The sequence below is a fragment of the Convolutriloba macropyga genome, unplaced genomic scaffold (genome assembly GCF_964194025.1).
Source record: "Convolutriloba macropyga unplaced genomic scaffold, txConMacr16.3 SCAFFOLD_722, whole genome shotgun sequence".
Taxonomy (NCBI): domain Eukaryota; kingdom Metazoa; phylum Xenacoelomorpha; order Acoela; family Convolutidae; genus Convolutriloba; species Convolutriloba macropyga.
In genome coordinates this window covers 858-72,946 of record NW_027452048.1, presented here as the reverse complement: position 1 = coordinate 72,946, position 72,089 = coordinate 858, and the positions used below count along the sequence as shown (strand labels likewise).

At 36.4% G+C, this 72,089-nt stretch overlaps 2 protein-coding genes across 7 annotated transcripts in view; one reads left to right on the top strand and one right to left on the bottom strand.

Moving 5' to 3' along the window:
- The window catches only part of LOC142357133 (uncharacterized), an 18,859-nt gene extending 14,949 nt beyond the window's left edge, over positions 1 to 3,910 (top strand). The window contains exons 3-4 of the mRNA XM_075408823.1: positions 2,638 to 2,940; positions 3,527 to 3,910. Coding sequence (XP_075264938.1) covers positions 2,638 to 2,940; positions 3,527 to 3,560 — 337 coding nt within the window. The 3' untranslated portion in view covers positions 3,561 to 3,910. The remainder of the gene's footprint in view (positions 1 to 2,637; positions 2,941 to 3,526) is intronic.
- Positions 3,911 to 41,451: 37,541 nt separating this feature from the next.
- On the bottom strand, positions 41,452 to 65,591 carry LOC142357131 (beta-soluble NSF attachment protein-like). Of its 6 annotated transcripts, none has more exons than XM_075408819.1 (6): positions 65,399 to 65,591; positions 64,859 to 65,012; positions 64,469 to 64,630; positions 60,080 to 60,262; positions 42,347 to 42,443; positions 41,452 to 42,006 (listed from the first exon to the last, which is right to left on the bottom strand). In XM_075408819.1, the coding sequence occupies exons 2-6, from the start codon at positions 64,950 to 64,952 to the stop codon at positions 41,499 to 41,501; spliced, it is 1,044 nt and encodes a 347-aa protein (XP_075264934.1). In that variant the 5' UTR covers positions 64,953 to 65,012; positions 65,399 to 65,591; the 3' UTR covers positions 41,452 to 41,498. The 6 variants fall into 6 exon arrangements, with proteins under 6 accessions (XP_075264934.1, XP_075264933.1, XP_075264935.1 ...); XM_075408818.1 differs by having other exon boundaries at positions 64,859 to 65,044; positions 65,453 to 65,591; XM_075408820.1 differs by having other exon boundaries at positions 65,453 to 65,591.
- Positions 65,592 to 72,089: the final 6,498 nt, after the last annotated feature.

Sequence of the window (72,089 nt, the reverse complement as noted above, 5' to 3'; positions counted from 1 at the left end):
CTTCGATGGCACGAGTTTTCGTAATTTTTTTTTAATTTTTTTGATTTTTTTTAAAACTTTTGTTCCCTTTGGAATTTTATCACATTATCCTAATATTGACAGTTCTTAGTTGCTTAGACAATTAGAAAAGGCGTTCAATTGATCATAGCTAAAAATTCAGAGAAAAGTTTTATGTTTAAATGGCTTCGACACTTTGTTGCACTTTTCTACTAAAATTTTTGGTTTTTGCCTGCTTTTGTTGTTTTCATAAAAAAAACTTATTGTGCTGTCTTATTTATAACTGTAAGACGACACACGTTTTTATCTTCGTATCTAGGCATGAGTTACCGTATTTAATGACTTCGATTGAGAGCTATTTAATTTAGTGCTTGCTAAGACTTTAAAAAAAGTCTTTTTGAACAGTACACATTAATAAACTCATTGTTACGAGTTGTAAGTCAGTCTCAGTAGTGACAGGACCTTCTTCATTTTAATTTTCTGTAACTTAAATAATCTGGTCAGCGATTTTATCTGCTATATTGGTTTTATGACTTCGATGCCACGAGCTTTCAAAATTTTTTAAAAAAGTTTTTGTATTTTTTTGTATTTTTGTATCTTTTTCAAATCTTGTCTCATTATCTTAATATTGATAGTTCCAATGGATCATAGGTATTGTTTTCAAAGAAAAGCTTATGGTTTAAATGGTTTCGACACTTTCATCTCTACTTTTTCTGGTGAATTTTTGGTTTTCGCATGTATTTGTTGTTGTTTTCATAATCATAAAACTTATTGTTTTGTTATGTTGGTGACTTATGATTGACAAACATTCTTGCCTTCTCATAGAGTCATAACTTGGCGTATTTTTTTCTTCCGTTGAAAGCTATCGAATTTAGCGGCGTTGATATAACGGGTTTCCTCAAAATTTTCGTAGTTTAATTATATTTGTTCATATTTGCTGATTTTCTGAAGTCATATTGTTGAAAAAAGAACAACTCCATTATGGTTAAAAAATTATATGAGATTAGAAAAATTTAGACCAAAATTTTGGTTTTTTTTCATTGGCCTCGACACTTTTCTCCCTAATTTTTTTTTTGATTTTGCTGTTTTTAACTTTTTTAAATTCTTCATGTAGTCGTAAAATGCTGACTGGTCTCATAAGCCTCTAAATGAGGATTGAATGAATTATGTTGCTCAATGCTCTCAGTTTATCGCGAATAGTATTAAAGATTACTATATTGTTCGTTCTCAAAGATTTTATTTTTCAGTTTTTGTTCTCATCATTGAGAGGTTCCATCCTATTCCCTGTAATTCGTAAACTATTTTTCCATTGTTATAATGTGATAACTGATGTTTTGTTTGGTGGACAATATTTATTTTCATAAAAATTTTGTGAGAGGTCAATATTTGTGTTTCTTTTTCTCTTTTAGCACCTTCGCTGAAAAATTTTTGTTTTTTCTTATATTTCTGTTTTTTTTCTCGTAGTCTTCCTAAAGGCAGATTTTGTGAGCGCTTTAGAGAGGCATGGTAATTCAATTAGTAGTTCGGTTTTGTATTGATTTTTTAAACTCAAAGATCTGTTTTTAATTATCTCATCATTACGTTGCCAATTGAGTCAAAAATGTAGATGAACTCGGGTTTGGAACATCATGTGCAAACGCACATTAACGAGCATCCTAGTTTTATTGTTTTTACCTTTAAAGATAGAAGAGGTTTGCTCAACTGTCCCATTCAACTTTTTGGCTAAACTTTTGGGCTGTATTTTCCAAATTTCTTTATTTTTCCATCAAAAATGACAACAGATATGCTCCTTTAGCCCAATTTTCTTAACATTTTGTCGGAAATACAGAGCTTACAAACGCTGACACAATCTTTGAATTGATAATTATCCAAAATGCATTCTTTACTTTTATCTTTGCATTAGCACGTCTATAAATCTAACCTCTTACTTTCAATGCTTTTACCTTTGAACACAATTTTTTGACAGAAAACAATGTTTTATTTGGAGTCCTAACAACTCTTTTTTACTTTAAAAGTTTTATACTCTTTTGCATAAATTCTATGCGCTTGCTCTCGGATTCATGAAATGGTCCTATCTTGAATTGCTTGTGTACTCAATTGGGTAGTCTCACATGCCTGTCATCCGCAATTTTTAGAGATTCTCGAACATCTATATAATTGCTTACAGACGCAATGCTCACTCAAATATACAGCTCCCACACACGCGCCCACCCCCTCACCTACCAACAAACCCTCTAAGTCCCATGCACCCAAACTCACGCGCGCGCACACGCACACACCTAGTGGAAGACGTCCCTAATGTTAAGGAACGGTTTTTTTTTCAAGTGGAACTAAATATCCCACTCAAAAATTCAGCTGTCATAATTGAGTTAAAAAAAAACATTTATGTTGCGTTCATTTGATGTTATTTTTATTTTGCATTCAATGAGGTCATTCTTTCTTGGGTCTAAGAGAGCAACGCCGGAAGCCCTCTCAGTCATTCAGTACAAAGTTAATTGTCATAGAATTTCAATCTGAACTGTTTGTCAGCTGAACATATTTTGTCGTTTTGTTTTCGGAGATCGCGTAAAATTTTTTTGAAAAATAAGAAAAAAACATTTGAATAAAAAAGCAAATGCTACCTCGTCTTTGATATCACAGCAACGAGACATCGACAATCAATGAGACAGCGAACCCTCCGGCTTCGTCACCGTTTTCAACGTCTACTGACCATAAAAGACCTCATGAAAGCAACACGAAGACCATATATATGAATATTAAACACCAAACAAACGGAACAATCAACCACAATTTTAACTTCAACCTGCCAAACTCGTCTCATGCTCAATTTTCTAACAAAAGCAGCCCGGATGAGAAGAGTACAGTCTCTGATAGTGGCAGTACAATAGGGACTACTTCGATCTTTCTTCCAAGTACAACTGCTGAAACCACTCAAATGAACAAGTCGGAATCCAGAAAGACGCTTTTGGCTACCAGTGGAACGAAATTTTTTTAAGCATGTTACGTTGCTGACCCATCATGAATCTTGAGAAATGGTTTATATTGTTTGAAATTCAAGTGGATTGCAATGGTTTATCATAGATTTTTGTTTCGAGTTTGTTTCATTTTGATTATTTAATTGTCCGTTGATGATTATTTCTGTTGTTGCTATGCTTTATTTGAAGCATGCTGATTTTAAATGTCGGGTCAGCATGACACACAGACCCAAAATAACGCATCACATATGACAAATAATGTACTGGCCATGAATGTTGACCAGAATGTTGACCAATGCGTGATGATACAAATTTAGCATGCATTGAGTTATATGCTGAGTAAATTTTTTTGAGATAAAACTTCTTAAAACCAGAGTATGTTTGTTGATATATAAGAAGCGCGATGAAAAATACAGATATTTGAAACAAATCAAAAACACTTTAACGCTGTATCGCAGATGTAGAGTCCTTGAAAATTTTTTCTGATCAAGAGCCCTAGGGTCATCATTAATTGGGAAGAAAACTCAAGCTTACGTTCCACTTGGCTAAAACAGATGCGAGCGAACAAACATCCGAAACAATAACTAAATCTCATATGACAGATACTACAACAGATACTATGAGTCTGCATTTGTCTCAGTCAACAACTGGTAAAACTTCGAATAATAATGCTCCACAAACAAGTTCTGGACCCCATGACAGTGGATCCTTCGGAAGCTTGGCTGAGTTTATTAAAGACATAGTGAGTGGAATTAAGAAGCCTATTGGAATCACAAATAAGTTCATTTATAATAATCATAGCCCTACTGACATTAAATCAATTTTCTCAAAGAGAAAGGAGAAAAGAAATAATAAAAGTGTACTGAATTAATTATAATTGTTTGCATTTTGGATGTTTACAAGTATGCAAATAATTAAGGAGCATTTTGTTGTCAATATTGAACTCAATAAATTTAAATTTGAATTCTTTTTTGTCAATTTAACGCGTTGAAAGTAGCCAAGAAGAACTGGGCGGTGATTCATTTAGTGCAACAAAGCTTAATTTTAACGACAATTAGTTTTATCTTACAACCTTATACTGTTTGTGACACGTAGCTGAGGTTTCCGAATCTTGGAAACAAATCATGCCAAAGAGAGGTACATTTTGTAATTTCACGGCCATGCCTCACAGTACCAAAAGGGCGTTAGTATCAGGACAAAATAATATCATAGTTCTGTCGCTAATCTTGTGAGGTAAGATAAGATTAAGATTTGAATATTGGAGGCTATAAGATCAACTCATTGCTTCTTTGCAAGAGAGGAATTATAAAACCATTCCATTGCAATTATCATGATACCTGCTGTTCGAATGCTGTATAGCTCGCATACAATTCTGCATTTTTAAATCTATATTGAAAAGAGGGCATCTAAGGATTACTCCGTTTCCTAATTTTCAATAACTATGTTGCTTGACATAAATGGGAAAACGTGATTCATGAAGAAAAACTTCTTTGCAAGAAAGTTAGCAGTACCGCTGTGTAAACCAAGCAATAACAGAACCACATCGAACTTGATAGCTCATCCAAAAATCCTGACAGTCCCAGTCAAATGATACCCGGCAACAGCACTAAAAATTCTTTAGAGATTTGAAGACTTAAGAAGGTGAAGGCGTAGATTAGTATTATATTAATACATTTGTGAAAAAGAGTTCTGCGTTATCCACAAATTATTTTTCATATTAATTTTTTCGTTTGGTTGGCCATGCTTTTTGTTTATAAAATCATTCTAAAAACTTATCTTTCAATTCTCCTCCTCCTTCACAATTGTCCATGATCACACCGACCGTTCCAGATCATAATTATGTAAGATCAGACCCATCTAGACAATAGTTCATTCAAAACTGTTGGCGCGTTCAAGTCTTCACTCAAAAATCACCATCAGCAGAACTTGCCTATTCCAAAATATTGGCGCATTTTTGACTAGTTCAAGATTTTAGGGTGCGTTTTTGGCTTGACAAAAAATTTGGGTGCGTTTTTGGCTCGCTCAAAATCATCTATGATCAGAGTCAACAACGTTAAAAACCTCAGAAATTTTTATCGATTTCAAGAGTCTTAGAATTACTTAAAAAATACTAATTTACTTTAACAATTATTTGAAGAGTAATTCTACTGCAAATCTAGAAATGTATGATCTTTTTCAAGCGTCTAGACTCCGCCTGCAGTCTTCCACGATTTACTTTAACGTTGTTGAAGAGTAATTCTACTGCGAATCTAGAAATGTAAGATCTTTATCAAGCGTCTAGACTACGCCTGCAGTCTTCCACAATTTACTTTAACTTTGTTGAAGAGTAATTCTACTGCGAATCTAGAAATGTAAGATCTTTATCAAGCGTCTAGACTCCGCCTGCAGTCTTCCACAATTTACTTTAACGTTGTTGAAAAGTAATTCTACTGCGAATCTAGAAATGTAAGATCTTTATCAAGCGTCTAGACTACGCCTGCAGTCTTCCACAATTTACTTTAACTTTGTTGAAGAGTAATTCTACTGCGAATCTAGAAATGTATGATCTTTATCAAGCGTCTAGACTACGCCTGCAGTCTTCCACAATTTACTTTAACTTTGTTCAAGAGTAATTCTACTGCGAATCTAGAAATATATGATCTTTATCAAGTGTCTAGTCTACGCCTGCAGTCTTCCACAATTTACTTTAACTTTGTTGAAGAGTAATTCTACTGCGAATCTAGAAATGTATGATCTTTATCAAGCGTCTAGACTCCGCCTGCAGTCTTCCACAATTTACTTGAACTATGTTGAAGAGTAATTCTACTGCGAATCTAGAAATGTATAACCTTTATCAAGCGTCTAGACTCCGCCTGCAGTCTTCCACAATTTACTTTAACTTTGTTGAAGAGTAATTCTACTGCGAATCTAGAAATGTGTGATCTTTATCAAGCGTCTAGACTCCGCCTGTAGTCTTCCACAATTTACTTTAACTTTGTTGAAGAATAATTCTACTGCGAATCTAGAAATGTATGATCTTTATCAAGCGTCTAGACTCCGCCTACAGTCTTCCACAATTTACTTTAACTTTGTTGAAGATTAATTCTACTGCGAATCTAGAAATGTATGATCTTTATTAAGTGTCTAGACTCCGCCTGCAGTCTTCCACAATTTACTTAAACTTTTTTGAAGAGTAACTCTACTGCGAATCTAGAACTGTATGATCTTTATCAAGCGTCTAGACTCCGCCTGCAGTCTTCCACAATTTACTTTAACTTTGTTGAAGAGTAATTCTACTGCGAATCTAGAAATGTGTGATCTTTATCAAGCGTCTACATTCCTCCTGCAGTCTTCCACAATTTACTTTAACTTTGTTGCAGAGTAATTCTACTGCGAATCCAGTAATGTATGATCTTTATCAAGCGTCTAGACTCCGCCTGCAGTCTTCCACAATTTACTTTAACTTTGTTGAAGAGTAATTCTACTGCGAATCTAGAAATGTATGATCTTTATCAAGCGTCTAGTCTCCGCCAGCAGTCTTCCACAATTTACTTTAACTTTGTTGAAGAGTAATTCTACTGCGATTCTAGAAATGTATGATCTTTATCAAGCGTCTAGACTCCGCCTGCAGTCTTCCACAATTTACTTTAACTTTGTTGAAGAGTAGTTCTACTGCGATTCTAGAAATGTATGATCTTTATCAAGTGTCTAGACTCCGCCTGCAGTCTTCCACAATTTACTTTAACTTTGTTAAAGAGTAATTCTACTGCGAATCTAGAAATGTATGGTCTTTATCAAGCGTCTAGCCTACGCCTGCAGTCTTCCACAATTTACTTTAACTTTGTTGAAGAGTAAGTCTACTGCGAATCTAGAAATGTATAATCTTTATCAAGTGTCTAGACTACGCCTGCAGTCTTCCACAATTTACTTTAACTTTGTTGAAGAGTAATTCTACTGCCAATCTAGAAAAGTATGATCTTTATCAAGCGTCTAGACTCCGCCTGCAGTCTTCCACAAATTACTTCAACTTTGTTGAAGAGTAATTCTACTGCGAATCTAGAAATATTTGATCTTTATCAAGCGTCTAGACTCCGCCTGCAGTCTTCCACAATTTACTTTAACTTTGTTAAAGAGTAATTCTACTGCGAATCTAGAAATTTATGATCTTTACCAAGCGTCTAGACTCCGCCTGCAGTCTTCCACAATTTACTTTAACTTTGTTGAAGAGTAATTCTACTGCGAATCTAGAAATGTAAGATCTTTATCAAGCGTCTAGACTACGCCTGCAGTCTTCCACAATTTACTTTAACTTTGTTGAAGAGTAATTCTACTTCGAATCTAGAAATGTATGATCTTTATCAAGCGTCTAGACTCCGCCTGCAGTCTTCCACAATTTACTTTAACTATGTTGAAGAGTAATTCTAATGCGAATCTAGAAATCTGTGATCTTTATCAAACGTCTAGACTCCGCCTGTAGTCTTCCACAATTTACTTTAACTTTGTTGAAGAGTAATTCTACTGCGAATCTAGAAACGCATGATCTTTATCAAGCGTCTGGACTCCGCCTGCAGTCTTCCACAATTTACTTTAACTTTGTTGAAGAGTAATTCTACTGCGAATCTAGAAATGTATGATCTTTATCAAGTGTCTAGACTACGCCTGCAGTCTTCCACAATTTACTTTAACTTTGTTGAAGAGTAATTCTACTGCGAATCTGGAAATGTATGATCTTTATCAAGTGTCTAGACTACGCCTGCAGTCTTCCACAATTTACTTTAACTTTGTTGAAGAGTAATTCTACTGCGAATCTAGAAATGTATGATCTTTATCAAGCGTCTAGACTCCGCCTGCAGTCTTCCACAATTCACTTTAACTATGTTGAAGAGTAATTCTACTGCGAATCTAGAAATGTATGATCTTTATCAAGCGCCTAGACTGCGCCTGCAGTCTTCCACAATTTACTTTAACTTTGTTGAAGAGTAATTCTACTGCGAATCTAGAAATGTGTGATCTTTATCAAGCGTCTAGACTCCGCATGCAGTCTTCCGCAATTTACTTTAACTTCGTTGAAGAAGAGTAATTCTACTGCGAATCTAGAAATGTATGATCTTTATCAAGCGTCTAGACTACGCCTGCAGTCTTCCACAATTTACTTTAACTTTGTTGAAGAGTAATTCTACTGCGAATCTAGAAATGCATGATATTTATCAAGTGTCTAGACCACGCCTGCAGTCTTCCACAATTTACTTTAACTTTGTTGAAGAGTAATTTTACTGCAAATATAGAAATGTTTGACCCACAGATTACTTTAACTTTGTTGAAGAGTAATTCTACTGCGAATCTAGAAAAGTATGATCTTCATCAAGCGTCTAGACTCCGCCTGCAGTCTTCCACAATTTACTCTAACTTTGTTGAAGAGTAATTCTACTGCGAATCTAGAAAGATCTTTATCAAGCGTCTGGACTACGCCTGCAGTCTTCCACAATTTACTTTAACTTTGTTGAAGAGTAATTCCACTGCGAATCTAGAAATGTATGATCTTTATCAAGTGTCTAGACTACGCCTGCAGTCTTCCACAATTTAATTCAACTTTGTTGAAGAGTAATGCTACTGCGAATCTAGAAATGTTTGATCTTTATCAAGCGTCTAGACTACGCCTGCAGTCTTCCACAATTTACTTTAACTTTGTTGAAGAGTAATTCTACTGCGAATCTAGAAATGTATGATCTTTATCAAGTGTCTAGACTACGCCTGCAGTCTTCCACAATTTACTTTAACTTTGTTGAAGAGTAATTCTACTGCGAATCTAGAAATGTATGATCTTTATCAAGCGTCTAGTCTCCGCCAGCAGTCTTCCACAATTTACTTTAACTTTGTTGAAGAGTAATTCTACTGCGATTCTAGAAATGTATGATCTTTATCAAGCGTCTAGACTCCGCCTGCAGTCTTCCACAATTTACTTTAACTTTGTTGAAGAGTAGTTCTACTGCGAATCTAGAAATGTATGATCTTTATCAAGTGTCTAGACTCCGCCTGCAGTCTTCCACAATTTACTTTAACTTTGTTAAAGAGTAATTCTACTGCGAATCTAGAAATGTATGGTCTTTATCAAGCGTCTAGCCTACGCCTGCAGTCTTCCACAATTTACTTTAACTTTGTTGAAGAGTAAGTCTACTGCGAATCTAGAAATGTATAATCTTTATCAAGTGTCTAGACTACGCCTGCAGTCTTCCACAATTTACTTTAACTTTGTTGAAGAGTAATTCTACTGCCAATCTAGAAAAGTATGATCTTTATCAAGCGTCTAGACTCCGCCTGCAGTCTTCCACAAATTACTTCAACTTTGTTGAAGAGTAATTCTACTGCGAATCTAGAAATATTTGATCTTTATCAAGCGTCTAGACTCCGCCTGCAGTCTTCCACAATTTACTTTAACTTTGTTAAAGAGTAATTCTACTGCGAATCTAGAAATTTATGATCTTTATCAAGCGTCTAGACTCCGCCTGCAGTCTTCCACAATTTACTTTAACTTTGTTGAAGAGTAATTCTACTGCGAATCTAGAAATGTAAGATCTTTATCAAGCGTCTAGACTACGCCTGCAGTCTTCCACAATTTACTTTAACTTTGTTGAAGAGTAATTCTACTGCGAATCTAGAAATGTATGATCTTTATCAAGTGTCTAGACTACGCCTGCAGTCTTCCACAATTTACTTTAACTTTGTTGAAGAGTAATTCTACTGCGAATCTAGAAATGTATGATCTTTATCAAGCGTCTAGACTCCGCCTGCAGTCTTCCACAATTCACTTTAACTATGTTGAAGAGTAATTCTACTGCGAATCTAGAAATGTATTATCTTTATCAAGCGCCTAGACTGCGCCTGCAGTCTTCCACAATTTACTTTAACTTTGTTGAAGAGTAATTCTACTGCGAATCTAGAAATGTGTGATCTTTATCAAGCGTCTAGACTCCGCATGCAGTCTTCCGCAATTTACTTTAACTTCGTTGAAGAAGAGTAATTCTACTGCGAATCTAGAAATGTATGATCTTTATCAAGCGTCTAGACTACGCCTGCAGTCTTCCACAATTTACTTTAACTTTGTTGAAGAGTAATTCTACTGCGAATCTAGAAATGCATGATATTTATCAAGTGTCTAGACCACGCCTGCAGTCTTCCACAATTTACTTTAACTTTGTTGAAGAGTAATTTTACTGCAAATATAGAAATGTTTGACCCACAGATTACTTTAACTTTGTTGAAGAGTAATTCTACTGCGAATCTAGAAAAGTATGATCTTCATCAAGCGTCTAGACTCCGCCTGCAGTCTTCCACAATTTACTCTAACTTTGTTGAAGAGTAATTCTACTGCGAATCTAGAAAGATCTTTATCAAGCGTCTGGACTACGCCTGCAGTCTTCCACAATTTACTTTAACTTTGTTGAAGAGTAATTCCACTGCGAATCTAGAAATGTATGATCTTTATCAAGTGTCTAGACTACGCCTGCAGTCTTCCACAATTTAATTCAACTTTGTTGAAGAGTAATGCTACTGCGAATCTAGAAATGTTTGATCTTTATCAAGCGTCTAGACTACGCCTGCAGTCTTCCACAATTTACTTTAACTTTGTTGAAGAGTAATTCTACTGCGAATCTAGAAATGTATGATCTTTATCAAGTGTCTAGACTACGCCTGCAGTCTTCCACAATTTACTTTAACTTTGTTGAAGAGTAATTCTACTGCGAATCTAGAAATGTATGATCTTTATCAAGCGTCTAGTCTCCGCCAGCAGTCTTCCACAATTTACTTTAACTTTGTTGAAGAGTAATTCTACTGCGATTCTAGAAATGTATGATCTTTATCAAGCGTCTAGACTCCGCCTGCAGTCTTCCACAATTTACTTTAACTTTGTTGAAGAGTAGTTCTACTGCGAATCTAGAAATGTATGATCTTTATCAAGTGTCTAGACTCCGCCTGCAGTCTTCCACAATTTACTTTAACTTTGTTAAAGAGTAATTCTACTGCGAATCTAGAAATGTATGGTCTTTATCAAGCGTCTAGCCTACGCCTGCAGTCTTCCACAATTTACTTTAACTTTGTTGAAGAGTAAGTCTACTGCGAATCTAGAAATGTATAATCTTTATCAAGTGTCTAGACTACGCCTACAGTCTTCCACAATTTACTTTAACTTTGTTGAAGAGTAATTCTACTGCCAATCTAGAAAAGTATGATCTTTATCAAGCGTCTAGACTCCGCCTGCAGTCTTCCACAAATTACTTCAACTTTGTTGAAGAGTAATTCTACTGCGAATCTAGAAATATTTGATCTTTATCAAGCGTCTAGACTCCGCCTGCAGTCTTCCACCATTTACTTTAACTTTGTTAAAGAGTAATTCTACTGCGAATCTAGAAATTTATGATCTTTATCAAGCGTCTAGACTCCGCCTGCAGTCTTCCACAATTTACTTTAACTTTGTTGAAGAGTAATTCTACTGCGAATCTAGAAATGTAAGATCTTTATCAAGCGTCTAGACTACGCCTGCAGTCTTCCACAATTTACTTTAACTTTATTGAAGAGTAATTCTACTGCGAATCTAGAAATGTATGATCTTTATCAAGTGTCTAGACTACGCCTGCAGTCTTCCACAATTTACTTTAACTTTGTTGAAGAGTAATTCTACTGCGAATCTAGAAATGTATGATCTTTATCAAGCGTCTAGACTCCGCCTGCAGTCTTCCACAATTTACTTTAACTATGTTGAAGAGTAATTCTACTGCGAATCTAGAAATGTATGATCTTTATCAAGCGCCTAGACTGCGCCTGCAGTCTTCCACAATTTACTTTAACTTTGTTGAAGAGTAATTCTACTGCGAATCTAGAAATGTGTGATCTTTATCAAGCGTCTAGACTCCGCATGCAGTCTTCCGCAATTTACTTTAACTTCGTTGAAGAGTAATTCTACTGCAAATCTAGAAATGTATGATCTTTATCAAGCGTCTAGACTACGCCTGCAGTCTTCCACAATTTACTTTAACTTTGTTGAAGAGTAATTCTACTGCGAATCTAGAAATGCATGATATTTATCAAGTGTCTAGACCACGCCTGCAGTCTTCCACAATTTACTTTAACTTTGTTGAAGAGTAATTTTACTGCAAATATAGAAATGTTTGACCCACAGATTACTTTAACTTTGTTGAAGAGTAATTCTACTGCGAATCTAGAAAAGTATGATCTTCATCAAGCGTCTAGACTCCACCTGCAGTCTTCCACAATTTACTCTAACTTTGTTGAAGAGTAATTCTACTGCGAATCTAGAAAGATCTTTATCAAGCGTCTGGACTACGCCTGCAGTCTTCCACAATTTACTTTAACTTTGTTGAAGAGTAATTCCACTGCGAATCTAGAAATGTATGATCTTTATCAAGTGTCTAGACTACGCCTGCAGTCTTCCACAATTTAATTCAACTTTGTTGAAGAGTAATGCTACTGCGAATCTAGAAATGTTTGATCTTTATCAAGCGTCTAGACTCCACCTGCAGTCTTCCACAATTTTCTTCTACTATGTTGAAGAGTAATTCTACTGCAAATCTAGAAATGTATGATCTTTATCAAGCGTCTAGACTCCGCCTGCAGTCTTCCACAATTTACTTTAACTATGTTGAAGAGTAATTCTACTGCGAATCTAGAAATGTATGATCTTTATCAAGCGCCTAGACTCCGCCTGCAGTCTTCCACAATTTACTTTAACTTTGTTGAAGAGTAATTCTACTACGAATCTAGAAATGTATGATCTTTATCAAGCGTCTAGACTCCGCCTGCAGTCTTCCACAATTTACTTTAACTATGTTGAAGAATAATTCTACTGCGAAACTAGAAATGTATGATCTTTATCAAGCGCCTAGACTCCGCCTGCCGTCTTCCACAATTTACTTTAACTTTGTTGAAGAGTAATTCTACTGCGAATCTAGAAATGTGTGATCTCTATCAAGCGTCTAGACTCCGCATGCAGTCTTCCACAATTTACTTTAACTTTGTTGAAGAGTAATTCTACTGCGAATCTAGAAATGTATGATCTTTATCAAGCGTCTAGACTACGCCTGCAGTCTTCCACAATTTACTTTAACTTTGTTGAAGAGTAATTCTACTGCGAATCTAGAAATGCATGATCTTTATCAAGTGTCTAGACTACGCCTGCAGTCTTCCACAATTTACTTAAACTTTGTTGAAGAGTAATTTTACTGCGAATCTAGAAATGTTCGATCCACAATTTACTTTAACTTTGTTGACGAGTAATTCTACTGCGAATCTAGAAAAGTATGATCTTCATCAAGCGTCTAGACTCCGCCTGCAGTCTTCCACAATTTACTCTAACTTTGTTGAAGAGTAATTCTACTGCGAATCTAGAAAGATCTTTATCAAGCTTCTAGACTGCGCCTGCAGTCTTCCACAATTTACTTTAACTTTGTTGAAGAGTAATTCCACTGCGAATCTAGAAATGTATGATCTTTATCAAGTGTCTAGACTACGCCTGCAGTCTTCCACAATTTACTTCAACTTTGTTGAAGAGTAATTCTACTGCGAATCTAGAAATGTATGATCTTTATCAAGTGTCTAGACTACGCCTGCAGTCTTCCACAATTTACTTTAACTTTGTTGAAGAGTAATTCTACTGAGAATCTAGAAATGTATGATCTTTATCAAGTGTCTAGACTACGCCTGCAGTCTTCCACAATTTACTTTAACTTTGTTGAAGAGTAATTCTACTGCGAATCTAGAAATGTATGATCTTTATCAAGCGTCTAGACTACGCCTGCAGTCTTCCACATTTTACTTTAACTTTGTTGAAGAGTAATTCCACTGCGAATCTAGAAATGTATGATCTTTATCAAGCGTCTAGACTCCGCCTGCAGTCTTCCACAATTTACTTTAACTTTGTTGAAGAGTAATTCTACTGCAAATCTAGAAATGTGTGATCTTTATCAAGCGTCTAGACTCCGCATGCAGTCTTGCACAATTTACTTTAACTTTGTTGAAGAGTAATTCTACTGCGAATCTAGAAATGTATGATCTTTATCAAGCGTCTAGACTACGCCTGCAGTCTTCCACAATTTACTTTAAATTTGTTGAAGAGTAATTCTACTGCGAATCTAGAAATGCATGATCTTTATCAAGTGTCTAGACTACGCCTGCAGTCTTCCACAATTTACTTTACCTTTGTTGAAGAGTAATTTTACTGCGAATCTAGAAATGTATGATCCACAATTTACTTTAACTTTGTTGAAGAGTAATTCTACTGCGAATCTAGAAAAGTATGATCTTCATCAGGCGTCTAGACTCCGCCTGCAGTCTTCCACAATTTACTCTAACTTTGTTGAAGAGTAATTCTACTGCGAATCTAGAAAGATCTTTATCAAGCGTCTAGACTACGCCTGCAGTCTTCCACAATTTACTTTAACTTTGTTGAAGAGTAATTCCACTGCGAATCTAGAAATGTATGATCTTTATCAAGCGTCTAGACTCTGCCTGCAGTCTTCCACATTTTACTTTAACTTTGTTGAAGAGTAATTCTACTGCGAATCTAGAAATGTGTGATCTTTATCAAACGTCTAGACTCCGCCTGCAGTCTTCCACAATTTACTTTAACTTTGTTGAAGAGTAATTCCACTGCGAATCTAGAAATGTATGATCTTTATCAAGCGTCTAGACTCCGCCTGCAGTCTTCCACAATTTACTTTAACTTTGTTGAAGAGTAATTCTACTGCAAATCTAGAAATGTGTGATCTTTATCAAGCGTCTAGACTCCGCATGCAGTCTTGCACAATTTACTTTAACTTTGTTGAAGAGTAATTCTACTGCGAATCTAGAAATGTATGATCTTTATCAAGCGTCTAGACTACGCCTGCAGTCTTCCACAATTTACTTTAAATTTGTTGAAGAGTAATTCTACTGCGAATCTAGAAATGTATGATCTTTATCAAGCGTCTAGACTCCGCCTGCAGTCTTCCACAATTTACTTTAACTTTGTTGAAGAGTAATTCCACTGCGAATCTAGAAATGTATGATCTTTATCAAGCGTCTAGACTCCGCCTGCAGTCTTCCACAATTTACTTTAACTTTGTTGAAGAGTAATTCTACTGCAAATCTAGAAATGTGTGATCTTTATCAAGCGTCTAGACTCCGCATGCAGTCTTGCACAATTTACTTTAACTTTGTTGAAGAGTAATTCTACTGCGAATCTAGAAATGTATGAACTTTATCAAGTGTCTAGACTACGCCTGCAGTCTTCCACAATTTACTTTACCTTTGTGGAAGAGTAATTTTACTGCGAATCTAGAAATGTATGATCCACAATTTACTTTAACTTTGTTGAAGAGTAATTCTACTGCGAATCTAGAAAAGTATGATCTTCATCAAGCGTCTAGACTCCGCCTGCAGTCTTCCACAATTTACTCTAACTTTGTTGAAGAGTAATTCTACTGCGAATCTAGAAAGATCTTTATCAAGCTTCTAGACTGCGCCTGCAGTCTTCCACAATTTACTTTAACTTTGTTGAAGAGTAATTCTACTGCGAATCTAGAAATGTATGATCTTTATCAAGTGTCTAGACTACGCCTGCAGTCTTCCACAATTTACTTCAACTTTGTTGAAGAGTAATTCTACTGCGAATCTAGAAATGTATGATCTTTATCAAGTGTCTAGACTACGCCTGCAGTCTTCCACAATTTACTTTAACTTTGTTGAAGAGTAATTCTACTGCGAATCTAGAAATGTATGATCTTTATCAAGTGTCTAGACTACGCCTGCAGTCTTCCACAATTTACTTTAACTTTGTTGAAGAGTAATTCTACTGCGAATCTAGAAATGTATGATCTTTATCAAGCGTCTAGACTACGCCTGCAGTCTTCCACATTTTACTTTAACTTTGTTGAAGAGTAATTCCACTGCGAATCTAGAAATGTATGATCTTTATCAAGCGTCTAGACTCCGCCTGCAGTCTTCCACATTTTACTTTAACTTTGTTGAAGAGTAATTCTACTGCAAATCTAGAAATGTGTGATCTTTATCAAGCGTCTAGACTCCGCATGCAGTCTTGCACAATTTACTTCAACTTTGTTGAAGAGTAATTCTACTGCGAATCTAGAAATGTATGATCTTTATCAAGCGTCTAGACTACGCCTGCAGTCTTCCACAATTTACTTTAAATTTGATGAAGAGTAATTCTACTGCGAATCTAGAAATGCATGATCTTTATCAAGTGTCTAGACTACGCCTGCAGTCTTCCACAATTTACTTTACCTTTGTTGAAGAGTAATTTTACTGCGAATCTAGAAATGTATGATCCACAATTTACTTTAACTTTGTTGAAGAGTAATTCTACTGCGAATCTAGAAAAGTATGATCTTCATCAGGCGTCTAGACTCTGCCTGCAGTCTTCCACAATTTACTCTAACTTTGTTGAAGAGTAATTCTACTGCGAATCTAGAAAGATCTTTATCAAGCGTCTAGACTACGCCTGCAGTCTTCCACAATTTACTTTAACTTTGTTGAAGAGTAATTCCACTGCGAATCTAAAAATGTATGATCTTTATCAAGCGTCTAGACTCTGCCTGCAGTCTTCCACATTTTACTTTAACTTTGTTGAAGAGTAATTCTACTGCGAATCTAGAAATGTGTGATCTTTATCAAACGTCTAGACTCCGCCTGCAGTCTTCCACAATTTACTTTAACTTTGTTGAAGAGTAATTCCACTGCGAATCTAGAAATGTATGATCTTTATCAAGCGTCTAGACTCCGCCTGCAGTCTTCCACATTTTACTTTAACTTTGTTGAAGAGTAATTCTACTGCAAATCTAGAAATGTGTGATCTTTATCAAGCGTCTAGACTCCGCATGCAGTCTTGCACAATTTACTTTAACTTTGTTGAAGAGTAATTCTACTGCGAATCTAGAAATGTATGATCTTTATCAAGCGTCTAGACTACGCCTGCAGTCTTCCACAATTTACTTTAACTTTGTTGAAGAGTAATTCTACTGCAAATCTAGAAATGTGTGATCTTTATCAAGCGTCTAGACTCCGCATGCAGTCTTGCACAATTTACTTTAACTTTGTTGAAGAGTAATTCTACTGCGAATCTAGAAATGTATGAACTTTATCAAGCGTCTAGACTACGCCTGCAGTCTTCCACAATTTACTTTAAATTTGTTGAAGAGTAATTCTACTGCGAATCTAGAAATGCATGATCTTTATCAAGTGTCTAGACTACGCCTGCAGTCTTCCACAATTTACTTTACCTTTGTTGAAGAGTAATTTTACTGCGAATCTAGAAATGTATGATCCACAATTTACTTTAACTTTGTTGAAGAGTAATTCTACTGCGAATCTAGAAAAGTATGATCTTCATCAAGCGTCTAGACTCCGCCTGCAGTCTTCCAAAATTTACTCTAACTTTGTTGAAGAGTAATTCTACTGCGAATCTAGAAAGATCTTTATCAAGCGTCTAGACTACGCCTGCAGTCTTCCACAATTTACTTTAACTTTGTTGAAGAGTAATTCCACTGCGAATCTAGAAATGTATGATCTTTATCAAGCGTCTAGACTCTGCCTGCAGTCTTCCACATTTTACTTTAACTTTGTTGAAGAGTAATTCTACTGCGAATCTAGAAATGTGTGATCTTTATCAAACGTCTAGACTCCGCCTGCAGTCTTCCACAATTTACTTTAACTTTGTTGAAGAGTAATTCCACTGCGAATCTAGAAATGTATGATCTTTATCAAGCGTCTAGACTCCGCCTGCAGTCTTCCACAATTTACTTTAACTTTGTTGAAGAGTAATTCTACTGCAAATCTAGAAATGTGTGATCTTTATCAAGCGTCTAGACTCCGCATGCAGTCTTGCACAATTTATTTTAACTTTGTTGAACAGTAATCCTACTGCGAATCTAGAAATGTATGATCTTTATCAAGCGTCTAGACTACGCCTGCAGTCTTCCACAATTTACTTTAAATTTGTTGAAGAGTAATTCTACTGCGAATCTAGAAATGCATGATCTTTATCAAGTGTCTAGACTACGCCTGCAGTCTTCCACAATTTACTTTACCTTTGTTGAAGAGTAATTTTACTGCGAATCTAGAAATGTTTGATCCACAATTTACTTTAACTTTGTTGAAGAGTAATTCTACTGCGAATCTAGAAATGCATGATCTTCATCAAGCGTCTAGACTCCGCCTGCAGTCTTCCACAATTTACTCTAACTTTGTTGAAGAGTAATTCTACTGCGAATCTAGAAAGATCTTTATCAAGCGTCTAGACTACGCCTGCAGTCTTCCACAATTTACTTTAACTTTGTTGAAGAGTAATTCCACTGCGAATCTAGAAATGCATGATCTTTATCAAGCGTCTAGACTCCGCCTGCAGTCTTCCACAATTTACTTTAACTTTGTTGAAGAGTAATTCTACTGCGAATCTAGAAATGTATGATCTTTATCAAGCGTCTAATCTCCGCCTGCAGTTTTCCACAATTTACTTTAACTTTGTTGAAGAGTAATTCTACTGCGAATCTAGAAATGTATGATCTTTATCAAGCGTCTAGACTCCGCCTGCAGTCTTCCACAATTTACTTAAACTTTGTTGAAGAGCAATTCTACTGCGAATCTAGAAATGTATGATCTTTATCAAGCGTTTAGACTCCGCCTGCAGTCTTCCACAATTTACTTTAACTTTGTTGAAGAGTAATTCTACTGCGATTCTAGAAATGTGTGATGTTTATCAAGTGTTTAGACTCCACCTGCAGTCTTCCACAATTTAGTTTAACTTTGTTGAAGAGTAATTCTACTGCGAATCTAGTAATGTATGATCTTTATCAAGCGTCTAGACTCCGCCTGAAGTCTTCCAAAATTTACTTTAAATTTGTTGAAGAGTAATTCTACTGCGAATCTAGAAATGTGTGATCTTTATCAAGCGTCTAGACTCCGCCTCCAGTCTTCCACAATTTACTCTAACTTTGTTGAAGAGTAATTCTACTGCCAATCTAGAAATGTATGATCTTTATCAAGCGTCTAGACTACGCCTGCAGTCTTCCACAATTTACTTTAACTTTGCTGAAGAGTAATTCTACTGCGAATCTAGAAATGCATGATCTTTATCAAGTGTCTAGACTACGCCTGCGGTCTTCCACAATTTACTTTAACTTTGTTGAAGAGTAATTCTACTGCGAATCTAGATATGTATGATCTTTATCAAGCGTCTAGACTCCGCCTGCAGTCTTCCACATATTACTTCAACTTTGTTGAAGAGTAATTTTACTGCGAATCTAGAAATGTTTGATCCACAATTTTCTTTAACTTTGTTGAAGAGTAATTCTACTGCGAATCTAGAAAAGTATGATCTTTATCAAGCGTCTAGACTCCGCCTGCAGTCTTCCACAATTTACTTTAACTTTGTTGAAGAGTAATTCTACTGCGAATCTAGAAACGCCTGATCTTTATCAAGCGTCTAGACTCCGCCTGCAGTCTTTCACAATTTACTTTAACTTTGTTGAAGAGTAATTCTACTGCGAATCTAGAAATGTATGATCTTTATCAAGCGTCTAGACTCCGCCCGCAGTCTTCCACAATTTACTTTAACTATGTTAAAGAGTAATTCTACTGCGAATCTAGAAATCTGTGATCTTTATCAAACGTCTAGACTCCGCCTGCAGTCTTCCACAATTTACTTTAACTATGTTGAAGAGTAATTCTAATGCGAATCTAGAAATCTGTGATCTTTATCAAACGTCTAGACTCCGCCTGTAGTCTTCCACAATTTACTTTAACTTTGTTGAAGAGTAATTCTACTGCGAATCTAGAAACGCATGATCTTTATCAAGCGTCTAGACTCCGCCTGCAGTCTTCCACAATTTACTTTAACTTTGTTGAAGAGTAATTCTACTGCGAATCTAGACATGTATGATCTTTATCAAGCGTCTAAACTCCGCCTGCAGTCTTCCACAATTTACTTTAACTTTGTTGAAGAGTAATTCTACTGCGAATCTAGGATTGTATGATCTTTATCAAGCGTCTAGACTACGCCTGCAGTCTTCCACAATTTACTTTAACTTTGTTGAAGAGTAATTCTACTGCGAATCTAGAAACGCCTGATCTTTATCAAGCGTCTAGACTCCGCCTGCAGTCTTTCACAATTTACTTTAACTTTGTTGAAGAGTAATTCTACTGCGAATCTAGAAATGTATGATCTTTATCAAGCGTCTAGACTCCGCCTGCAGTCTTCCACAATTTACTCTAACTTTGTTGAAGAGTAATTCTACTGCAAATCTAGAAATGTGTGATCTTTATCAAGCGTCTAGACTCCGCATGCAGTCTTGCACAATTTATTTTAACTTTGTTGAACAGTAATCCTACTGCGAATCTAGAAATGTATGATCTTTATCAAGCGTCTAGACTACGCCTGCAGTCTTCCACAATTTACTTTACCTTTGTTGAAGAGTAATTTTACTGCGAATCTAGAAATGTTTGATCCACAATTTACTTTAACTTTGTTGAAGAGTAATTCTACAGCGAATCTAGAAATGCATGATCTTCATCAAGCGTCTAGACTCCGCCTGCAGTCTTCCACAATTTACTCTAACTTTGTTGAAGAGTAATTCTACTGCGAATCTAGAAAGATCTTTATCAAGCGTCTAGACTACGCCTGCAGTCTTCCACAATTTACTTTAACTTTGTTGAAGAGTAATTCCACTGCGAATCTAGAAATGCATGATCTTTATCAAGCGTCTAGACTCCGCCTGCAGTCTTCCACAATTTACTTTAACTTTGTTGAAGAGTAATTCTACTGCGAATCTAGAAATGTATGATCTTTATCAAGCGTCTAATCTCCGCCTGCAGTTTTCCACAATTTACTTTAACTTTGTTGAAGAGTAATTCTACTGCGAATCTAGAAATGTATGATCTTTATCAAGCGTCTAGACTCCGCCTGCAGTCTTCCACAATTTACTTAAACTTTGTTGAAGAGCAATTCTACTGCGAATCTAGAAATGTATGATCTTTATCAAGCGTTTAGACTCCGCCTGCAGTCTTCCACAATTTACTTTAACTTTGTTGAAGAGTAATTCTACTGCGATTCTAGAAATGTGTGATGTTTATCAAGTGTTTAGACTCCACCTGCAGTCTTCCACAATTTAGTTTAACTTTGTTGAAGAGTAATTCTACTGCGAATCTAGTAATGTATGATCTTTATCAAGCGTCTAGACTCCGCCTGAAGTCTTCCAAAATTTACTTTAAATTTGTTGAAGAGTAATTCTACTGCGAATCTAGAAATGTGTGATCTTTATCAAGCGTCTAGACTCCGCCTCCAGTCTTCCACAATTTACTCTAACTTTGTTGAAGAGTAATTCTACTGCCAATCTAGAAATGTATGATCTTTATCAAGCGTCTAGACTACGCCTGCAGTCTTCCACAATTTACTTTAACTTTGCTGAAGAGTAATTCTACTGCGAATCTAGAAATGCATGATCTTTATCAAGTGTCTAGACTACGCCTGCGGTCTTCCACAATTTACTTTAACTTTGTTGAAGAGTAATTCTACTGCGAATCTAGATATGTATGATCTTTATCAAGCGTCTAGACTCCGCCTGCAGTCTTCCACATATTACTTCAACTTTGTTGAAGAGTAATTTTACTGCGAATCTAGAAATGTTTGATCCACAATTTTCTTTAACTTTGTTGAAGAGTAATTCTACTGCGAATCTAGAAAAGTATGATCTTTATCAAGCGTCTAGACTCCGCCTGCAGTTTTCCACAATTTACTTTAACTTTGTTGAAGAGTAATTCTACTGCGAATCTAGAAACGCCTGATCTTTATCAAGCGTCTAGACTCCGCCTGCAGTCTTTCACAATTTACTTTAACTTTGTTGAAGAGTAATTCTACTGCGAATCTAGAAATGTATGATCTTTATCAAGCGTCTAGACTCCGCCTGCAGTCTTCCACAATTTACTTTAACTATGTTAAAGAGTAATTCTACTGCGAATCTAGAAATCTGTGATCTTTATCAAACGTCTAGACTCCGCCTGTAGTCTTCCACAATTTACTTTAACTTTGTTGAAGAGTAATTTTACTGCGAATCTAGAAACGCATGATCTTTATCAAGCGTCTAGACTCCGCCTGCAGTCTTCCACAATTTACTTTAACTTTGTTGAAGAGTAATTCTACTGCGAATCTAGACATGTATGATCTTTATCAAGCGTCTAAACTCCGCCTGCAGTCTTCCACAATTTACTTTAACTTTGTTGAAGAGTAATTCTACTGCGAATCTAGGATTGTATGATCTTTATCAAGCGTCTAGACTACGCCTGCAGTCTTCCACAATTTACTTTAACTTTGTTGAAGAGTAATTCCACTGCGAATCTAGAAATGTATGATCTTTATCAAGTGTCTAGATTACGCCTGCAGTCTTCCACAATTTACTTTAACTTTGTTGAAGAGTAATTCTACTGCGAATCTAGAAATGTATGATCTTTATCAAGCGTCTAGACTCCGCCTGCAGTCTTCCACATTTTACTTTAACTATGTTGAAGAGTAATTCTACTGCGAATCTAGAAATGTATGATCTTTATCAAGCGTCTAGACTCCGCCTGCAGTCTTCCACATATTACTTCAACTTTGTTGAAGAGTAATTTTACTGCGAATCTAGAAATGTTTGATCCACAATTTTCTTTAACTTTGTTGAAGAGTAATTCTACTGCGAATCTAGAAAATTATGATCTTTATCAAGCGTCTAGACTTCGCCTGCAGTCTTCCACAATTTACTTTAACTTTGTTGAAGAGTAATTCTACTGCGAATCTAGAAACGCATGATCTTTATCAAGCGTCCAGACTCCGCCTGCAGTCTTCCACAATTTACTTTAATTTTGTTGAAGAGTAATTCTACTGCGAATCTAGGAATGTATGATCTTTATCAAGCGTCTAGACTCCGCCTGCAGTCTTCCACAATTTACTTTAACTATGTTGAAGAGTAATTCTAATGCGAATCTAGAAATCTGTGATCTTTATCAAACGTCTAGACTTCGCCTGTAGTCTTCCACAATTTACTTTAACTTTGTTGAAGAGTAATTCTACTGCGAATCTAGAAACGCATGATCTTTATCAAGCGTCTAGACTCCGCCTGCAGTCTTCCACAATTTACTTTAACTTTGTTGAAGAGTAATTTTACTGCGAATCTAGAAATGCATGATCTTTATCAAGCGTCTAAACTCCGCCTGCAGTCTTCCACAATTTACTTTAACTTTGTTGAAGAGTAATTCTACTGCGAATCTAGGATTGTATGATCTTTATCAAGCGTCTAGACTACGCCTGCAGTCTTCCACAATTTACTTTAACTTTGTTGAAGAGTAATTCCACTGCGAATCTAGAAATGTATGATCTTTATCAAGTGTCTAGACTACGCCTGCAGTCTTCCACAATTTACTTTAACTTTGTTGAAGAGTAATTCTACTGCGACTCTAGAAATGTGTGATCTTTATCAAACGTCTAGACTCCGCCTGTAGTCTTCCACAATTTACTTTAACTTTGTTGAAGACTGCGAATCTAGAAATGTATGATCTTTATCAAGCGTTTAGACTCCGCCTGCAGTGTTCCACAATTTACTTTAACTTTGTTGAAGAGTAATTCTACTGCGAATCTAGAAATGTGTGATGTTTATCAAGCGTCTAGACTCCACCTGCAGTCTTCCACAATTTACTTTAACTCTGTTGAAGAGTAATTCCACTGCGAATCTAGAAATGTATGATCTTTATCAAGTGTCTAGACTACGCCTGCAGTCTTCCACAATTTACTTTAACTTTGTTGAAGAGTAATTCTACTGCGACTCTAGAAATGTGTGATCTTTATCAAACGTCTAGACTCCGCCTGTAGTCTTCCACAATTTACTTTAACTTTGTTGAAGACTGCGAATCTAGAAATGTATGATCTTTATCAAGCGTTTAGACTCCGCCTGCAGTCTTCCACAATTTACTTTAACTTTGTTGAAGAGTAATTCTACTGCGAATCTAGAAATGTGTGATGTTTATCAAGCGTCTAGACTCCACCTGCAGTCTTCCACAATTTACTTTAACTCTGTTGAAGAGTAATTCTACTGCGAATCTAGAAATGTATGATCTTTATCAAGCGTCTAGTCTCCGCCTGCAGTCTTCCACAATTTACTTTAACTTTGTTGAAGAGTAATTCTACTGCGACTCTAGAAATGTGTGATCTTTATCAAACGTCTAGACTCCGCCTGTAGTCTTCCACAATTTACTTTAACTTTGTTGAAGACTGCGAATCTAGAAATGTATGATCTTTATCAAGCGTTTAGACTCCGCCTGCAGTCTTCCACAATTTACTTTAACTTTGATGAAGAGTAATTCTACTGCGAATCTAGAAATGTGTGATGTTTATCAAGCGTCTAGAGTCCACCTGCAGTCTTCCACAATTTACTTTAACTTTGTTGAAGAGTAATTCTACTGCGAATCTAGAAACGCATGATCTTTATCAAGCGTCTAGACTCCGCCTGCAGTCTTCCACAATTTACTTTAACTTTGTTGAAGAGTAATTCTACTGCGAATCTAGAAATGTATGATCTTTATCAAGCGTCTAGACTCCGCCTGCAGTCTTCCACAATTTACTTTAACTATGTTTAAGAGTAATTCTACTGCGAATCTAGAAATCTGTGATCTTTATCAAACGTCTAGACTCCGCCTGTAGTCTTCCACAATTTACTTTAACTTTGTTGAAGAGTAATTCTACTGCGAATCTAGAAATGTATGATCTTTATCAAGCGTCTAAACTCCGCCTGCAGTCTTCCACAATTTACTTTAACTTTGTTGAAGAGTAATTCTACTGCGAATCTAGGATTGTATGATCTTTATCAAGCGTCTAGACTACGCCTGCAGTCTTCCACAATTTACTTTAACTTTGTTGAAGAGTAATTCCACTGCGAATCTAGAAATGTATGATCTTTATCAAGTGTCTAGACTACGCCTGCAGTCTTCCACAATTTACTTAAACTTTGTTGAAGAGTAATTCTACTTCGAATCTAGAAATGTATGATCTTTATCAAGCGTCTAGACTCCGCCTGCAGTCTTCCACAATTTACTTTAACTATGTTGAAGAGTAATTCTAATGCGAATCTAGAAATCTGTGATCTTTATCAAACGTCTAGACTCCGCCTGTAGTCTTCCACAATTTACTTTAACTTTGTTGAAGAGTAATTCTACTGCGAATCTAGAAACGCATGATCTTTATCAAGCGTCTGGACTCCGCCTGCAGTCTTCCACAATTTACTTTAACTTTGTTGAAGAGTAATTCTACTGCAAATCTAGAAATGCATGATCTTTATCAAGCGTCTAAACTCCGCCTGCAGTCTTCCACAATTCACTTTAACTTTGTTGAAGAGTAATTCTAATGCGAATCTAGGATTGTATGATCTTTATCAAGCGTCTAGACTACGCCTGCAGTCTTCCACAATTTACTTTAACTTTGTTGAAGAGTAATTCCACTGCGAATCTAGAAATGTATGATCTTTATCAAGTGTCTAGACTACGCCTGCAGTCTTCCACAATTTACTTTAACTTTGTTGAAGAGTAATTCTACTGCGACTCTAGAAATGTGTGATCTTTATCAAACGTCTAGACTCCGCCTGTAGTCTTCCACAATTTACTTTAACTTTGTTGAAGACTGCGAATCTAGAAATGTATGATCTTTATCAAGCGTTTAGACTCCGCCTGCAGTCTTCCACAATTTACTTTAACTTTGTTGAAGAGTAATTCTACTGCGAATCTAGAAATGTGTGATGTTTATCAAGCGTCTAGACTCCACCTGCAGTCTTCCACAATTTACTTTAACTTTGTTGAAGAGTAATTCTACTGCGAATCTAGAAATGTATGATCTTTATCAAGCGTCTAGTCTCCGCCTGCAGTCTTCCACAATTTACTTTAACTTTGTTGAAGACTGCGAATCTAGAAATGTATGATCTTTATCAAGCGTTTAGACTCCGCCTGCAGTCTTCCACAATTTACTTTAACTTTGTTGAAGAGTAATTCTACTGCGAATCTAGAAATGTGTGATGTTTATCAAGCGTCTAGACTCCACCTGCAGTCTTTCACAATTTACTTTAACTTTGTTGAAGAGTAATTCTACTGCGAATCTAGAAACGCATGATCTTTATCAAGCGTCTAGACTCCACCTGCAGTCTTCCACAATTTACTTTAACTTTGTTGAAGAGTAATTCTACTGCGAATCTAGAAACGCATGATCTTTATCAAGCGTCTAGACTCCACCTGCAGTCTTCCACAATTTACTTTAACTTTGTTGAAGAGTAGTTCTACTGCAAATCTAGAAATGTATGATCTTTATCAAGTGTCTAGACTCCGCCTGCAGTCTTCCACAATTTACTTTAACTTTGTTAAAGAGTAATTCTACTGCGAATCTAGAAATGTATGATCTTTATCAAGCGTCTAAACTCCGCCTGCAGTCTTCCACAATTTACTTTAACTTTGTTGAAGAGTAATTCTACTGCGAATCTAGGATTGTATGATCTTTATCAAGCGTCTAGACTACGCCTGCAGTCTTCCACAATTTACTTTAACTTTGTTGAAGAGTAATTCCACTGCGAATCTAGAAATGTATGATCTTTATCAAGTGTCTAGACTACGCCTGCAGTCTTCCACAATTTACTTTAACTTTGTTGAAGAGTAATTCTACTGCGAATCAAGAAATGTATGATCTTTATCAAGCGTCTAGACTCCGCCTGCAGTCTTCCACAATTTACTTTAACTTTGTTGAAGAGTAATTCTACTGCGAATCTAGAAATGTATGATCTTTATCAAGCGTCTAGACTCCGCCTGCAGTCTTCCACATATTACTTCAACTTTGTTGAAGAGTAATTTTACTGCGAATCTAGAAATGTTTGATCCACAATTTTCTTTCACTTTGTTGAAGAGTAATTCTACTGCGAATCTAGAAAAGTATGATCTTTATAAAGCGTCTAGACTCCGCCTGCAGTCTTCCACAATTTACTTTAACTTTGTTGAAGAGTAATTCTACTGCGAATCTAGAAACGCATGATCTTTATCAAGCGTCTAGACTCCGCCTGCAGTCTTCCACAATTTACTTTAACTTTGTTGAAGAGTAATTCTACTGCGAATCTAGAAATGTATGATCTTTATCAAGCGTCTAGACTCCGCCTGCAGTCTTCCACAATTTACTTTAACTATATTGAAGAGTAATTCTACTGCAAATCGAGAAATCTGTGATCTTTATCAAACGTCTAGACTCCACCTGTAGTCTTCCACAATTTACTTTAACATTGTTGAAGAGTAATTCTACTGCGAATCTAGAAATGTATGAGCTTTATCAAGCGTCTAAATTCCGCCTGCAGTCTTCCACAATTTACTTTAACTTTGTTGAAGAGTAATTCTACAGCGAATCTAGGATTGTATGATCTTTATCAAGCGTCTAGACTACGCCTGCAGTCTTCCACAATTTACTTTAACTTTGTTGAAGAGTAATTCCACTGCGAATCTAGAAATGTATGATCTTTATCAAGTGTCTAGACTACGCCTGCAGTCTTCCACAATTTACTTTAACTTTGTTGAAGAGTAATTCTACTGCGAATCTAGAAATGTATGATCTTTATCAAGCGTCTAGACTCCGCCTGCAGTCTTCCACAATTTACTTTAACTATGTTGACGAGTATTTCTACTGCGAATCTAGAAATGTATGATCTTTATCAAGCGTTTAGACTCCGCCTGCAGTCTTCCACAATCTACTTTAACTTTGTTGAAGAGTAATTCTACTGCGACTCTAGAAATGTGTGATCTTTATCAAACGTCTGGACTCCGCCTGTAGTCTTCCACAATTTATTTTAACTTTGTTGAAGACTGCGAATCTAGAATTGTATGATCTTTATCAAGCGTTTAGACTCCGCCTGCAGTCTTCCACAATTTACTTTAACTTTGTTGAAGAGTAATTCTACTGCGAATCTAGAAATGTGTGATGTTTATCAAGCGTCTAGACTACGCCTGCAGTCTTCCACAATTTACTTTAACTTTGTTGAAGAGTAATTCCACTGCGAATCTAGAAATGTATGATCTTTATCAAGTGTCTAGACTACGCCTGCAGTCTTCCACAATTTACTTTAACTTTGTTGAAGAGTAATTCTACTGCGAATCTAGAAATGTATGATCTTTATCAAGCGTCTAGACTCCGCCTGCAGTCTTCCACAATTTACTTTAACTATGTTGAAGAGTAATTCTACTGCGAATCTAGAAATGTATGATCTTTATCAAGCGTCTAGACTCCGCCTGCAGTCTTCCACATATTACTTCAACTTTGTTGAAGAGTAATTTTACTGCGAATCTAGAAATGTTTGATCCACAATTTTCTTTCACTTTGTTGAAGAGTAATTCTACTGCGAATCTAGAAAAGTATGATCTTTATCAAGCGTCTAGACTCCGCCTGCAGTCTTCCACAATTTACTTTAACTTTGTTGAAGAGTAATTCTACTGCGAATCTAGAAACGCATGATCTTTATCAAGCGTCTAGACTCCGCCTGCAGTCTTCCACAATTTACTTTAACTTTGTTGAAGAGTAATTCTACTACGAATCTAGAAATGTATGATCTTTATCAAGCGTCTAGACTCCGCCTGCAGTCTTCCACAATTTACTTTAACTATATTGAAGAGTAATTCTACTGCGAATCTAGAAATCTGTGATCTTTATCAAACGTCTAGACTCCACCTGTAGTCTTCCGCAATTTACTTTAACTTTGTTGAAGAGTAATTCTACTGCGAATCTAGAAACGCATGATCTTTATCAAGCGTCTAGACTCCGCCTGCAGTCTTCCACAAATTACTTTAACTTTGTTGAAGAGTAATTCTACTGCGAATCTAGAAATGTATGATCTTTATCAAGCGTCTAAACTCCGCCTGCAGTCTTCCACAATTTATTTTAACTTTGTTGAAGAGTAATTCTACTGCGAATCTAGGATTGTATGATCTTTATCAAGCGTCTAGACTACGCCTGCAGTCTTCCACAATTTACTTTAACTTTGTTGAAGAGTAATTCCACTGCGAATCTAGAAATGTATGATCTTTATCAAGTGTCTAGAATACGCCTGCAGTCTTCCACAATTTACTTTAACTTTGTTGAAGAGTAATTCTACTGCGAATCTAGAAATGTATGATCTTTATCAAGCGTCTAGACTCCGCCTGCAGTCTTCCACAATTTACTTTAACTATGTTGAAGAGTATTTCTACTGCGAATCTAGAAATGTATGATCTTTATCAAGCGTTTAGACTCCGCCTGCAGTCTTCCACAATCTACTTTAACTTTGTTGAAGAGTAATTCTACTGCGACTCTAGAAATGTGTGATCTTTATCAAACGTCTAGACTCCGCCTGTAGTCTTCCACAATTTATTTTAACTTTGTTGAAGACTGCGAATCTAGAAATGTATGATCTTTATCAAGCGTTTAGACTCCGCCTGCAGTCTTCCACAATCTACTTTAACTTTGTTGAAGAGTAATTCTACTGCGACTCTAGAAATGTGTGATCTTTATCAAACGTCTAGACTCCGCCTGTAGTCCTCCACAATTTACTTTAACATTGTTGAAGAGTAATTCTACTGCGAATCTAGAAATGTGTGATGTTTATCAAGCGTCTAGACTCCACCTGCAGTCTTCCACAATTTACTTTAACTTTGTTGAAGAGTAATTCTACTGCGAATCTAGAAATGTATGATCTTTATCAAGCGTCTAGTCTCCGCCAGCAGTCTTCCACAATTTACTTTAAATTTGTTAAAGAGTAATTCTACTGCGAATCTAGAAATGATGATCTTTATCAAGCGTCTAGACTCCGCCTGCAGCTTCTACAATTTACTTTAACTTTGTTGAAGAGTAATTCTACTGCGAATCTAGACATTTATGATCTTTATCAAGCGTCTAGACTTCGCCTGCAGTCTTCCACAATTTACTTTAACTTTGTTGAAGAGTAATTCTACTGCGAATCTAGAAGTGTATGAGCTTTATCAAGGGTCTAGACTCTGCCTTCAATCTTGCAAATTTCTCCATGAGAAGACCGTGCTCGACCCAAGCGGGCTATGAAAAGATTTTGTATTGACTTTGGTGAGCGCCCGTGTATAGATTCTCAAGAGGTCAACCTAGACAGTGTATTGAACGCAAAATTATATCTAGACAAAGTATTGACAATTAAAGAAGGTCTCGACCAAGTATTGACTGAAAAAGAACCCCTATCAGTTTTGACTAAAAAAAGAAATCTCTCGGGGTCGAGAGAAGTTTCTTTATATTTCATTGCACTGTCTCTTCATGGTTCTTTTTTCCGAAGAAAAATGTGCGCTGTAATGTTTCATTATTGTCATCATTATATTTCAGTGATTTTCAACGAGGAGCTCTACCTGGGTGTTAATTGAGCACCTACATTTCAATAGCCGAGCAGTAAGGTATGCGGTTGACAGCAAATGACTCTTGACTCAATCCACTGCCTCATTCAACCTCCCTTAACTTGTCTGTGTGAGCATGGGTTCTCAATTAACCGTAACTCCAGGTTGATTATAGCTTGACCAATCTTGGCTCCAAAAAGTCCACGAAGATAAGTCAACTGAAAGTTAGAAGTCAGCTGTATGGATAAACCATTTTTTGTCGTTTTATTCGCTTCTTTTTGAATTCGAATACTGAGCAAGTCTTTTTTGACCTTTTTTTTCTCTGAAGCTATTACATTACTGGATATTCTTTCAAATCTCACAGTTACTGGGTATCTTATCAAACGACGATCAAAAAATCTTTGTTTTTTGAATTCATCTCGAACGTTTTTCGTTTTTTAAAGGCATCAAAAGAAGATATAAAATTCTTATTGGGTATTCTGCCTGCTTCATCACCGGTGAGATCACTCCAATCTTATCTACTCACTTTAATCAAATTTCATTTTCAGGTCGAACGAAAAATAATGCTTTAGATTTTTTTTTTAAACTCTCAATTAGAGCAAATACGCGTTATCACCATGTTTTCTAAAAAAGTTCTCGAGAAATGCAACAAAGAGGAACTAATTGCAAAGCTTTTGGAGACCTATGAAAAAATACAAGAAAAAGACAATATCATAACAAAACTTGAAAAAGATCTTATTAACTATGAAATGCAAAAATTAACTGTCGGACATCAAAAAGAAACTATTGAACGCATGGAAAAAGATATCGAATTTTTCAAAACACAAACTTCTAAAGTTATTGATAATTTACTTGAGAGACAGGAGACGTCAAAAAGCAACAGTCATGTTGATCCTCCACTGAAAATTTATCAGCCAAAAATGGTTCCCCGATTTGCCAAGCAATTAGTTATATCTGATAGTACTTTTCGGAAAGTAAATCAGCATGACATTTCGCAGCAGACTGCAATCCACTCATATTCATCTGCAACAATAGGAGATATTTCTAATGTAGTTGATTGCTATCCCCTGGAGCCAAAACGGAAACACTAATTGTAACACGTCGGTCATTATTCAATTGACAAAGGTGTTTCTGGACAGGAGGCAGCGACTCAACTCAAAGAAACAGTCGACAAATGTATGCAAAAATTCAAACCTCATCGTGTTGCTATAAGCAAAATTGGTCCGGTAAAAGATGGTTGCTATGGAAGGAAAACAAACAACGAGGAAATATCAAAATTCAATGACCATCTAGAAATGATAAGCCTGGAGCTTGATGGCTCCTATCCGTGGTCACGGATTGAGGTTTTGGAAAATGCGCTATCAATTGATGATATATGTTCTGATGGAGTGCATCCCAATAATGGCGGTATAAAAAATCTGGTAGAAAATATACGTCATTATAATATAACACAAAACCTACCGGCATCACAGAATACAGTTCAACCTCGGAAATTGCATAGAAATTTGAACTTTGCTTGAGTTGAGTAACTTTATTTTTTGACATGATACTTTCACCATTTGTTTTACCTTTCTGGTTTTTTTTGGGAAATATGAAAGACCAGGTATACATTAAGCAACGTTACTTAACTCAAATAAATAAGAAACATGATAATTTAGAAAATGTGCTGATTTATTTCCAGAGAATGCTGATTTTATTATTCATTGCGGCTGTTCGTAGTGTTTCACGTTTTACTAACAGAAATTTTTTGCTTCTCTGTGGTGACATAGAAAAAAATCCTGGACCCCATGACTCAAAACTTTCTTCTTTGGATGATGCTAAATTTGGCGCTCAAACTGGCATTAAATTTCTACTTTTTCAACGCTCGTAGCATATAGAATAAGTATCAAGATATATCAAACTTGCTCCAGCAGCTAGATTCGGAAACTTTTGTTATTGTAACTGAAACTTGGATGAGCGAAAATCAAAGCTGGAATATAAACCTCAGCGCTGAGCACAATTTTGTGCATAAAAATCGGTCACATCAAACAGGAGCAGCTAAGGGTGGGGGTGTAGGAATATGGATTCCTAAGAAAATAAATTTTAAACGCAGAAGAGAATTTGAGTTAGCTGATCCGAAATTTTTTGAAACTTTGTGGCTGGAGCTAGGCAACCCTTTAACTGAAAAATGTCTCATTAACATCTCCTATTGTCCACATCAAAGCCTGGGTGACTTCTTTTTAGACGAATTAAGTGCAGAGGTTTCTAATGCGTTCTCAGCTACAGATAAAATTCTCTTATTTGGTGATTATAACATTGATTATGTTGAGCGTAAATGGGCAGGAAAGCCTTCAGAATTTTGCGGCGGGACTAGGATTACAGTTATCTAACATTGATATTCCTACACGCATAAGCAACAATAAAAAAAGTTAGATAGATCACTGTTTCTCGTCTAATAAGAAAATCACTAGTTGCAAAGTCTGCTTACCTCCTTTCGATATTGATCATAATGTAATATTTTTTCAGAGCAAACTTTTTTTGTTAGAAGAAAAACAAAATTTTTTTTATACGAGATACAAAAAATTTTGTCGAGGAAAAATTTAATAGAGATCTGGCTCTTGCAGATTGGAGAACAGTTTATCAACAAAGAAACTGCGATGAAATGTTTGCAGAGTTTAACAAAATTTTTTTGAAAATACTCGAGAAAAATGCACCAACAGAGAAGAAATTAGTTTCTAATATAAAAAAGACTACTTCAGAAAAACCTTGGATGACAAAAAAAAATTAAACATTTAGTTTCTGAGAAACATCGTTACTTCAATGAGTACAAATTGACACAAAGTGCTGAACCTTTTGCGTCATTTAAAAAATATCGCAACCTTGTAAACAGAAAAATAAAAAAAGCACAAAATCAATTTTCAGAGGATTTTTTTAAGAAAATTGAAACCACAAAAGAGAAATGGAAATTCATTAAGAAAAAAATTGGAAAGAAAAATAACAGTCCAAACATCACTGAAATTGATGAGAATGGTAAAAAAACGAAAGACAAAAAATCAATATGTAACGCTTTTAACAGAGTCTTCAGCGAAATGGGCATCTACAGAGGACAGATTGTTCCATTGAACGTCGAAAAAATGGAGCGAACTTTTCAAGAGTTCAATTTTAGACCTTTTACTTTGAGGGAAATCTATAAAGTTATTGACAATCTAGACAACAACAAAGCACCAGGGCCGGGATTCATCAATGCTTGGGCATTGAAATCCGGAAAATATGCTATTGGGACACATCTTCAGATTTTATTTAACGATTGTATTCAAGAGAAAGTTTTTCCAACAATTCTTAAGGATGCACACATCACACCAATTTTCAAAAAAGGAGATGCTTCTGTTTTAACTAATTATCGTCCAATTTCTGTAACACCAACTTTTGCAAAAGTTTTTGAAAGGCTTTTACTTAATCAGTTATTAGAATATCTTGAAAAATTTGGCTCTTGAACAAAAAACATTTCGGTTTCCAATCTCGAAAGTCGTCTACTGATGCTGTTCTTTACTTAATTGAAAAAATAATAGGAAATATGCAAGATAACGACACAGGTGCTGTGTTCTTAGATCTTGCAAAAGCTTTCAATTCAATTTCACATGAAATCTTTCTCAAGAAAGCTGAAAATTTCAACCTCTCTCAATCAACAATTTTACTTCTCAAAACTTTACTCGAAAATCGAACACAATGCGTAAAACTGGGTAGTGACTTATCAGATAAATTAACTTTTAATCATGGTGTTCCACAAGGAACTGTGTTAGGACCTCTTATTTTTCTTTTATATGTCAACGATTTTTCTGAAAAGCTGGAAGGTGAAAATGATGTTGTTCAATTTGCGGATGACACTAGTATTATATGCAAATTTGAACGTAATGAAAATATTCCCCAAAAAATTGAAAAAATATTAGAACAAACAGACAAATACCTGACAGAGAATCAACTCACATTAAATGCCGATAAAACAGAGATGTTATTCTTTACAGATCATACTAATTCGGATCCAGAAATTTCTTTTAAAGGCGAAGTTATCAAACCAGCTCATGCATGTCGTTATCTGGGAGTACAAATTGATTTAAAACTAACCTTTGAAAATCACCTGAATATAGTTTTAAGCAAAATGGCTAATGCAATTCGTTCTTTGTATCTTGTAAGAAATCAAATACCTTTGAAAGTAAGAATCGATGTTTTCAAGTCAGTTGTACTCTCTCATCTCTCATTCAGTGGAGTATTCCTCCAAACTCTTACAGTGAAAAACATAAACCGCATAAACAGGCAAATTAACTGGGGAATAAAAGTTTGTTATTTTCGTCAAAAATTTGACCACTGCATTGATCTTCTCATTAAGGATCGTATCCTACCAGCCGAATTGTTTATCTCAAAAGTTAGCCTAAAGAAGCTACAAACAGATATAAAACAATGGGAAACATCCGAAAATTTTAAAATGTTCACTAGTCGCCATAACGCCAGGCAGAACAACGGAACAAATCAAATTATTATAAAAAAGAAAACGAAAACGAAGGGGAGTAACAAATCTTGGATCTTTTCCGTTTGTGCCCCCCCAGCTTAGTGGGTGCATATTATTTGCAACCCCCAGACGCACGTGCAATATTTTTACATAATGATTTACTATGTAATGACACGTGCTCTGTAACTGGGGGGAGCATAACGTACTGGGGGGGGGGGGGCACAAACGGAAAAGATCCCAAATATTTAATCTTGAAAAGCGTTCAAAAATGGAACAAATTGCCCTCTTCAATAAGAACTTTTAACAGTAAAACTTGCTTTAAAAATGTTTTAACCGAGTTTTTGCTCGATCAACACAGGAAAGTACCCGTTAATAGACAAATAGGAGCCTTCAAATCCTATTTTTACCTATAAAAACGAACAGCCAAAATTTGAAGATTACTATATTAATAACAATGCTGATTATTTTATTTAACATTTTAGAGCATGTAGATATCTAACCTTAGGATTATAGTCTGAGTAATTTATATGTTTCAAAAAAAAAACGGTACCACCTATAAAATTGTGACCTGGAAAAGTGGCATTAGTTAGTCACCACAGAATAGCAAAACTGCCCATGAAAAGAGCAAATTTGAAAATGGGGAACATTTTACACAATTCTACTGTGAAATGCGAATAAGAGGTTTTTGTTTAAAAAAAGCAGCTATATGGGTGATTATTCAAAATGAGTCTTTTTGGATAATATTTTTCTTTGAAGAAACTTAATGGGGCACGCTAGATAAGGCACTGAGTAGTGCTGTCATTGGGTCCTTATCAAGCAATTGTAAACTGTTTATGCAAAACTTAATTCTGTAACGAAACGCATTGAACAAATTTTATATCAAGTATTTTTTAATAGAATTTTTTTTAAGCGGAAAGGCAGCTGATTACAGCTCGCTGTCGCCAAATATTGTTCAGCTGAGAGTACACAGACGCTATAATTTTTAATTATTAATCTACTCAGATCCCATCAAAAACAAAACACACAACAAACTGTCTCCGGAAAATTTTTTGATTGATAACCGAAAGTATCACTTACGAAGTTCCCCATATTGTGTTGGCTTTCAAAACTTTCAAAACAGGAGCAGAGAAGATTAGCTCAATTGCTAGTGTCTTTGCTCCATTATGCATATAAAAACCAAATTATCTGATTCTTAAGTTTTGCCTCAATTTAACTGGCTCGGAAGAGATGTATTGATTCTCTATTCAAGAAAATTATTTCCAAAAGCTTCATTTAAACACCGTTCATTTTCGAAATTGAAGTTTTTCAACTTCTCTCAGAAACGTCAGCGATAATGGCCAATCGAATTTCTGTGCGTTTTCGTTTCATACAACACTGATTAATCGAATCAGCTAATCAGATATCGGGCAATAAAAAAAAATCAAATTTGCTCGATTGAACTCTTGCAGATTTTTCAACTTCAAAAATTACATCTCAATTGGTACATTTTATCGTGAAAGAACGCCAAAATTATATAAACTTTTTTAGACGGTTAAATAAAGGTATACAAACTGACGTATTTTAAAAAACAATAAACATTAGTCCAACGAAGACAACCAATAAGAAAAACATTTCTCTTCGAGTGATTGTCCAAATAAAAACCTCACCTTAAAAACTTTTAATTTGAACCCGTCTAAATAAAAAAAAGATAATTTCTGCGCTATCAAACACATATATTTTGTTAATGTTTTGCAAAAAAAACACGCTGGTTTTGTTAAACTTTTAAATATGCTGGCTGAATTTTTATAGATTGCAGCAGGTTAGAAGCCTTTATTAACTTACTTGTAGTAGATAGTTCCTCGGTTGTTGTCCGCTTCCGTGGTGGTTTTAAGAGTCCTTGACATGCTCTCCTAGTGTTAATTTTCCTTAAAAATTGGGCAATTGGATGAGCAACATTATCATAGCTACCCTCTCTTATTCTTTTGAATGTCTCACGAAAAATTGCCTAAGCGTGTAGTGCGAATACTGAAGATCTTAAATTTTAGAATATGTCTGATACCGAATTAAACTTCTCTATGAAAAATAGTGCCCGCACTCTCCGTTTTTGAATATTAACAATATCGTGTGGATATGATCTGAGTACAGCCATAGACTAGAAACCCGACGCTGATGATGGGCTTTGCATGTTTCGTAGAAAATGAGGTGTTTGCGGGTTGAAAAATCTCGTAACCTATAAATAATTCCACAGAAACTAGTCATCTTTCTTCTAACCTGGCTTATATGGTATCTAAATATTAAGTTATTATCAAGATGTATGCAAAGATATTTACATGAACTATTTTTTGTAAAGAATTAAGTCCATTAAGTGTATCAATGATGGTACCACAGCCAATCATTTCACTTTTAACTATGAAGCAAGATTAATTAAAGATAGCCATTGTGGTACTTCTGTTACATTTTTCTCAAAGGCTTCTCCAGATTTTTTGCCCAGCAAAAACGACAAGTGTCATCTGGATAGCGAACAATTTTGCGATACGTTGCGGAATTAGGCAGATCATTGCTGTACAAAAGAAGCGAAAGCGGCCGCAGAATTGAGACCTATGGTGCACCATACGTTACCCACTTTGGAAACATTATAGCTTAAGCTGTCATCAATAGCTGACGTTTTACTTGGCAAAACTTTGAATCATATTCATCACTTCTTAAGGTGTTGAAGCCGACATAAAAAAAACCTTGACTAATTGGGCGACCAGAAAAAGGAATGGATGTTGTTTGGGAAAAAGGAAAATCATTCAAATTGACAATGGAAAAAGGAATCATTCAAATTGTCCATAATTATCTATAGTAATTTTCCTTTCCCTTGCGTAGTTTCGATGTTGCATCATTTTTTTGCTTCAATAGGCTTCTCTTGTAATGAGCTTCTCTTCAATAAGCTTTGCTTTTTTGGGTTGGATTTTTCAGCTAGCGCCGAAAGACTTGTTTTGAGCCTTTTTCACTGTACTATACGACCATGGTAGTTCTTTGTGTGATGTGCGAGGTTTTAGTGGCACTACACGATCAAGACATCATATTGCAAGTTCGGACAGATTTTATGCTACTATTGATATTACCGGCTGGTAATTTGGGAATTTGATGATATACTTTCAGCAAAAACTTTGCCGCAAAATATCAGCACCGTACGATTAGATGAGTTCCTCACAAATTCAACTGTCTCGATTTTTGTGTAAAGATTAAAATCTCCTCAGACAATTGAATATCCCTTCAAGTTGATCGTTACTTCAAGTAGTTTTTCAAATTCTTCTAAGGACACTGGCAGTCTTGATTTTGGAGGGTAGTGTACCAAGCAAATTATGTCTTGTTCAAAACCATCTTTTAACACTTTAGTTGTACGTGTGTGGATATCCAGAGCATTAAACAAATAATCCAGATAAGCTTCAAACTGGAAAAGACCCAATATCGTCTGTGATCAGACAGATTTGAGTCACGCACTGGGGGTGCCAGACCAACTTGAGATGCGCACTGGGGGTACCAGACCGTCTTCAATCGCTCCCTTGGGTGTCAGATCCACTTCGGTCGCACACTGGGGGTACCCTGTCTAGCTTTTTCAACTTTTGTAGCAGTATTAATTGGTATAATGAATAAATATTATGAAAATAGACGTCATTTTATTTATATAGTTTATGGGTACTACAGCAAAAATGATTATTTCCAAACAACGAAAATTTTCAGCTCAATAGCAATGACCACAATTTAACGTGGTCTGTGATATTAATCAAGTAAAAATTGGAAGTGCTCTTCAAAAAACAGTCCCGTCAAGGTCTAACTAACGTTTTTCGGGGGAAAGGTCTTTCTTCGATTGGATTTCTTGGTTCGGGGCAGATTTTTCAGACTCTGGAAAACTTTCTGATCAGACTGTACAGACTCTGGTAAGGGCTCTGTTCAGACTATCCAAACCATACCACAAAACTCCAGGCGCTAGACCATCCTATGATCAGACTATCTCTTATGCCGCTCTGATCAGACTGTACATAACGCAGGCGCTGCCCTGATCAGACCATGCAGACTCTGGATTGGGTCCTGGTCAGACTATCCGAAACGTAGGTAGGAATGCCAGACTGTTGAGTGGTTGCGGTTTACACCCTTGCGCGACCCAGTTTGGTCTGATCAGAGCTTACTGGGGCCGCGCACCTCATCCTGGGTATTGAGTTGTTTTTATAGTCAGAAAAACCTAAAAAGCTACATACAAATCACTCTAATGTCACGAATCCGTTGCCAAGTAAGCCCGAAGAATGATTGCCGCCGTGTTTACTGAAGAGATAAAATGAAATCGTACTACAGATCTAAAAACTGCTAACCATAAATTCAAACTTCTGAGGTGATTTCGTAAGCTTTGAAAATGAACCGATTTATTGTGTCAACCTATTCGTTGTATTGGTGCTCGTTTAAATATCATGTTGCAATTTTGTCATGTCAACATGTAAACGGAAATAGGCAAAACAATTTCCAGTAAATGTCTGCGTATTGAGTAAATGTCTGCAAATTCCCGCAGTTTTTTTCCAGAAAAGCTTTGCATTAGTTTTTGCTAAGCTATAGGTGCCTTTCCTTCAAATTATTGTAACAGCTAATTTTGTCAGCTCAAATAAATGTAATTTCTGTTTCCTTATCGATGGTGCTTAACACCTTGCAATCTTCATATAAAGGCCCATTTCACTCTCATGTTTTGTCATTTTTAATTCTGCAGTGGGCTTTATCACTTGTTTTGATGGCCGTTATGTCTCATTTCAAATATGAGCTAGCTCGTTTATACATGTTTTCAGATCTTTTTTATATAGCATTTAAAACAAAGGCCCCAGTGTGAAGAATTGGAGAATTCCAGTTTTGAGATTAAATGTTTTGGCTTAGTTTGCTGGGCCACTGTCAACTGTTTGCTAATAGGTATCACTGCGGTAGCTTCGAGACAATCTGACACACCATTCATTCTTATCATGAATCAGAACTAGTTTGTTTTTACAAAAAGACAGTATAAACCAAAGCACCCCTTCCTGTGCTTAATGCATAATTGCCTCATTATCCTTTTCTTCAAATTTTGGGTTTGAAAATTATCTTTACAGTTGTTGCTGAGCCAAATTTTCCGCTTTAAGTTCAAGTTCTATATTTTTAACTTGACTTACTAAAAAATTTTCCTTATTCAAGGTATCGATTTTTTTCAGATTTGGTGGATGATTTGGTCGGACAATGGCACAAACTTTATTGGAGCGGAGAAAGAACTCCGAGCAAGAGTCGAAAAGTGGAACATTGTCAATATTGCAGCTGAGCCCGCTCACAAAGGTATAAAGTGGAGGTTCAATCCACCCAGAGCACCACAGGGTGGTATCTGGGAGAGGTTGGTACGCAGTTTCAAGCGCGTGTTGTATACTATTCTTGGCACGCGTCGCCTCACGGTTGAGGTACTGCATACTACCTTTTGTCTCGTAGAGAATGCTCTTAATTCACGTCCTATAACACCCGTAAGCGCTGATCCGTGCAATTTGAACGCTATAACGCCTAATCACTTTATTTTAGGGGAAAACTCTACCGGTATTCCGTCACTTGTCGGCAATAAAGAATATGACCATCGTAAACGTTACGCCCGTGCGCAGTCGTACGCTAATGCCATCTGGTTCCGTTGAATCAGAGAGTATGAGCCGACGCTGTAAGTTGCAGACTCCTTCTGAGCAACACCTTAAGACCGGTGACTTGGTTTGGATAGTTGAGGAAACCAACCCTAGGGGTTACAACCCTACCGCTCTGATTGTGGAACTCCGTTACGGCTCCGATAGCGTCGCGCGCTCCGCAGTTTTGCATACGTCGACAAGTTCACTCGTCCCTCCGCTTGTAAAACTTGTACCAGTTTTCCCAACATCTTCCATGCCGAAGGATGTTACGAAGTAAATAAATGAACGAATTTTAGCCAATCAGAATCGAGTATTTGTACTCTTTAAAATAAAATATAAATACGTTTTAATATACATAGAAAATTCCAAAAAAGTTCAATTAATCTAATTTTAAGTAAATATAACGGCGATATGTATCGATTAAGCTGGTTTTCGGCTTAATATTTTTAGGTTTTCTAGCTAAATGTTGACTGAATATGAACTGATTTTGACGTCAACGACATCAGACGAAAAAACCTGTTAAATGAGCATCAAGAGATCTTGCCGTCTAATTTCCACTTGTGGCATTGAGCGTTAATACTTATACGTTGCTTAGTACATTATAATGCTTATACGTGGTCGATATGACGTTGCTTTCTACTTGTTATCAATACTTATAATTGAATCCATCGAACTTCTGTTTTATCAGAGTTAACAATACGCCAATTTCGGATCAATTTTCATTCGACTTTTAGTAGTGAAAAGCCGCCACTTGAGTTTAGCTGCTGACACATGTAAATGAGAGCAAAATTTAAATCACGCAAAGCGAAAAAGTCACTCGAAAAGTCAAAACGGTCAAGCAAAAATTTTGCATAGAAAAGAACATGTTTACAGTAATTGCTTCAAATTTCGTTCGAGAGCAATCAATTACAGGACCAATATAAGTCCCAACTTTTTATTAGCTGTCTGAGAGCGAGAAGAGATGGTGAAAAAATGTACTGAACAATAACTCAATAAGCATTAAAATATTCAGGCCAAATCATCTTCGTCGAAACTCATCAGTCTTGTTCGATTGACAGGTTGCGCCTGGTCAGGGCTACTCTGCATGTTCTGTCTTGTAACAGGTTCTTTTATGTCATGCCGACTCTCATCTTCGCTACCAGATCCCCCAGGGGTCAAGTCACCAACATCATCAAATTCCTGTCCAGCTGCAAAGTGTTTCTCAATAGCTCTGAATAACAAACTCGTGTATTTATCAACTGCTGAAAACTCCACGAAATCTTTAACTCGCGCTTTGAACTGTTTCAAGTTTCGTTTCTCGACAAGTCGAACAACTTTAGAGCAGAAAACAAATTCTCGTGAATGTTCAAAATTATCCTCGGATTCTGCTATGATGTCGTTCAAAACGTTCTTGGCACGTATGTCATCAATGGCTAATGCGCTTAACACTGCTTTCATAAAGTACTCTTTGGCTCCAAATCTCAGCAGTCTGTGACTTGATGCACTTTTGCCCACTGTCAGGAAATGTTTGAGACCTGCAAATGTCTCCAATTTACCCCAATCAGGTAGCAAAAAACATTCTCAAAACTTTTCCGGTATATTTCGAAGAGAAAAACGAAGTAACGTCTTTGAGGTGCAAGAAATATTCTAACTTCTGCAACACTCAATTCTAAAACTTTTTGGCGTCTTACCAGCTAATTACATGAAAATAAAATTAAATCATTCCAAGAAAGAATAACTCTGAACTATAGTAAAAAAGTGAAACCGGCACAAGGATCTTGGTCTGTTTCTGCAAAAACACTTTCAAAAGAGTGAGGAAGATCGGAAAAATATTTGGGATTTTAGGATGAGGGTAAATTTGAGAGGGAAGCTTTCCTATCTCGTAATTTGCAAGTTCGACTGCCAAATGGGCTGCATTGAGAAGACACTTGGAGGCCGTAGAGGGGGAGTTGCCACACGCAAACATCTCACCAGCTGGAAATATCATTTTACATCCCACCTGGGTTTTATATCCCATACTGTACATATCCCAATCCTTAGTACGATCCTCTTTGAAACTTTGGAGTATTATTTTTGGATATCAGTTTGACTTTTGTTAGATCCTTGAATCACTAGTAAGAAATCATATAAATCACATCACCTAGTATGATCACTCAGAATGATATATTACCAAGTAAGACTTCTAAGAAATTTGTATGATGGGTGACCCCAGATTATATCACTGTATCAAAAGGACTTTACAATATGAGCTATATCAAAGTTTGACCAGAATATGCCATCGCTAAATAAACAGGTTACTTGTTAGCGAAAACTTGGCTCGGAACATAATCGAGTACCAGGATGAAGTATAAACAACACATTTCTACACACTTTCCAGCTTCCTCTCTCACCAATAAATTCTACATGATTTAATTTTTACAGAACACGCCCAATTCAGTTACAAATTAGAAGTAAGATTAAATTTTATTATTCGAATAAAAAGTTATCAAGATTTCTTTTATCACAGAATGCAAAACCATGCTACAAGCAACTTCTCGTCTGACACTTTTATTCGTGAGCATCATTGAAGATCTGAATTGGTACTCCTAAACATTTCCACACACCCTGAGTCAAGCTCCCTATAACTTTTGATGACTGTTAAAGGAAACTTCTACTGTAAGATGTTTCACTGTTATAATTCGCTACGAGGTACAACTGACACAAGAAGGCTCCCTTGTTCTGTTCTGGCACAAATGTTCCCACACTTGCATTTGAAAGTTCAATAAATAACATAGCAATTTATATAAAATATTGTAGAAACGTTTGTTTTAGCACCACCCAACGTTTTTATCAAGTTGCAACGATAATTTTATTAGCTGAAGTCTGAGGATGCCCAATTCGAAATGCATGACACTAAAAACTGAACCAATTTCTTCCGTATTGACCATCATAACTAATTCCATTGTCGCTTACGTTATCAACGGGACAAGATGACAAAATTTAATCAATTTTTCTCATATATTCTAGTAGCGATCCTTTAAATGCGTTTTTGTAAACAAAAAGAATTAAAAGTCATCGAGAAGCAAAGCAGGTAAAAGAACTAAATCTGAGAAATTGGAAATATGGATAACAATTCCTAAAATACAACTCAAGAAAAACAACAAAGAAAACGCATTTCTGACTACATGGTTGATTTGTTTACTACCAGTATGTTCTTTTATCGATACAGCAAATGAGGTTACACAATTGAGAATATCTATAAATAACTAATTAACAATAACTGTGGTATCAATGTAATCAAAATACAAGTTAGGACAGATTGAACTAATCAATCTAATGAAGCACACACCACAAGCTATTAAAAGTAGTTTAAACAGAAAACTGAGGACCTGAAATGAGGGAAAAACAAGAAATTGATTTGGCTTTTCAAATCAGGTTGCATCTCACTTATTGAAAAGTTTTGAAACTAAAAACTTGAAAATATTAAGTAAACAAATAAGCGTAAGAGAAAAATTTGTGACAAATTAGCAGTGAAGATTTTCATTCTTATAATTAGGAGCTCAACTACTTTCTTCACAACTTGGGTTTGTTTTTCTATGAAACAACACTGAAATACTAAATAAGTTTTGGAAGACTATATACCTGTGACGAAAGAACTCTTTGGGTCACACTTAAAAAGAATGTAAAGAATGTGATTACAGAAAGACAATGTTCATCAGCAGTGAAACAAAAAAAAACTAACTTTTTCTCAAATACATATAGAAAGTTTTTTCCTAAAAACGGTCTAATAATTAATATCAAACATTTCATAACTGAAAGGAGCTGTCAGCAACAAGAAGAGAAGAGCAACAGAGCAAAAACAGGTCAGGACAAAAATGAAAAATAATAAATTTCTTTTCTGAAAAACACAATTACTTCGAAACAGGCAAATTGGATGAGTACAAATGCAAAAACCATTGAATAAAAATAGATCGTAACAACGCCGATTCTCAAGATCAAAACAAATCTAATCATGATCATTAAAAAGTAGGAACATTCCTCTAAAACAATACTGCACGCAAAAATACAGTCTAAATTGTATAAAATGGTAACTCAATAACAGCTGACTGGGTATAGGAAGCTTCTCCTAAAAACTCATTATGTTTGCTGTATTAATATTGACGTAGCCTGAAAAAATAATTTCAATCATGACACTAAATTTGATCAATTTTTGTAATTTTTGGTAAATGTTTCTTTATCTATTTGCAAATCTCAGTGTAAGTTTAAAAAAGTACGCAGAGCAGAATCGGTCAATGTCAACTGTTTTTCAGTCAATTCTGCATGCTGACCAAATGCAGGTCATCGCTAAAACAAAAAAATTCTTAGTTTTTCAGGTTTCACGAAATATCTCAATTTATTGATTTTTCAAAAGACTTCATTAACAATTAAAAGCACTGAAGAAAGAAATCAAAAGGTTTATAAAAAATAAAAAAAAACAAACTGAATATTGGATGAAGATTTAGGTTGGAATGTGAGAAACGGGTCGAAAATAAAATGGTCTAAAAAGTGACCGAAAGTCTTTTTCGAAAACGCTTTCCTTTTATTTTTGTTCTAGATGGAGAAATTGACAAAACATTAAGATATTTGTCTTTAGTCAATGAAACCGATGCTTTCCTGAATTGCTTGAAATTTGACCAAATCTCAGCTAAATAACGAAAAAAGGGCTAATGAAATTTCTCTAAATTGCCTTAAATTGTGCCACAATTACTTAAAAATCTCTTTTTGATATAATTCTACACGCAGAGTTTAAACTGATACCACGAATGCTAGACGGGGATGCCCTAAAAGGTGGAAAAAATTCTGAACGAAAAAGGAACTAACATAAGTTCTCCCATTTTTCAACGGAATGTGGGAACAACAACTGTGGGGACAGTATCTTGTTCGAGACACAGCAACAAACCTGAGAACCTGAAAGCAAATGCAAGTAACAACAAAACGGTGATCAATGCAACAGCAATTCTTTGTCAAAGCTTTAGCATAACCAACTAACGTCGGGCGAATTGCTCTCAAGCGACCGGCTAGCGGTTGGCTTCCGTAGTAGCCAGCTCGATCTTAGGGCTGCTAGCATTAAGGGGGCGACCGGTGTGTGTATGGGGGGGGTCAGCGATGGGGTTAGGGTAGCGAAGGCTATATGAGAGGGTGTGTGGAGGATAGAGATGGGGGAGGGAGGTGCAAAATGAAGTGTTGAAGGGGTGACTGAAAGGGGTCAAACTTTCAGGATTAGAAAACCTCCCTTCACTCCATGAAATTGTCTCCTCAAACAGTTTTGGCGAATCGCATTCTTAGATTAAAGTTAGGCTTAGGGCACTAAGAGAACTTAATGCCGTCCGACCACTAGCCGTTTATCCCGTTTTTGAGGACGAAAAGTCAAATGGGTTGGAGGAAAGATCGATCAAGCGACAAGACCACAAAACCCGATACTTGACAGCTAACACATCGAACATCAGCGACAGTCACTTCCCTTCTAAATCTTATTCCAAAAGAAAATCCCAGGCCGGTTATTAAAGAAGCTAAAACTACAGCAAACGTGAGCTTCAGGCCCTAAGCTAAAACCAAAACACAAAACTGAGAGAAAATTGAAGAAAAACTTCTTTGCTTTGACAAAATTTTTTTCACATCTAAATTTTTTTTCAATAAACCGTGCTGTGCTCGGTGAACGTTGCGCTATTCGATAGGCCTAGTATGATGAACAAACTGATTCAAAATATGTTCAGTGACAACTGTAAATTACAAACGTTAAGGCAGACTGCGATTAGGCAATTCGCTGCCAACGTGATAGTTGAACTCAAGGTTACAACTACCTGTCAGTGGTAATCAATCGTGGTATGATTGAGTGGTGCATGGAACAGAAGGCTACAAATGTACTGCATTTCACTGAGTATGAATTTACTGCACCAATGATGAGATAGGTGGCTAGTGAATACCACAGGGTACTACATTTCCCCCTCTAGAGAAAATTTTAAGATAACAAAGATTAGCGATGGTTGAGGGTAAATACAATTTAATGAACTTTAGTATCAAATGAAAGGTTGTTTATAGTATAAAGGAGTGAACACGTTAGAGCGATGAGTACTAGTAACAACTATGATTATACCTTGATGGTAGGTAGCGAATGTGAGCACTAGAGGTTTGGTGGTTACTCTGGTAACTAGGATTAACGCTTACAGATAATTTCAAGTAATATGATAAGGCAACATAATAAGTTTGAACTTGGAGTTTTACTATAATCAGAGTTTTTGACTCTGTTGATTGGAATTCGTGGGGTTGAAGAGGGCGTTCCGGTTGGTCCTGTTCGAAGATCGCAAGCACGTCTTCGTGCGTTGGGTCTTTGTTGATATCTTTTTATCGATACAGCAAATGAGGTTACACAATTGAGAATATCTATAAATAACTAATTAACAATAACTGTGGTATCAATGTAATCAAAATACAAGTTAGGACAGATTGAACTAAGCAATCTAATGAAGCACACACCACAAGCTATTAAAAGTAGTTTCAACAGAAAACTGAGGACCTGAAATGAGGGAAAAAACAAGAAATTGAATTTCAAATCAGGTTGCATCCCACTTATTGAAGAGTTTTGAAACTAAAAACTTGAAAATATTAAGTAAACAAATGAGCGTAAGAGAATAATTTGTGACAAATTAGCAGTGAAGATTTTCATTCTCTTATAGTTAGGAGCTCAACTACTTTCTTCACAACTTGGGTTTGTTTTTCTATGAAACAACACTGAATTACTAAATAAGTTTTGGAAGACTATATACCTGTGACGAAAGAACTCTTTGGGTCACACTTAAAAAGAATGTAAAGAATGTGATTACAGAAAGACAATGTTCATCAGCAGTGAAACAAAAAAAAACTAACTTTTTCTGAAAAACATATAGAAAGTTTTTTCCTAAAAACGGTGTAATAACTAATATCAAACATTTCATAACTGAAAGGAGCTGTCAGCAACAAGAAGAGAAGAGCAACAGAGCAAAACCAGGTCAGGGCAAAATTGAAAAATAATAAATTACATTTCTGAAAAACACAATTACTTAGATTCCTTTTATTTTTGTTCTAGATGGAGAAATTGACAAAACATTAAGATATTTGTCTTTAGTCAATGGAACCGATGCTTTCCGGAATTGCTTGATTTTTGACCAAATCTCAGCTAAATAACGAAAAAAGGGCTAACGAAAGTTCTCTAAATTGCCTTAAATTGTGCCACAATTACTTTAAAAAAATCCCTTTTTGATATAATTCTACACGCAGAGAGTTTAAACTGATACCACGAATGCTAGTCGGGGATGCCCTAAAAAATGGAAAAAAAATTTGAACGAAAAATGAACTAACATAAGTTCTCCAATTTTTTAACGGAATGTGGGAACAACAACTGTGGGGACAGTATCTTGTTTTGAGACACAGCAACAAACCTGAGAACAAATGCAAGTAACAGCAAAACGGTGATCAATGCAACAGCAATTCTTTGTCAAAGCTTGTCGGGCGAATTGCTCTCAAGCGACCGGCTAGCGGTTGGCTTCCGAAATAGCCAGCTCGATCTTAGGGATGCTAGCATTAAGGGGGCGACCGGTGTGTGTATGGGGGGGTCAGCGATGGGGATAGGGTAGCGAAGGCTATATGAGAGGGTGTGTGGAGGATAGAGATGTGGAGGGAGGTGCAAAATGAAGTGCTGAAGGGCTGACTGAAAGGGGTCAAACTTTCAGGATTAGGAACCTCCCTTCACTCCATGAAATTGTCTCCTCAAACAGTTTTGGCGTATCGCGTTCTTAGATTATAGTAAGGCTTAGGGCACTAAGAGAACTTAATGCCGTCCGGCCACTAGCCGTTTATCCCGTTTTCGAGGACGAAAAGTCAAATGGGTCGGAGGAAAGATCGATCAAGCGACAAGACCACAAAACCCGATACTTGACAGCTAACACATCGAACATCAGCGACAGTCACTTCCCTTCTTAATCTTATTCCAAAAGAAAATCCCAGGCCGGTTATTAAAGAAGCTAAAACTACAACAAAAGTGAGCTTCAGGCCCTAAGCTAAAACCAAAACACAAAACTGAGAAAAAATTGAAGAAAAACTTCTTTGCTTTGACAAAATTTTTTTCACATCTTAATTTTTTTTAATACACCGTGTTGTGCTCGGTGAACGTTGCGCTATTCGATAGGCCTAGTATGATGAACAAACTGATTCAAAATATGTTCAGTGACAACTGTAAATTACTAACGTTAAGGCAGACTGCGATTAGGCAATTCGCTGCCAACATGATAGTTGAACTCAAGGTTACAACTACCTGTCAGTGGTAATCAATCGTGGTACGATTGAGTGGTGCATGGAACAGAAGGCTACAAATGTACTGCATTTCACTGAGTATAAATTTACTGCACTAATGATGAGATAGGTGGTTAGTGAATACCACAGGGGGGTACCACATTTCCCCTCTAGAGAAAATTTTAAGATAACATAAAGGTTAGCGATGATTGAGGGTAAATACAATTTAATGAACTTTAGTATCAAATGAAAGGTTGTTAATAGTATAAAGGAGTGAACACGTTAGAGCGATGAGTACTAGTAACAACTATGATTATACCTTGATGGTAGGTAGCGAATGTGAGCACTAGAGGTTTGGTGGTTACTCTGGTAACTAGGATTAACGCTTACAGATAATTTCAAGTAATATGATAAGGCAACATAATAAGTTTGAACTTGGAGTGTTACTATAATCAGAGTTTTTGACTCTGTTGATTGGAATTCGTGGGGTTGAAGAGGGCGTTCCGGTTGTTCCTGTTCGAAGATCGCAAGCACGTCTTCGTGCGTTGGGTCTTTGTTGATATCTTTTATCGATACAGCAAATGAGGTTACACAATTGAGAGTATCTATAAATAACTAATTAACAATAACTGTGGTATCAATGTAATCAAAATACAAGTTTGGACAGATTGAACTAAGCAATCTAATGAAGCACACACCACAAGCTATTAAAAGTAGTTTCAACAGAAAATTGAGGACCTGAAATGAGGGAAAAACAAAGAAATTGATTTGGTTTTTCAAATCAGGTTGCATCCCACTTATTGAAAAGTTTTGAAACTAAAAACTTGAAAATATTAAGTAAACAAATAAGCGTAAGAGAAAAATTTGTGACAAATTAGCAGTGAAGATTTTCATTCTTATAATTAGGAGCTCAACTACTTTCTTCACAACTTGGGTTTGTTTTTCAATGAAACAACACTGAATTACTAAATAAGTTTTGGAAGACTATATACCTGTGACGAAAAAACTCTTTGGGTCACTCTTAAAAAAAATGTGATTACAGAAAGACAATGTTTATCTGCAGTGAAACAAAAAAACTAACTTTTTCTTAAATACATTTAGAAAGATTTTTCCTAAAAACGGTGTAATAATTAATATCAAACATTTCATAACTGAATGGAGCTGTCAGCAACAAGAAGAGAAGAGCAACAGAGCAAAAACAGGTCAGGACAAAATTGAAAAATAATAAATTTCTTTTCTGAAAAACACAATTACTTAGAAACAGTCAAATTGGATGAGTACAAATGCAAAAACCATTGAATAAAAAATAGATCGTAACAACACTGATTCTCAAGATCAAAAAAATCTAATCATGATCATTAAAATGAAGGAACATTCCTCTAAAAAAATACTGCACGCAAAAATACAGTCTAAATTGTATAAAATGGGAACTCAATAACAGCTGACTGAGTATAGGAAGCTTCTCCTAAAAACTCATTATGTTTGCTGTATTAATATTGACGTAGCATGAAAAAATAATTTCAATCATGGCACTAAATTTGATCAAATTTTGTAATTTTTGGTAAATGTTTTTTTTATCTAATTGCAAATCTCAGTGTAAGTTAAAAAAAAGTACGCAGAGCAGAATCGGTCAATGTAAATTGTTTTTCAGTCAATTCTGCATGCTGACCAAATGCAGGTCATCGCTAAAACAAAAAATTCTTAGTTTTTCAGGTTTCACGAAATATCTCAATTTATTGATTTTTCAAAAGACTTCATTAACAATTAAAAGCACTAGAAAAAAATCAAAAGGTTTATAAAAATAAAAAAGACCGAATATTGGATGAAGATTTAGGTTGGAATGTGAGAAACGGGTCGAAAATAAAATGGTCTAAAAAGTAACCGAAAGTCTTTTTCGAAAACGCTTTCCTTTTATTTTTGTTCTAGATGTAGAAATTGACAAAAAATTAGATATTTGTCTTCAGACCGATGCTTTCCTGAATTGCTTGAATTTTGACCAAATCTCAGCTAAATAACGAAAAAAGGGCTAACGAAAGTTCTCTAAATTGCCTTGAATTGTGCCACAATTACTTAAAAAAATCTCTTTTTGATATAATTCTACACGCAGAGAGTTTAAACTGATACCACGAATGCTAGTCGGGGATGCCCTAAAAAGTGGACAAAAAATTTGAACGAAAAAGGAACTAACATAAGTTCTCAGATTTTTTAACGGAATGTGGGGACAACAACTGTGGGGACAGTATCTTGCTGGAGACACAGCAACAAACCTGAGAACCTGAGATCAAATGCAAGTAACAGCAAAACGGTGATCAATGCAACAGCAATTCTCTGTCAAAGCTTGTCGGGCGAATTGCTCTCAAGCGACCGGCTAGCGGTTGGCTTCCGAAATAGCCAGCTCGATCTTAGGGATGCTAGCATTAAGGGGGCGACCGGTGTGTGTATGGGGGGGTCAGCGATGGGGATAGGGTAGCGAAGGCTATATGAGAGGGTGTGTGGAGGATAGAGATGTGGAGGGAGGTGCCAAATGAAGTGCTGAAGGGCTGACTGAAAGGGGTCAAACTTTCAGGATTAGGAACCTCCCTTCACTCCATGAAATTGTCTCCTCAAACAGTTTTGGCGAATCGCATTCTTAGATTATAGTAAGGCTTAGGGCACTAAGAGAACTTAATGCCGTCCGGCCACTAGCCGTTTATCCCATTTTTGAGGACGAAAAGTCAAATGGGTCGGAGGAAAGATCGAACAAGCGATAAGACCACAAAACCCGATACTTGACAGCTAACACATCGAACATCAGCGACAGTCACTTCCCTTCTTAATCTTATTCCTAAAGAAAATCCCAGGCCGGTTATTAAAGAAGCTAAAGCTACAGCAAAAGTGAGCTTCAGGCCCTAAGCTAAAACCAAAACACAAAACAGAGAAAACTGAAGAAAAACTTCTTTGCTTTGACAAAATTTTTTTCACATCTAAATTTTTTTTCAATACACCGTATTGTGCTCGGTGAACGTTGCGCTATTCGATAGGCCTAGTATGATGAATAATCTGATTCAAAATATGTTCAGTGACAACTGTAAATTACTAACGTTAAGGCAGACTGCGATTAGGCAATTCGCTGCCAACGTGATAGTTGAATTCAAGGTTACAACTACCTGTCAGTGGTAATCAATCGTGGTACGATTGAGTGGTGCATGGAACAGAAGGCTACAAATGTACTGCATTTCACTGAGTATGAATTTACTGCACTAATGATGAGATAGGTGGTTAGTGGATACCACAGGGTACCACATTTCCCCCTCTAGAGAAAAATTTAAGATAACATAAAGGTTAGCGATGGTTGAGGGTAAAAACAATTTAATGAACTTTAGCATCAAATGAAAGGTTGTTAATAGTATAAAGGAGTGAACACGTTAGAGCGATGAGTACTAGTAACAACTATGATTATACCTTGATGGTAGGTAGCGAATGTGAGCACTAGAGGTTTGGTGGCTACTCTGGTAACTAGGATTAATGCTTACAGATAATTTCAAGTAATATGATAAGGCAACATAATAAGTTTGAACTTGGAGTTTTACTATAATCAGAGTTTTTGACTCTGTTGACTGGAATTCGTGGGGTTGAAGAGGGCGTTCCGGTTGGTCCTGTACGAAGATCGCAAGCACGTCTTCGTGCGTTGGGTCTTCGTTGATATCTTGAGATGCGTTTCCGATGTTTTCGACCGGTACTTTTGGCTGGATGTGGTCAAAGGTCTTACGCTGTGAGGCGGCGACGACCTGGTTTCGGCAAGGGTTGCTCTGGGTGGAGAAGAGGATGCGATGCTTATTCCTTTGATATTTTGGGGCTTGTCCATTGTCCAACGATTCATCCGAGGATGACATTCCTGTGAGGTCACCGTACCGTTTTGGCTTCTTTTTGTCTCGTGCGCTGCGCCGGGTGGATGCTCCAGTCGTGTCAACTAGTAACGTGCTCCCGTGTTGTTTGGGTGCGACTTTGAAATCTTGGCTAGTATCGGACTCGTGGGGTTGGTCGCCCTGTTCGTCTGCTGACTCTTGTGATGATGCCGTCGAGAGCTTTCTCTTTTTGGGAGATCCTTTCTTGGGTGATGGTTGTTGATAGCATCTTTTAGCTGGGATTCTGATACGAATGACCTTTGCGAGGTTGGCTTTTGCCTTTTTGTCTAAGTCCGACGTTTGGGGTGCTGTTTTGCGGATGGCTCGTTGGCCGACGATCTGGTTTTTGATGTCTTGTGCGTGTGATTCCATGCTCTGTATGAACTTTGCATGAAGGTTGCGCACGGTCTTTCTGGCGGCGAAATTAATGAGGGGAATGTGGCGTTGCTCTGGCGTACAGAACTTTGCCACATCAGATTTTTTGAGGACGGTGTCCTGCTGGCCTGGTACTTTAATAGTTACGGTGCTGTCAGTTGTTACGGTGCTGCCCCCTCCGGAATAGCCTCATTCAGTCCTGGCAGTTGCTCCTTTTTTCGCGAAGCGGCAAGGGTTTTACGTGCTAGTTGAAGTCGAGGGCTGTTTCTGGCTAATGGTTCTTCGAAGTCGGCGGCTGGGAGTTTGATGATGCGCGGTACTTCGCCTTCATCATCTTTGGCCTCCACTAGCTTCCGTTGTTTCGATGCTTTTACTTCGGCATCACCATCCAGATCCTCGTCATACCATTTGTCCTGACTGATAAGTTCCTCCTCTCCTATGATGTCATCTAAATTGTATTTTAAAGTGATTGACTAATTTAGGTTTTTGATATTTGCTTTAGATGTTATAATTGTTAGTGCGGTGTTCGCTTTTCTTCCATCATGGGCTTCGAAAAGGGGAGAGTTTAGAATTTTTTTCTGCAGGTGCGTAGTTCAAATGATATGTTTTGGAGGGCGTTCTTAATATTGAACGGTTTCTGAATGGGGTCGAGTTTATGCAGCCCAATCGTTTGACCGTTTGTATTAGACGTTCTACTAGTCCTATGGGGCGGTGATCGTTAGCTGGGGCATATATTTATTCAATTTTGTATCCGTTTACATAGTTGTTGTATTTTATTACCTTTTAGGCATCTGGCTTGATCCATTCTAATGTTTCTAGGTACCCCGTGTTGGGTTATATATTTGTTTAAAAACTTTTCTATATTTGGGCCATTTTCGTTTGAAACTAATTTCAGACTTGGGAATTTCGAGAAACGGTCAATGCAAGCTAAGAAGTAAACTTCCCTCCCTTGTCCATCAAATATTGGTCTGCCGAAGTCTAATTGAATTTCTACGTTTGGGTCAGAGCATGGTGGAAGGGGTGTCCAATCGGACTTTCGTATTATACTTTTTAGATTCTTACCGAATTCGGTAAAGGGTCGACACGTTTTGGATTTATTGATTAAATCTCGATTGATGAATGGCCACCATAATCTTTGTCCTAGTTCAGTCATGCCCCACGCTCCTGGATGTGTTGCATGAAGTACATCCATGACTCATTCCTTCAGAATGTTGAGTATTGCTAGTTTGTTGTCCACTAGTATGCAGCCGTTGTTGACGCTTAGGCTTCCCCATTTTACATATATCTGCTTGCTCAGGCTTTTGCATCGGGCTTGGTCCTCATTGATGATGCAGTCTCTGATCTCTCGTAGTACCGTATCTCTATTGATCATTGCTGCAATTAGTTGTTGGTTGTACACGCTCTCCAGTTGCTTTGAGAGTTGGTCGTCCGATGTAGGGGGCGATGATTTTGGGGTAGGGCTCAGATAGTTTCTCAATGAGAAGGATTATTGATTGTGTGCTCCATTTGATTTGTTAAATTATGTTGTTTGTTAGAATTAGGCTGTTGAAGTATAGCTGTGTTAATTGGCAAATGCGCTTGTGTATTCGTTTGCTGTGTGTCTTGCGTATTGTTAGTGACGTCATTATTCGTTGTGTTTAATTGTGGTTGGAATGTCTTGTGACTTCTGCGTAGGTTGCATTTTCTATTCTTTAGTGAATTGTTTGTAGTCGTACCGCGTTTGTCAATATTATATTTTGTTTGCGTGGAATCGTTCGACGATTGCACGTTAGCTTTTCTGGGCCTGCCTCTCTGTCGTTTGGTTTGGCAGTTTAGTGAACTGTTGGAATCGTTGAACGATTCAATTGTATTTGATGTCATTGGATTCGTTGTGCGTGGTTTTTGTATTATGCTGTGTTTTGTCATTGTTCAGTTTCTTTGGTCTGCTCTTTTGCGTATGATTTGGAGTGTTTCTTTTATGACGTATATTTGAGCTATTATAAAATTTTCGTCATATGAGCTCGGGGGTTTTGCAGGTTCGGATGAATTTCGGGGCATGTAGACTGCTAGTCCCATCTTTCTTCCGGCTACGTGTTCTATAGTAAAATTGAATGGGATTAATCTATCGTACCACCTGGTTAGGCGGCTTTGGTGGATTTTACTTGAACGTTCTTTAAGGATTGATAGAAGAGCCCTATGATCGGTTTGTTTATGGGATGTGGGTGGCTTCAGATTAAGTATTGCCTGTGTCTTGGAGACGATTGGTTTAATACCTTTTTGATCTATTTCATAGCCAAGCCACGCTATCTTATTTTTTGCGAAGTGGCATTTATTAAGGTTTATTGCCAGGTTTTCTTCATTTAGTCTGTCTAGGCACTTGAATAGTTTTTCTTTATGGTTTTGTAGACACCTCCGGTAACGATAATAATATCGTCCAGAAAACTGAATGTGTTTGTTAGGTTGTATAAAGTTTTGTCTATGGATTTTTGGAATTCTGTCGGCATATCTGTTAGTCCGTAAAATCCGTTATTGAATAGATATGTTCCTGTGGCTTGACCGCCTATGATGTTGAAATTGCATTGTTTTGCTGTGTGTCATCTAGTGGTATTTTGCTGTACGCGTAGCGTAGGTCTATTGTTGAGAATAGGGCTTCTCCTTCGTCGGAAGATTGAGTGATGGTTTGCGCGATATTGTCCATTAGGCAGTCGATGTTGTGCATCTGATATTTGTTTTTGTGAATTGCTTTGTTAATTGTTTTCGAGCCCATTGCTAGTTTTATTGATTTGTCTTTCTTCACTGTGATTACGATAGGTGATATGGAAAATTCGTCGCTGCATTTTTGTAATTTGGTTATATGTCCATTGTTTTGTAAATTTCTTAGTTCTTCTTCTACTTGTGTTTTGAGGTGTAGTGGTACGCGTCTTCCTTTTTGATGGACAGGGGTGTAGTTTGACTTAAATTGTGATTTTACCTTATGATGTATAGATCGTCCTACTCTAGTTGTTAGGTTTTTGTATTTAATTGCTACTTCTTCCTTGATTGTGGGGGTTTGAGGGATGTCTATGGAATTGACGTTCTTACCTGTGGACTTTGGGGAGTCGTGTTGTTTTAGTTGTATTCCTAGGGGTTTGAACAGGTCCCTTCCTACAATCGCTCGGTGTTTGTTCGGGACCACTATGATGTCCGCGCGTCCTGCCTTCCAGCCGTTGCATTCGATGTCGCAGTAGAGTGTCCCTAAGTTCTTTATAGGGGTGTCTGTGCAGCTCTTTAATTTCACTGGATTCGTTGTTCTGCTCCACCACGTGTTGCTATCTCTGGCCTCTATATCTTTCGCCATTTGTTCCGTGACTATGCTAGTGGAGCTTCCTGAGTCGACCATTACCCAGAATTTGCTGTGACCATATTGGATATGTAGTTTCGATGGTGTTGTGGGGTCGTCTGGTGTTTCCATCAAGTTAACTGAGTATTCGTCCGCTGAGTCATCGTATGTCGAGAGGGTGTCCGGGTTGAGTGAGATCACGTTTATGCTTTGTGTTGGTTGGTCCAGTCCCTGGTTGTCGATTTCGTTCACAGATCTACCGGATTGGGGTCTGTTCAAGTTGGATCTGCATACCTTCGCATAGTGGTTCTGTTTGTTGCATCGGCGGCACGTTTGGCCGATTGCTTGGTACTTTGCTCGGTGGTTACTATCCCAGGGTTGTCCGCAGTTCCTACAGTTGTGGGTGGGTGCTCTGTTGTTGTTGTTCATGCCTCTGCCGTTTTCTCTAACTATACCTCGCGGTGTTGATGGTGGTCTACTAGAACCCCGGTAGCGTTAGCTGGAGATTTCCATGACTAGTTCCTCTCCTCCAATGAATGGGGTTGCTGAAGCATCCAATGGTTGCCTTGCCTGTATAACTGATTGGCTTCTGATGCCTAATTCGATGCTCACTGCTAGTTTGAGGGCCTTTTCTAGAGTGAGGGCTGTTTTTAACAGTTCCTTTTGTATCTCTTGATCCATCATGTTTGCGGTGAATATGTCCCTTAGGAGTACATCTTCTAAACCTGCAAGTTGGCAGTGTTCTGCTAGCAATCTGAGTGCTGAATGGAATTGTTCCATTGATTCCCTTCGGTGGTGTTTGCGTGTCAGCAGAAAGTATCTATCGAACGTTACATTTCTTGGGCGATTGAACGTTTGCTCTAATTCGTCCCATAGTTCCATTGTTGATTTTGTTTCCACGTTTGTGTGGGGGAACTTTCTTGCTTGCATCTTTTGTCCTTCAATTCCGAGGCTGAGGTAGATCAGAGATTTGACTTTTCTATCTGCCATGTCCAATGGCTTATCGCCGCATAAGACCCCTATTCGATCGATTTAATTACAATCGTTTTTCCATTTGGCTATTGCCTGGTGGTACCTCGTCATTCGTTCTCTTTCCATTGTTTGTGTTGGATTCTGTACGGGTTGTTCCTCTACCGGTTCGGGGGGTAAATGGCTGTCGTCGGTCTCTCTTGGAGTAATTCATCTATTTCGATGTTTGTCTTAGCGACGAGGGCCATTTTGAGTTGGCTACTCCATTTCTCCCCTGATATTGGTGGATTACTGCTAGGTTTATCCCAGAAAGGTTGAAGTCCTAGCGCCGTGCGTCCTATTTTGTCTGACTGCGCCATATTGTACTCGGCGAACGTTCCGCTATTCGATAGGCCTAGTATGATGAATAAGCTTATTCAAAATATGTTCAGTGGCAACTGTAAATTACTAGACTGCGATTAGGCAATTCGCAACCAACGTGATAGTTGAACTTAAGGTTACAACTACCTGTCACTGTGGTATTCAATCGTGGTACGATTGAGTGGTGCATGGAACAGAAGGCTACAAATGTACTGCATTTCACTGAGTATGAATTTACTGCACTAATGATGAGATAGGTGGTTAGTGGATACCACAGGGTACCACACACCGTAAAAAAACTATTTTCAAATAACAAAAACGTCTCCAGTTGTTGGCTCAAAAGCTTTAAATTACCGATATAAACTATTTGCTGTACGCAGTTGCAATTCATCAAAATCTGGGGCTAAGTGGTCAAAGTTTTTCTGACAACTTTATCACAAATCTTTACGCGTAAAAACAGCTCAATGACGTTGATGTATCTTGATCAACAAATAAGCATTTGTAAACAATGCGGTCACAATAAAGAACAGAAAATTTGTGAATTCTCTATTGCGTTCAATTGCAACGCAAGATTCTCCAATAGAATCAAAAAGAGAACTGATTAGGAATATTCAATGATCCCCTGAAGTTAAATAATAGTTTTGTTCCTTGGAAGTGACAAGGCGCATCAAAGGTCTCTCGTTGGCATGGAAAACCACATACTAGCAAAACTCAGCACAACAAACTTTTAAAACTGCCAAGCAATTATTACATTGACGATTGGTGCCCATGCACTGTTTTGTGATTACCTTCATGATTCTGTTTCATAGGCACCGCATTAGTTCGGCTCAGATAAAATCTGTTCAAGTCTATTGATAGTTTTCCGTAATGAAAGCATCCAGAATATGATAACCAAAAGAATACAACATAACAGCGACTAAGGTCGGGCGAATTTCTCTCAAACGATAGGCGGCTGGTTGGCTTCGGTATTAACCAGCTGGGGCTTGGGCAAGCTAGCATGGGGGTGAGCGGAGTGGGGGGAGGTGAGCTTAGTGGGGGGTTGATAAACGATGAAGGTAGAATTGTGCGAGAGCTGGACCAGGGCGGGTTTAAACCGCCAGGTTGGTGGAGGGTTGACGGAGGTGTGTCTGAGGGGTCAAACTTTCAAGACTAAGAACCGCCTCTCACACTCTGAAATTGTATCCTCAAAACAATTAATTATACATTCCTTTCTTTGTGCACAAGAAATTTACAATCTAACACCTATCGAAGGATGACGTTCACCCAAAACTTGGTGACATCCGTCCACTAGCCTAAGGTTTTTGGAAAACTCTAGAGGAGTCACGAAGTATAAACATAACCGACAGATTGCCAGAAAATGGCCGCGATAGACGCTTGTGGCCTACCATGAATTGAAACAACTTAAGAAATAAGATTGACAGATCGACCACCAGCTTTTTAATAGACCACGACTTTTTGGGTTAGATTCGGACTGTCGTTTTTATGAGACACATTTGACGCGCCTATTAATAAACAAAAAACCAACTAATGTCGCAAGAATTGCTATCGATCGACAGGCGAGGCAATTTAAATCAGGGCTGTGGCCTAGACAAAATTTTCTGTATGGGTGCAAAAATACTTAGCCACGCTGGGATTCGAACTATGTACCTCCCGATTACTCACCAGAAGCACTGCCAACTCTGTTATCCGGCCCTTCGTGTTGCCATGCTGACTTCGATTTTATTTAGCAACAAGCTTTACTTCGGAGTGAGCGCAATAGAGGTCACTCAAAAATGAAGAACAAAAGCGTGAAAAAGTCACTTGAGAAGTCAAAGAATGTTCTCGAAAAAAGCGCAAGTCAAGCGAAAAATTTGCATGAAACAGACCGACAAGCTTACAATAATTGTTACGAACTTCGTTGGAGAGCAATTAATAACAATTTACTCACCCGACAAAATATTAACCACAAACTGTATTCCTCTTTTAAACATAACCGACTAAACGTCGAAGAATTGCTCTCGAACGACTTGTGGGAGCTCTAATCAATTGCAATCTGCTTCAATCGGGGGGGGGGGGCTAAATGGGACTAAGAAGTTCAATAGTGGGCTTCAAATAACCACATTAGAGGTTAAGATATACCACTATTAAGATTTGAAGTAAAAAATGGCACCAGTTGGGCGCACTTTTCATTTGACCTTTGGTATTAAATTGCCACGAATTGAGTTCATGAATGGACAGGTTCACCAATGAATCTGGACAGGGCTGAAGATATTCCTTTGAAATACCCGGTTAGGGCTAAAGATTCCTTAGTGATCGAATATTCGAATCGAATATCTACGATGAATATTTTAAGTGCCCGGTTAGGGTTGAAGAGCAATGGAATACACCTCTGGGTCTAGAAGGGGTGAATAAACAAAGACGATGATGATGATAAAATAAAAAAGGTCGCCACTAAATCTAACCTTTCTCATAGCATTTCATAGCCTTCAACTTTTTGCCCAGCTTCAGCTCATATAAGGCAGCTGCCTTCTCTAACTGTTTTGCTGCTCTCGCATGCTGACCGACCTCGATATACAACTTGGCAGCTGATTCATAATACTCTGCTGCCTTACCGCCGTCCCTCTTCTCCACAAGTTTAGCTGCCTCTATATTTCGAAATGTTTCCACTCTATTGCTAAAAGTCACATGTAACGACACTTTTAGCCATTAAAAACCGTAGATGCAAAAATGTGGCTATTGAATTTTTTCTCAAGATGAGTTTTTTATCAGTTTTTTAATAACAAACGGAAAACTCACAAACGTGGCATGTCGGACGAATTACAAACATAAATGGCAGATTTCCAGAAAAAAGCTGCTTTGTAGATATGCAGTCTCAAGAATTGAACAAAGAAATCGGAAATTCCGTTTTTTTAAGTGCTGAGAGGTTATATTTTGAAAAAGAACTTGTATAACTTATTGCTGTTTCCATCAGGTGCTCTCAAATAAACTTCAATTAGAGTGAAATACTCTCAGTTGACCTTCTCTTTCAATTAAAGTAGGCAGAAGTCTTTGAAATTGAGGAAATTTGTTTTTGGGAGTGCGAAAAGTCATGGTTTTCCAAAAAATTAGCCACGCAAATGAACAGGAAAATTTGCTCCATTAAGAATTAAAAATGACATTAAGCATGCAGTTTGGTCAAAACTGCATGAAAAAATGGAGAGCAGATTTGAAGTAAGCGTGAAATTTTAGGGTTAACAAGTCTTGACGACGAAATAAAAAACATAGCAGGACAAGTCCTGACGCACAATTCAAAGAATTTTCATTGACTAAACAGAAAACTAGACCTTGAACGGACTATGAATGGACTGGGAAAACCATTTTAAAAAAATCCGATCCAAAAACTCGAAAAAACAGAAAAAATCAAAGTGAAATTGCCGCATGTGAACAAAAAACCACTAGCGAGAAAGCGAATTTTTGTTCAAACACCGTTTTCTCACTCTATTTTAATTTAGAGTGAAAAAATTTCACGCCGCAAAAGCACTCGCTTTTTCGCTCCACTTCCTGTTTCGGTGTGACCAAGATCACTACTCCAGTTTGACTTCAAAAATCATGAAAATGTGCGAACAGATCTTAAAAAAAAAGACAGCGCCCCAATACAATTCAAATTCTTTGAGTTGTAAAAAACAGAACAGGACAGGTCATAAACTACAGTTCAAAACTTCATTGTCACTTAACAATAAACTAGACCGAAAAATGACTAGGAATTGATTCGTATCAGTATTTAAGAAAACCAACCAAAAAACTCGGTAAAATGAGAGAACCGAAGTCAAATTGCCGCACGTGAACAAAAAATAATCGAGAGAGCGAATTTTTGCTCTAACGCCGATTTCGCACTCTACCTTAAAATTAGATAGGAACCACTGCAAAGTCACTCGCTTTTTTGTTCCATTTCCTATTTCGACGTGACCAAAATCACTACTCGAAATCGACTTTAAAAACAATGAAACTATGTGAACAAATCTTTAACCAAATCTTTGATTGGTAAAACCCAGGAGCAGGCTAATAATAGCTCGCTATCGCAGCTATTAAAAATATCAACCAAAAAACTTTGTTTGAGAGCAACATGTTATCTTTGAATAGTGAAAACATAGCCGGCAGATTGCCGGAATAGCTGCGAAAGAATAGACCTGCGTGCCATATAATAGAGATAGAAACAGATACAGATCTAAATTGAAAAAAAATCGACGCCGCTCAAAAAACTAAGTAAAAAACATTCAGCGATAAATTAATAAAGCTTGTTAAAATTCATTCCACAGAAGCCTCTTATTAGGGACCTTTACTGCACAAATGAGTTCCTTTGACCTTAAACAAATTCAAACTAAACTTAAGTTTTAAAGTGCAAAAGTCATTTTATTGAGTGAGGTAAGTCACGTATGATCAAAATCTAATCACGCAAATAACCTAAAAACTTTTGCTAAAGCGAGTAAGAAATGACGTCACGCGCGCAAATGCCGTTAGTGAGAGGAAGAAGTCATTCAGAAAATTTGACTTTTTCAGCTTTGCTGTGTGAACAAATGTAAAACGAAAAAAGAGCGTCAGACGACGAAACAAAAAACATAGCCGGAAGAATTCCGGAAGCGACTCGATGCGTCAAAACTTCACAAATAAAACCGTAATTGCGGCGGAAGGCATTAATTACCTTTTGTATTAAATCATTAACTCATTACCTCCCCTTGTCTGATCTAAAAATTGTAGAAACTTAAACCACTGTCAGCAAGAGAAACAAAATGCAGCAAAATCTTATTTTATTGAAAATGTTTGGTAACGTTAAAAAACCCAAAATAGATAAGAAGGTCAAAATACTGATGGGCTGAAACAGCTGACAGGGCTATCAATTGTTCTCAAATATTTCATGATTCTTATCTCAATAAGATCGGGAAAGCAAACGGCAGATAAATCTTAGACACAAGTTAAATCTTTTAAAAAAGGAATGCTCAAATTTAAGAATCAGAAAACCACAATTACTTTTCTAATCACTGCAACTAAGACACAAAACAGGACACACTTCTCCCTTATTCTACATATGCCAGACAACATGATTTCAAACTAAATCAAAAATTAAATTTATAATAGAAAAGAAATACGCAGCAGAAGAATATTCAAAGGCAGAAAATTGTTTATTAACACCAAGGCCAGAAAAAAGTTGCGGTAGATAGTATTAAGTGGAAATTTTGGAAAATGCTTGCTAACTAACTCTCAGTACTGCCTTTTGTTGAATGAAATCAATTGCAAACCAAAGAAATGACGAAAATCTAAGAAAAAGCTAAAATCATTCAATTTTTTAACAACTGAAAACAACCAATCAACAAGAAACAGAAGTTCCATAATAGGTGACAGGACAAAGCTAGAATGATACTAACTAGAATGTGAAGAATCTGGACACAATGTGAGGAACACCGTAACAAAAATAGATTCTTGATTTTGAAAGTTAAAAATCAAATTAAAAAAATCAAGAAAAACGAATACATTTCATTGTTCAGCATTCGACACATAGAAAAGCTAACTAGTCATCCAATACAAATGATCTATCCTCCTGAAGAGAACAAAAAAATAGGAAAAAACAGAATTCAAACATACGAAACATTGAAATATTTTGCAAAAAAAAAATGGTCAAAAAGCTGCATTCATGAAGCAGTTTTATCTGTTCTTCAAAAACTTAACGCCAAAAAATGATTGAATTTTTATTGAAACGAAATTAAAGTCCCTCATGTTGCACAAAAAGACCATTTCTAGTAATTAAAACCAAAATACGAACAAAAAAACTGACAAAAATCGGAAAAAGACTACCAAAATCGGATTAGCATATGTACAATTTTATAGAACAAAATTACACCGAGGTAGAAAGTGGTGTTGAGTATATAAATAGTCAAAACAAATCTGCCATATTAACTGATTTTTGGCAAAAAGACGGTTAAAAGATCCAAAAATGAAAAAAATTATTAGAAAAAAAGCCAAAAATTAACTAAAAAATCAAGAAATATGTGCCAATTTTGAACTTGAAACGCATTTTCAGGCTTCGGAAAACACTGTGGTATCAATTGGTGAAGATCGCATTTCAATTTAGCATCGAAAAAAAATAATTTCTACAAAAAACCAAATTACAAGCAAAAAAAATTGGGCCACTTAGACGAAAAAACGGTTATCTATATGTGCAATTCGGTCAAAAACTACTTTTCAAAGTCAAAAAGTCATTCACTAAACGTAGCGCATGATCAAAAAACTTCTCTCGCCTAGCGAAAATCTGTTCACCAAGACAGATTTTCTCACTTTCGCTTTTAGGTCAAAATGCCGCGTGAACAAATCTACTTCCTGTAAAAAAAAAAACCTTAAGAAAACCAATACTCCTCTTCGAGTCGTAAAAAACCAAGAGCACCGCAATATAGCTTCGCTCAGATTACAGCTTCGCAGCTATAATAAATATATTTAGAATTTTCTCAGAAAATTTTTGGATCTCAAAACACATGTACCACCTTCAATGTCACTCGTGATTAGATCAGGAGAATAAACATTCAAAGCCGGTCAACAAAAAATGAACCGAAAATTTTTTGAAAAATCGAAAACATTTCTGACTATCTAAAGAGAATTTATTTTAAAAAATAACTATCTAATTCTTCTAGTTTTTTGTTCCCTTTAGTGGTTCTTCATGTCAACAATGACTTTTCAAAGTGTTGTTTTCCAGTTTGATTTCCAAGTTACAAAATGCGCGCAGAGATTTGAAAAAAAGCTCCAATACAAAGTTTTTTTTGAATTGTAGATAACTAGCCCAACTATCTAAAATAGGGATAACAAGCGGAAACAAATTCCTAAAAAACTTGAAGCAGAATTGATTAAGGCAAGTTCAGTTGTGAGTTCTCGGTAATTCACAGCTGCTTTTACAAATGCATCCACTGCTTTAGTTTTCTGCTCAGCTCGTGAAAAATCATGGCCTGCGCTGGCAAACAACTTGCATGCACTCTCTTTCTTTTCCAGATTTTCTAAACAAATTAAATTGTTTCATAATTCTCTAGGCTTTCATATACATCAGTTTTTACATCTAGCAGCGTTACTTTCATTTTTAAATTGATGCATTCCGAGAAACTTTAGGACAATAAGAATAAGATTTATACGAATACTGCAGTCTAAATGATGTACCAAGCCCAGAAAAGTTTTATCTTCTTCAGTTAAGTAAAATCCCGAAGGACTATATTCTGAGGAACACTTACTTTTCTTGTTGCTTTTGGCAACCTTTTTCATCAGCTTCTCAGCCTCGGCTACTTTCTTGTCACCATCCTGCTCCCAATTCACCATTCTTACCATTCAATCAATTTTGTATTGAGGACTGCACTTGAGATTAGAGGCAGTTCCCATTTAAAATAACTAGTGGATTGTATAAGGGTTTAAAATGTCAGCTAGAAATCCAGCTCAAGTACAGTTATGCACTAATTATGCATAAAATTCTTTTCGTTGGCAAAAGTGTAAGCACTCAAATCACTATTTAAAACAGAGAACTGTCCGATTTCAAAAGCAATTTATATCAACTTTTTCAGTCTGTCCCAGATTGCTTGTAAAAACGATTAGAAAAAAAACATTCGGATATGTTCTTTTTCAGCCTCCCATCCTACTGGAGATGTGGCTATTACGCACACAGGCGCACGCGATATTTATTAAGATAATAGCGTGCTATAAACACGGGATAAAACACAGGCCGGAATGATAGATCCAACTCTTGAATTGACCATCTAAATTCGTAATTTGGTCGTTACTTTTGTCAATGAGCTTATACGAAAAATAGTGAAGAGTCGCTGAAATTTTGTGACATCAGATTCGTTATTTTTCTACAACTCTTGGGACATTAGTCTTTGTTGCTTGCTCGTCTTTGTCAGTTAAGTTTGACTCCGATAAAACATGTTTATGGCTGCATTTGACAATAGCGTTAATAGTATGTTAGATAACTTGCTTTTGTTGTATCGAGTTAGCCATTAATGGATTGAAACGAGGGCAGGCAAACTGAAGCTATAAACAATATAAGAAATGGGCTTTTCCCATTATAGCCCCCACGAAAATATAGGCCCCCCATTATAGTCTAGTTAGCAAGTTCAGTTAATTGAGGAGTGGGCTACACTATACATACCCACTAACTGGGGAAAAAACCTAAAACATACCCGGCAGATTGCCGGAAAATAGCCGCCGTTGATTCCCATAACTGTATTGGGATTGAAAGAAAAGAAAATATCAACAAAAATTGATTTTTGTATAAGAACATCTTTAAGTGCGATTTATTTTGATGTCATTTCATAATTGAACATACTCCTGTCTCTCAGAGAGGCTACAGGGTCTAGTATCAATACCAATGAGCATTATAGATAGTAAGTAAAACTTATGAGAACAAAGTTCAAGTACCGGGCATCTAAAAATGGGTTTTATGGGTTTATACCGTTTCTATGTCTGACTTTGATTTTTTTATACTGACTCTCTTCATTTTGAATTGCTTTGCTGAGCAGCTGCTGTTTAAAAGGACTTTGAGCAGAATGACAGAAAAGTGAAACTAGCCTAGAGAAGTCACAAATATTTCACGCAAAATGTCGAAAAAGCGGCAAAATGGGTAAAGCGAAAAAAAGTTCGACGATGTAAAATAAAAAATAGGAGCGCTATAATAGCCGGCTGAGAAGATGAGGGCGGCTATTAATAATCCTATAAAACTTAAGGTATCCTATTATGGAAAGTCTAGATGGATCAAGAATCAGTCACCAAAAATTCGTACAAGTCTCGGCTTATCCTAACTCGCTGTGCAAAACGTTTCTGCAGGAAACAGTAATAAGCTTAGAGAATCAAGGATGAAATTAGTCAGGCACTCAAGCAGCTGAAGTTAGTCAATTAATCTGTAGTTATTACATCACAGAACAAAATCTTGGTCCCCTCGTGCCTTGTACCCAGCACTCGCGCGCAGGCGCCCTCGTATCAGGGCACCAAGTCCCTTGGGCGACTAAGATTTTGTTCTAACATATACTTAGAGACCCCAGGGTACGATTTCAAACTTTAATCAAACCGCTATAAATAATCGGGTTTCTCAATTAGAAACGGACACGTGTGGCTTATTTCAACACCTGTAAAGTTTTAAAAAGGAAACGTTTCTTTCACTAATCTGCAAAATTGTACTCTTAACTCTAATTTTGTTCTAACATTCTATCAATCGACGCATATTCAATCAAAATTTAGATCTCAATTCAAGAAACCTGACAGGCCTACCTACAGAAATGAAAACCCAGATAGAAGTTGGCCATTTTTCTGTAAGCAGCAGTGCGTTGAGCTCCATGTGAAATCTGTTCAACGTGATCATTAGTTGTTGATTTCAAAATGCAACTTCTTGACTGAACTGATGGAGGCATTATCAAGTTGAATTGCTTCTACGTGGAACTCAAATCACTGCTGCTTACAGGAAACTGGCCAACATCTATCCGTATTTCTTTCTGTAAGTAGGCCTGTCAGTTTTCGTCAATTAAGATCTACAACTCTGATGAATATGCGTCAATTGATATACAAATCAAGCCACCTATATTACCTTAAAATTGGCTTAAAAACCAGGCAGTTTATCACAAAAAATTGCATTTTGTGTGTTTACTTGTGTCAGAGAATGAGAGCATACGAACAGCCCTTTGATGCTACTGCTACCTTCTGTTAGCAAACTAACTATTTTGCAACAAAGATAACTTCCTTAATTTTGAAAGTTTAATGGTTAGTTAATAAAGAAACTCAGAAAATTTTCTTAATTGCTCCCTAACTTTTTTCAACAAGTTTTACTCTTAAAATTCATCATGATAAAAATTTTCTAATTCAAAGCAAATCGTATGATGTCAGAGAATTTCACAGCAGGAAAAATGTTGCGAAGCACACTTACTAGTTCAAATATTCCTCACGAGTTGATTGATTCAGAATTGGTGTAAAAACAGAAACCTACGAATTGTTAGATTTTCTTGGCGCTTGAACTGCTAAGCAGAATTAGTGTTTTCCGTTCACATAGTTATTGTTACGGAGAGATATACAATAAAGTTTTACTGTAATGTTAAAAAAGCAATTTTTGCTTTAACTCTTGCGTTCCCCAGCTTACATTCTTTTTCATTGTTCAATGAAGGATGGTTAGTCGGAAACACCACGTTCATGATGAGATCAGAAAACAATGCAATTAAAAATTAAATTATAATTTAAAATCTTATTTGGTAAAACCTCGATTCAGCTGCATTCTTTTATTAAGATTACCACATGATTCGTATTGCAAAACTTTCAATGGAAGAGTGCTTGTAACTTCGGTTGGTATAGTTGCGGCCTAAATCTTTTCATTTTATCTTTCTATGGAAGGTCAGAAAATCTGTGTCGGAGACCAGATGAACGAGCCTCCTTGCTTTGTCTATTCGACTGAAAGGAGCGAAATATTTCAAAAACAACCGAAGTTTAAAAGTAGGCAACTTACATTAATCAGTTAAAACTACTTTTACGCTTCTTTTATTTCCCCTGAAAGCAACTGAACCCTTATCCAACAATTTGGCCCACAGACAATTACCCTAATCTTTAAGATTGATTTGCCTCATTAAAGAGCAGTCGTAATCAAATCCATCAACAGATAGTAGATGCACAACCACAGGCAGCTTTCGCAAAGGTTGTAGCAATATCTCTACAATATTTTTCCCTAAAAATTAAGGAAAAGTAACGATAATGGAAACTTTAATGACGCTAGCCACATGGCAGACGTATCGAAATAGAAAGTTTAATTCCCAAAATCTGGCCAATCAGAATTGAGAAAATGTCAATAGTTTCCTGATCGACTGATTGCTTCATTATGCACTCAACAACTTTTCCAGGTTTTAAAATTCGAAATGACCATTGACATAAATATAATCAGCAATCGAGTTGAGCTGAAATAGAAAACATAACCGACTAACGTCGGCCGAATTGCTCTCAAACGACCGCGAGCATTTGGCTTTGGTAGTAGCCAGCTAGGGCTTAGGGATGCTAGCATTAAGGGGTGTGCCCGGTGTGTGTTTGTGGGGGGGGGGGGGGGAGGGGAGGGGTTCAAGCGATGGGGGTAGGGGTTGAGAAGGCTAGATGACAGGGGGATCAAATGATCAAATCAAGAGGTGGAGGGTGGAAACTGGGAGTGTTGAGGGACGCGATAATGGGGGGAGGGGCTGATGGAGGGGCGCCGCCTGATTTAGAACCATCCTTCACACCATGAAATTGGGGCCTCAAAACAGTTTTGGTGAATCGCATTCTTAGAGTATAGTAGGGCTTAGGGCTCTAAAAGAACTTAATGCTCCGAGCGCTACCTGTTTATTCCATTTTTGAGAAAAATCGGTCGAGCAAAAAATCGCATAAAAAGATCACAGGACTAATATTACTGCTACAAACTTGGTTTGAGAGAAATTACAATTTTTTTTCTGGTAGAAACTAACAAACATAGCTGGCAGATATCCAGAAAATAGCCGCAATAGCTTCGTCAATCTGCAGTCCAAAAAAAGTAAAAAAACTGACCAAAAAATTACTCTTTTCATTAAAGGATGAGATGTTAAGAATCTGTATAAGATATTGCTGCCTCTATTAGCTGCTCTCAAAAAACCTTCAATTAGAGTGGCACACATTCACGTGACCTTATCTCTTTGAATTAAATTTTTAAAAAATCAATTTTAAAGTGAGGAAGTCATTTTTGAGAGTGCGGTAAGTCACGTGAGACCATAAACTTAATCATGCGAATGAAGAAAAAACTCGCTCAAATAAAAGTGAAGAGTGAAAATTGACGTCAAGCACGCAATTCAGTTGAAATTACATGAACGAATAAACAACAAGCAGATTTGAAGTGTTTGTGACGTCATATGGTCGTAACTAAGACCTTGACGAAATAAAAAACATAGGCGAAAGAAATCCGCAAGCGACTCGAAGCATCCGAATTTCAAAAAAAAAAACGTTATTGCAGCTAAAGCCGTTACCATTTTTTTTTTTAAACCATTAACTCATTACCTCCTAGGTCTGATCTTGAAATTGGTGAAAATTAAATCACTATCATCAAGAAAAAACAAAAAGCAGCAAAACTTTATATTATTGAAAACGTTTGGTAATGTTAAAAAAAGTCCGAAATAATTAGGATGGCCAAAATACTGATAGGCTGAAAAAGCTGACAGGGCTATCAATTGCCTTCAAACAATTCATGCTTCTAATCTCAAGGCCGCGAAAGCTAACGGAGATAATAATCTTAGACACAAAATTAAATTTTTCAAAAAGAATGCTCAAATTTAAGAATTAGAAAATCACTACAAACACTAGATTTCAAATCACTGCAAATAAGACAAAAACAACCCATACTTCTTCCTTGATGTATATACTCCAGAAAATATGATTCCATACTAATTCAAAAATTGAATTAATCATAGAAAAGACAGAATAATAATCAAAGCCAAAAAATCGTTTTAAAACAATATCAAGGACTTCAGAAAATTGCATCTATAGCAAAATCTCAGGACTAAATTATGATGAATGAAATGAACTGCAAACCAAAGAAATGACGAAAATCTAAGAAAAAGCTGAAATCATGCAACTTTTTAAAAACTGAAAAAAATCAATATCACGAATATAAATGTAGGTGCCAGGACAAAGCCAGAATGATACAAACTAGAATATTGCCACATTGTAAGGAACACAGTAACAAAAAGACTAATTCTTGATTTTTGAAAGTTAAAAAACCAAATTAAAAAAATGAAGAAAACGAATACATTTCATTGTTCAGCAATCGAGAAATAGAAAAGACAACGAGTCATCCGAGACAAAGATCCATCCTCCTGAACGGAACAAAAAAAGCAAAATTCGAACATTCAAGACATTTTGCAAAAACATGTTCAACAAATTTTTGAGACCGAATTTATGAAAAAAATTTAATAAAAAAACTGTTTTCCGAAAACTTAAAGCCAAAAGATTATTACATTTTTATTTAAACGAAAATAAAGTCCCTCATGTTGCACAAAAAGACTAGTTCTTGTAATTCAAACCAAAAAACAATAAAAAAGAGAAAAGTTGGAAAAAAACTACCAAAATCGGATTAGCACATGTACAATTTTATAAACACAAAAAATACATCGAGATAGAAAGAGGCGTTGAGTATATGAATTAAAGTAAGATATTATATTAACTGATTTTTGACCAAAAGACGGCTGACAGATACAAAAATGAAGAAATAACTAGAAAAAAAGCCAAAAAATAACTAAAAAATCAAAAAATATCTGCCAATTTTGAACTTCAAACGCATTTTCAGGCTCTGCAAAACACGGTGGTATCAATTTCCGAGGTTTACATTTCAATGTAGCATCGAATTAAGATTATTTCCACCAAAAAGCAAATTACAAGCAAAAACAATGGGCCACTTGGACCAAAAAAGGGATAAAACGGTTATCTATATGTGCCATTCAGTCAAAAACTACTTTTCAAAGTCAAAAAGTCATTCACTAACCGAAGCACACAATCAAAAAAACTTCTCTCGCTCAGAAAAAAATAGTTCACACGGCAAAATAGGCAACTTAGACGGAAAAAACGGCAAAAAAACGGTTATCTATATGTGCCATTCAGTCAAAAACTACTTTTCAAACTCATTCTTTTTCAAAGTCAAAAAAATTTCTCGCTCAGAAAGAATTAGTTCACACGGCAATTTTACTCCATTTGGTTTTAAGGTCAAAACATCGTCTGAACGAATAGTACTTCCGGCAAAAAAAACCTTAAGAAAACCAATACTGCTCTTCGGGTCGCAAAAACCAAGAGAAGGCCAATAATAGGCCCAGCTATCGCTGTGCGGCTATTAAAAATCACGTTCGGTTGTGATATATTCATACGAAGTCCCTCGGGCCGCTGAGGTATGGTCAGAGCCAGCGAGGCAGGGGCACATGCTGTAAAATACAGAATCTATAATTAGGCTGTCGAACTTGGTTAATTGAACGCACAAATTTCACTGTTTTACATTTCTCGACCTCTTCAGATTCGTTGAAAATTCTACTGTACGTCTATTTGAGGCGTCACCTATAATAATAATAATAATAATAATAATAATAATAATAATAATAATAATAATAATAATAATAATAATAATAATAATAATAATAATAATAATAATAATAATAATAATAATAATAATAATAATAATAATAATAATAATAATAATAATAATAATAATAATAATAATAATAATAATAATAATAATAATAATAATAATAATAATAATAATAATAATAATAATAATAATAATAATAATAATAATAATAATAATAATAATAATAATAATAATAATAATAATAATAATAATAATAATAATATAATAATAATAATAATAATAATAATAATAATAATAATAATAATAATAATAATAATAATAATAATAATAATAATAATAATAATAATAATAATAATAATAATAATAATAATAATAAT

What these genes read in the sequence shown, in the direction of transcription:
- LOC142357131 (XM_075408817.1), bottom strand. Translation starts at nt 64,952, where the DNA reads ATGGTAAGAATGGTGAATTGGGAGCAGGATGGTGACAAGAAAGTAGCC. An exon ending in CTTAATCAATTCTGCTTCAA is followed by an intron (nt 60,263 to 64,468) that starts GTTTTTTAGGAA and finishes TTCGAAATATAG; the next exon opens with AGGCAGCTAAACTTGTGGAG. An exon ending in GAACTTGCAAATTACGAGAT is followed by an intron (nt 42,007 to 42,346) that starts AGGAAAGCTTCC and finishes GGAGACATTTGC; the next exon opens with AGGTCTCAAACATTTCCTGA.